Source organism: Medicago sativa, chromosome 4 (assembly GCF_051527215.1).
Source record: "Medicago sativa cultivar Bolivia chromosome 4, Bolivia_mono, whole genome shotgun sequence".
Lineage (NCBI taxonomy): Eukaryota > Viridiplantae > Streptophyta > Magnoliopsida > Fabales > Fabaceae > Medicago > Medicago sativa.
Genome location: NC_140752.1, coordinates 12,725,144 through 12,786,091, shown reverse-complemented (window position 1 = coordinate 12,786,091; position 60,948 = coordinate 12,725,144). Strand labels below are relative to the sequence as shown.

At 35.2% G+C, this 60,948-nt stretch overlaps 1 protein-coding gene and 2 long non-coding RNA genes across 4 annotated transcripts; 1 reads left to right on the top strand and 2 right to left on the bottom strand.

The window, feature by feature from the left end:
- Positions 1-14,664: 14,664 nt before the first annotated feature.
- On the bottom strand, positions 14,665-18,340 carry LOC146926422 (uncharacterized). The gene is made up of 5 exons (XR_015034130.1): positions 17,811-18,340; positions 17,614-17,699; positions 16,076-16,209; positions 15,058-15,269; positions 14,665-14,955 (listed from the first exon to the last, which is right to left on the bottom strand). It is a non-coding gene; the product is annotated as an uncharacterized LOC146926422 (long non-coding RNA).
- A 7,749-nt stretch (positions 18,341-26,089) lies between these two features.
- On the top strand, positions 26,090-27,070 carry LOC146926421 (uncharacterized). The gene is made up of 3 exons (XR_015034131.1): positions 26,090-26,302; positions 26,476-26,566; positions 26,662-27,070. It is a non-coding gene; the product is annotated as an uncharacterized LOC146926421 (long non-coding RNA).
- An 878-nt stretch (positions 27,071-27,948) lies between these two features.
- Positions 27,949-39,258, bottom strand: LOC146926420 (uncharacterized). 2 transcript variants are annotated; one of them, XM_085758777.1, is made up of 5 exons: positions 38,828-39,258; positions 36,111-36,127; positions 32,770-32,899; positions 30,536-30,604; positions 27,949-30,258 (listed from the first exon to the last, which is right to left on the bottom strand). In XM_085758777.1, the coding sequence occupies exons 1-5, from the start codon at positions 39,213-39,215 to the stop codon at positions 28,133-28,135; spliced, it is 2,730 nt and encodes a 909-aa protein (XP_085614903.1). In that variant the 5' UTR covers positions 39,216-39,258; the 3' UTR covers positions 27,949-28,132. The 2 variants fall into 2 exon arrangements, with proteins under 2 accessions (XP_085614903.1, XP_085614904.1); XM_085758778.1 differs by lacking the exon at positions 36,111-36,127 and adding an exon at positions 32,608-32,682 and having other exon boundaries at positions 32,770-32,916.
- Positions 39,259-60,948: the final 21,690 nt, after the last annotated feature.

Here is a 60,948-nt window from a genome sequence, read left to right as displayed (position 1 = left end):
CCTCAATCTTGAGTGCCAAATCCCTCAAACTAGCCAAATCCACTTCCTTGAACTTGTAGGATTTAGTCATCTTCATCCCTACAATGTTTACAAATTCAACTTGTCTAAGCCCTTCGATAACAATGCATGACAAAAAGTTTATGCATGTATGCATGTATGCATGATTATGTTCAAGTTCGGAGAAAACATGGTGGGTTTGAAGTTCAAAGTCGAGGAGTCATGGGTGGACACGGTGTCCGGTGAAACTAGGGTTTTAGGATAATAGTAACCGGGTTCTAAAAAGGTTCCCAAGTTGCAACCTCTCCGACGTATCTCATGGTGTCACGAGACAACCCTCGCTCCATGATTATACGTGGAAGGTCTAACTTGAGTGTAGTATCGCGTGACGACTAAAACTCGAGACAACACCCGGTTTAGCCTCCGCACTACATCCTAGAAAATGGCCATGGATGGGTTTGGTTATCTACGGTTCATAGCGTCATAGAACAATTAGAAGCAAAGTGCCTAAACGCGACAACTCGCGCCGACAACATCACCCCCAAAATGCCTCAGCTATGTGGGATTGATCGCATAATCCAAAACACGAGGCAACCCCCGGAATGAATTGTCGATTATATCCCTCCTAAATCCTAAGTTCACTCAGCCCGGGTGCAGGACTTTTGATATTCTCACCCCACACGTTTGCAAGAAATTAAACATTTATTCACATAGGAAAGCAAGTAAAAGAAGCAAGTAAAAATACAAGCGCAAACGTGGAAATAAAAACTAGGCGTAACTCTCGAATCTCCCCAGTGAAGTCGCCAGCTGTTTTATCTTGGTTTTCGGGTGTCAAACATTGATTGAGTTTGAACCTTTCAAACCGGTGATATCTTATTTTTTCTTGGGAAGGGAAAAAGTAAGCAAAACCCTTGAGAATCGAGGTCCGGGAGTTGTTTTCGCTACGGGAAGGTGTTAGGCACCCATAACGACTATAGTAACCTATAGGAACCGTCTTTAACTTCTACGCGCGCGCTTTATTTTTAAATGCTATTTTGAAATGGTATTTACACCTAAGAGTTACTAAATGAAGAATTGGAGGGAGAAGAATGTTTTTGGATTTTTGTTTTTGTTGAATTGAAGGAATTTTGTTCCTTGCCTACGTACCCGATTAAGGGATCAAATCCACCGTAGTTCTCTCTCAAAAAATGTTTTTGTTTTTGTTGGTTGATTTTAAGTTTGAAAATGGATTTTGAAGAATAGAAAGAGGCCTCAAGGGCATGAGATTAGGAAATAGTGAGGTTGAATTAGTGAATTGCAAAATATGGTCAAAGTAGGATTAGAGTTCATTGAAGTTTAGTTAAGAAAATGGAAACGAAAATACAATGGGATATTGGATCCCAAGGTTTGTTTGGAAAAGATTTGTGTGAAGTTGTTCACATTTGTTTGGAAAATTGGTTTTTTCTAAGCATAAGTCCTAGGCATTCATCTAAACATACAATCCTAAACATACATCTAAACATGCATATTCTAGCTATATTATAGTGATGTGTGTGCATGTGTCGGTGTTTGTGTCGGTGTACATCATTAGAGTCCATTGTCCTTTACATCATACCCTAGATACATTCTATGGCCTCTTTGCCAAGAAATTAAAAGCATGAAAGAAAAATATTACAAAACTCCTAAGTGTTACATTCTAACTTTGGTACAAATTAAATTGCATGAAAGAAATAGAGATGAATATGGGATGCTATGGAGATGCTTATGAAATGATGAAACATGAAAGGAAAGGAGTTAGTAGCACATGACAATATCAAAGGAAGTAAAGCAAGAGAAGTATTAGAATATAAAGGATAGAAAATAAAGGCAAAATGAGTGCAAATATGTCTAAAATTTATTCATAGAATGCAAGAACCATATGACCTATAATTCTCACATTCCAATGCATTTTTAAAGGTTTAGAAGCAAGTCTTGGAATGGTAATTAAGGCAACATGATTTACTTGGCATTTTAAAACAAATTTTAAGCATACTTACATTATTTATTTACACAAGTAACTTGTAAACTAAGTAACTAATCAAAATTCACACTCATGCATTAAAATCAAGCACAAACAGTGGCTCAAGCTCCCTCAAAATTATCTAACGTGTATCACAAACAATTATCAAGAATTTGAAATGGATTTAGACAAAATTTTCATGAATTTTCACAAAAAAACAAAGAAGTAAAGCAAGAAAATGCAATAGTATTTTTCATCAATATTTTCAGTAAACAAAATGCATAAAAACATCACAAAAATTAACAAGAACATGTACAAAAATTTGTAGAATTTTTCAAGTAATTTTGATCATAAACAGAGGTGTGAAAAGCAAGACAGTGTGTCAAATAGCAAGAAAGCAAGCAAAAATCCAGAAAACCCAAAGAAACGACCCAGGCCCAAGGTCTTGATGGATCCTGGACTATCCAAACGCACTGGGAGCGTTGGATTGATCCAGCCCCATGAAAACCCTAGATCTAAAGGTCCATATTGGAAGGCGCATGGAAACACAGATCAAGTGCACAATAAGAACAAATCTAGGCCATACACGTCATCATCAGTCAAACGAATGGTTCAGATTTGAAAGGAAAGGGACGAACCAAATGAACCGGCCTGGTCTGAGTGAACCGAACGGTTCAAAGTGCTTATAAAAGGAGAAAGACACCGGTTCATTTCATTTCCCCCCTTCAATTCTCTCTCTAACATCTCTCCTAGTGAGAGAAGCTCTGCAACTCTCTTCTTCTCCGATCATCTTCTCCGATGAACACAACGGCGGAGGTACGGTGGCTCGCCGGTGGCGCCACCGTACCTGAACTTTTTCTAAATAATTTTCATATCGTTGTGTTCGTCTGAGTCTCCTCTTTACGATTTCGAAACTGATTTTTGAGAACTGGCCTGGATTTGAACAGATCTAAGTTTGAATCTACAACCTAGGGTTTCAAGACTTTCTTCTAATTTCTTCGAATTTAAACCCTATATTGACTTACTTTTCATGCTGATGATGAATCTGTACTCTAATTCGAAGAATAAACGGTGAATGTTCATGATTTTCGTTTTTAGGGTTCGGCCTTCAATCTTTTTCAAATGTTTTCAGATTTCCACTTCAATTCACCGTTTAATCTTTCACTTGAAACCTTCGATGATGACTTACGAACTAAACGAGAAGGTTTATATGGATTTACCTGGATTCGTTTGGAGATTCGAACAAAAGATCCTTGAATGAGCTTCTGATCTCTCTGGTAAGCGTTGAACCGAAAATAAATCGGTGAAACTCTCTTCTTCTTCTTCGCCGGTTCAAATCTTGCTTCGATCTTCTTCTTCTCTTCCCAGACCTTCGTCTTGTGATAGCCTACGGGCTTGAATTGCAAGAGGAAGAAGAAACCGTTCGATGATGAGGTTCTTTTCGCAGGAAAAACCACTGAGAACTTGATACGTAAAAATCTGAAAGAAACTTCGAATTGAATGGTTTTGATTATGTTCTTGTAATTTTCATGCTGAATTGGTGTAATTGTTGATGAATCTGGCAAGAATCAGTGATGAATTTGTGGATTTGTGATGAATTCGATGTGGTTAGGGTTTGTGTTCTTGAGCTTTTTCTGGAGAATTGATCAAAACGGTTACGGTTTTGATCTTGGAGAAGAAGAGAGAGAATTGTTAATGGTGTTTTTGGTGATGTGTCAATGGATGAATGGTATCTGACTTTGACTGTGATGACTGGGCTTATTTATAGCTGACACATGGAATATCTGGACCAATGGAACTTTGACACGTGGCAAACCTTTGTAACAAACTTCTGTGGACCACTGGGACTCTGACACGCGTACAGAATAAGTGACTTAGGACATAAAAGGGCTAAATTGCAAAATAACAAAAAAAATAAGGACGAAAATAAAAAAAGGGAAAAAAAACACAAAGGACTAAAATGCAAAATTTAATAAGTATTAAAAAAAGTAAATTTGAAATAAACGTAAAGTGAAACGATTAAAATTTGACAAAACGGACTAAAACGAACCAATGGCCTAAATGAGGTACTTTAAAGTACCTCTCTGCCGAAATTTCGTGTGAAATGACCAAAACGCCCCTAGGGCTAAAACAACTGTAAATGACTCAGATACGGATTTTGAAATGGATTTTTAACAAGGAATTGAAGCAAAGACTCATACAAGCAAAATTAAAAGACTCAGAGACGATTTTTATGATTTAAACAGTGACTTGACACTTGAAATGACCAAAATGCCCCTAGGGGCAAAACTGACTCAAAATGACTTCAAAATGCAAATTTTGGAATGGATTTTGATATAGAATGAAACAAAGACTTATTCAACCTTCTTGAAAGGACTCAAACAAAGTTTAAAAGACTGAAAGAAACTTTGACATAGGAAATGACTAAAATACCCTTACATGTGAATTTTGCAAATAACATTGAAATAAAATGCAGAGAAAGATGCAATAGATCAGAGACAGTTCAAATGACTTATGATGCAAGAAAGGAAGAATTGAACAAGTATTTTTAGGTCCAAAATTAGGGTATAACACCTATTTGACTAGCATATGTGGCTAATTGGTTAGCCAAGACAAAACACATTTTTCAGTTACCAGAACTATGCTAATCGATTAGCTTACTCAAAACAGCCCCTGAACTACAATTTCAATACTTTATTGTAGAAAACACATTTTTGAACTTCTTTTCCATTCCAAATCAACAGAAAACGAATTTATAGGTATGACCATGAAGCATTAAACTTCCAAACATTTCATGCATTCATATGGGGAACTTCTATCATAAACAATCACTTATCAATAAGTTTATCTCACAAATTATTTATATAAGCTAAAACCCTAAAGGTGGAAAAACTAATGTTGTTTTTGGATTTACAAACTGTTAAATTTGAATTTCCAAATTCAATCATCTACCGAAGTTGTTATTAGGTTGAGTCACGACTAGGTCGCTCTATTTAAAACGTTTCGTGGCACTACCCAAAGTTGTGCAAGGTAGACTATCAACCACGCCGCCTCCAAGATAAAACAAGCCCAGCTACAACTGTTCGATTAACTACTGCACAATAGAAAAATCGTTCGAGAATTACACCCTAAAAATATGGCTCAATCGTTTGATCGAAGCCACTCGATACGGTACGTAACCGCTCTATTCGAAACCGTTCAAATTAATATGGTATTATTACCATTCTATTATGGTGCTGAGACCACTCAAATATGGTGTTACCACCATTCTAACTTCTCCAAAACATCAATACGGTACTACGACCACTCAAATATGGTGATACCACCATTTCTCTTTAAATAGAAAATTATTAAAATAATTGATATACTGTTAAGATCATTCTTTAATTCCGACGGGACATTAGTATTACGAAAAGGGACTATGATCTTAATAGTACTCTATATTCCGAAGAATCATATATTATCTAAGGGACTATGAACTTAAGACCAAGGGACTATGGTCTTAAGAACACTCTTAATACCGAAGGGACAGAAAGGAGTAGAAGCAGAAGAAACTTGCTATCGCAAGTCGGAGGGAGAAGAGAAGAAAAGAATTCCCGACAACTCAATGAAATTCTTTTCGCTGTAAAGAATGAGTGAGGCGAACTTCTCCTTTTATAGGGAGAGTTTGTAACAAAAAACGAGTGACTTGGGGATTAAGTCTGCTTAATCCTTAAACAAACGCGTTTTGTTTCTTAATTGGATATATCCGGAAGTTTCTGGATACGCTTTTGGATCGGGTCGGATCGTAACAAATTTATTTGTTACGCGTAGCGCTTACGGATAATGATTAAATTAATTAATTAATTAATTTAACATTTTCAAGTAACAAAAAATATATATATCATTTTTTTTTTAATCCACGACCCATGACCCATATATAAACACTTACTAGTTGGGGTGACCCTCCAATGTGGGACATTTTTAAGTCACACCCACACACTAGTTCTTTCATAGTGTTTTTCTTTCCAATTTTCTTCACTAGAATTAACTAGTGTTCCAACAATCCCCCACTTGACTTCAAAATGGTTTCGTAAATCGTTTCCATAAGATTTGCTAATATACAAAGGTGTCGCCAACAACTTGAACCTTAGCATAGTGGAAGGTATTCTGATTTAACAAGAGTTGCTTACAGCATTGAACTCTATCTCAGACATAGAATCCACACACAAACCTTTTCATAGGTGTATTCTAAAAGCCCGTGCGTTTTAAGGCCCTGCACGTGTATCCCGGTTTTAACGAATGCTCTAGGAATTCTGCCTCGAAATTCCATAGGACCGGCCTAAGTTCCACATTCGTATAGGTGAGTCTATCAAGGGTACTCCTGTAGCTGTGTGCCCCACTCAACATAGAGTATAGATCTCATTAAGAGTTACTATTACCTCATCCTTCTTTCGCTGCAGGATCATGCTTTCTAAATTCTTTATCTCATAGCATGTTCTACCACTTCATGACTTGTTATTACCCATTGAACCTATTTCTTGGGATCTCCAGTCATGTAGGTCGGGTTACCATCACTTGTGGGCTATAGACATTAGTCTCATCCTACTGGATGTTTCTCGGACTTTCTTTCTATTAAGTCCTTTCGTCAAAGGATCAGCTAAGTTTTCATTTGTACGTACAACATCAACTCTAACCGCTCCATTAGGGATACACTCTCTAATCGTGCTGTGTTTTCGCCTTATCTGTCGTCTCTTACCATTTGTAATATAACGATTCTTAATCTTTGCAATAGTCGTGGTACTATCACAATGAATTAACACAGCAGGTAACGGTTTTTCCCATAGAGGGATCTTAGCTAGCAAGGATCTTAGCCAACTTGCTTCTTCACTAGTTTTCTCTAATGTTCTCATCTCAGATTCATTCCATAGTGAACTGAGTCAATATCATTTGTTTTAACAAACAACTCATCTAGTGATGCTCAATGTGCAAACACTAGTCGCTAAATATTCATCTGAAAGATGTTCTATTTTATATCTTGTACCATTTAAGTACAATATGTTACTCCTAGTGAAGTAATCTTAGAGTCATAGTCTTCTTAAGACACCTCATGACTCTTTCTATAGCATGGCAATGCTTCCCATCCGTCTATTAGTAAACTTGCACAAGAGTTTCACGACATCGACAATGTCGGATCTAATACATTCAGTGGCATACCTAAGTGCTGCCAATGATGCTTGTATATTCTGTTTTTCTAATTCCATCTCAAGTGTTCTTACACTTGGATCATAATATGTGATTGCAAGTTTACGGTGAAATAATTACATTTCCTTAAGATCTTCTCAACTTTGTGAGATTTATCAAAAAAGTTATCTTTTCTGATCTAGTAATCTTGAAACCAAGAATTACTTCAATTTTTGTCTAGGTCTTTCATATCAATGTTATTGATAAACAATGATTTCACATAATTCATAACATGAATCTTTAAATCAAATATGAGCAAGACGTCTTCATAGAGACATATGATCGTGCAAATATTATTTGTCACTTTCATTCACTTTATACTCATTCGATAGCATTAGAATGTCAAATTTTTCATGTCATTCCTTAAGAGTTTATTTTAGACCATTCAAATAATTATCTAACTTACATACCTTGTTTTCTTGTCCATGAATTGCAAACTTTTTCAGGTTGTTCCATATAGACTTGTTCTTCTAGTTCACCATAAAAAAGGCAACTTTCACATCCATTTGGAGTACTATCGAGTTATAAACGGTTGGAAAAGGGACTAGTACTCTTATGAATATGATTTTCATGACTGGTGAATGAATGTCGAAGAAGTCTATATTTTTCTCTTTGTCTAAAACCTTTGACTACAAGGAAAGCCTTGTATTCATCAACCGTCCCTTCAGGTTTTAGTTCCCCTTTTTGAAATTCCAAATACAACCGATTGATTTTGCAACCATGAGTCAAGTCAACTAAGTGTCATGTTTTGTTAGACTCTAGAAAATCCATTTCATCGTTTATTGCTTCTTGCCATAATTCAGCATCCATTAAGGATATAGCTTTTTAAGGCTTTAATGGATCTTCTTCCATTGTATAAACCAAGTTCATACTCTTTAGCAATTTTAGCTTTCTTACCTCCTTGAGGTTCTATAACATCTTGTATGATGTTTTCATAACTATTTCTAATTACATGAATGTGATTAGATATAGTGCCCCCACTAGTTCTTAATTTTTAAAGGGAAATTTATTTTGCCCCCACTAATGTTGTGCTCCCATTAGAGCCCCCACTAGTGCCCCCACTATTCTTTAGTTAAAGGGGTAAATATTTACATAGAATTCGACATCTTTTAAATTCTATGATCACTTTAACATTTAGGTCATAAAACCTATATGTTTCGTTATTTATCGCATACCCGATGAATACATATTCATAGGCTCTACTAGTGAGTTCAACTCTCTTGGGGTCCAGGATCTAAATATAGTCCAGACAATCCCAAGTTCAAAAATTAGACAAGTTGGATTGTCTTTTCTTCAAAAATTTCTTAATTAGAATTTTTGTTTTTAGACTTGGATACTCTATAAATTTCAAATTTCGTTATAAAAAATTGAACATTCAAGCATATCAATTTTATTTTTCCAAAGTTCACAGTCATCAATAAATATGATAAAAATATCATTTTATCATTTCTAATTTATGTGTCATCAATTTAACACATATCATAATTTATTATGTTTAGAGATTCAAATTCTCTAAATTCTAATTTATATGAACTTTTTGGTTCATATATCTTGACTGCAACAAATAAAATTGTCTAATTATATAACGTTGGAATTAAGTCCAAGTTACTCAAAAATTAAACTCTTGTTCATGATCAATTTTGATATGTCAAATATTAAAATTACCCAACTTATATAGAAAGGGAATTTAATTTTGAACATGTCATCAAAGGCACAACCTTTTCCCACAAGAGTGCATGATACACAAGTTTCTCTTTAAGTCTGAGTCAACTCAGTCTTATTCAATAAAATCTGAAATTCAGATTCTTTCTAATATTTAGAGCATCCAACATGTCTATACATCCAGTATGCCATTTTATGGCAATTCTTGATATTGTTTTAAAATAACACGTAAGGGACATTAAGTTTTATATAAAATAAAACTTTATCATTTTCCATTCTTTGTTACTATTTTGTAACAAATGGAACTAAATTATTTTATCTTGTTACTATTTTGTAACAAAAAATACGCGACGCTCGCATTATGAGCTCCAAACGTTTTTCTCATGTTTTGTAACAATCAAAACTTGTTTGGTTCCGTAACTAATAATTTGTTTTGTAACAAATTATTGTTTTCATCAAATAAATTTTTAGCGTTGTTGATTGAAACAACAATCACTTCATCATTTCAGTCAAAAGATGTAAATCTATAGCTTGATTTATCCTTAATGTATTTAGGGACAACTTAACCTCAATAAGTAACTTCTTCAGTAGACATAGCAGATCGAAACGTCTTAAAATTGTTGTTTTTGGATTTACAAACTGTTAAATTTGAATTTCCAAATTCTATCATCTACCGAAGTTGTTACTAGGTTGAGTCACGACCAGGTCGCTCTCTTTAAGACGTTTCGTGGCACTACCCAAAGTTGTGCAAGGTAGACTATCAACCACGCCGCCTCAAGGATAAAACAAGCCCAGCTACAACTGTTCGATTAACTACTGCACAGTAGAAAAATCGTTCGAGAATTACACCCTAAAAATATGGCTCAATCGTTTGATCGAAACCACTCGATACGGTACGTAACCGCTCTATTCGAAACCGTTCAAATTAATATGGTATTATTACCATTCTATTATGGTGCTGAGACCACTCAAATATGGTGTTACCACCATTCTAACTTCTCCAAAACATCAATATGGTACTACGACCACTCAAATATGGTGATACCACCATTTCTCTTTAAATAGAAAATTATTAAAATAATTGATATACTGTTAAGATCATTCTTTAATTCCGACGGGACATTAGTATTACGAAAAGGGACTATGATCTTAATAGTACTCTATATTCCGAAGAATCATATATTATCGAAGGGACTATGAACTTAAGACCAAGGGACTATGGTCTTAAGAACACTCTTAATACCGAAGGGACAGAAAGGAGTAGAAGCAGAAGAAACTCGCTATCGCAAGTCGGAGGGAGAAGAGAAGAAAAGAATTCCCGACAACTCAATGAAATTCTTTTCGCTGTAAAGAATGAGTGAGGCGAACTTCTCCTTTTATAGGGAGAGTTTGTAACAAAAAACGAGTGACTTGGGGATTAAGTCTGCTTAATCCTTAAACAAACGCGTTTTGTTTCTTAATTGGATATATCCGGAAGTTTCTGGATACGCTTTTGGATCGGGTCGGATCGTAACAAATTTATTTGTTACGCGTAGTGCTTACGGATAATGATTAAATTAATTAATTAATTAATTTAACATTTTCAAGTAACAAAAAATATAAATATCATTTTTTTTAATCCACGACCCACGACCCATATATAAACACTTACTAGTTGGGGTGACCCTCCAATGTGGGACATTTTTAAGTCACACCCACACACTAGTTCTTTCATAGTGTTTTTCTTTCCAATTTTCTTCACTAGAATTAACTAGTGTTCCAACAACTAACTACTAGGAACTCACCTCTAAGTCGAACATTATGCTGAGTTTGCGCTTACACGAAGTCCACTTCAATATCCACTTCAGAAACTCCACACTAGGCGAGGCTTCATGCTCGCTTCTGCGAGCTATCGCAAAAGAACCCAAATTCTGCACAAAATCTGCATCTGGTCCCTTACTTCAAAGTTGTCTCCAGACCTCAATACTTGACCAAAATTAGTGAAACTGGTACTAAAATGTCCGGAATTTTATTAGCTAACCATAGCATCAAAAGTCACTTGATTCCAAGTTATAGAGAGAAAGTTATCACCATTTTAGTGGGGCCCTATCCCAAAACCCGTAACAATTTTCCAGCAGAAATCCACAACTTCAAACGCACTTTCTGAGTTCGTCACTAATCCAAATCACACGAAATTTATATCCGATTTGAAGGGAATTACGTGCAGAATCTGAAAATCTAATAATTACTTAATTCCAAAATACACTGCCAAAACCATAACCAAAATATCACATATATGCCATACTAATTTCGTCTCAAAAATCATAAATTCCGATTATAGTCACTTATAACATCAACTACCTTAATATACATCCACATCAGGTCATCAAAACTGCTAAATCATTTTTCTATACTAATTTTCTTAAATTCCAAGTTCCACTTTCATTCCATTCTCCAAAGACTCAAACTTAACTAATAACTCACCTTGATTGTGATTACTAAGCTCCTTTGGCATCAAAACAAGTCACCACCAATCACTAACAATATAATTTGCATTCCTACACATTGAATTAATGAATTCCATGAAAAGTTGACAACCTATGGAAAAGAAACAGGGAAGAACTTTTATGCTTACCTAGTGATTAAACTATCATGGGTGCTCCATTAACATGTTTTTCTAGCAATTTCCCATGGATTTGGAGACAAAAATGTAAGAGTGGAAAAAGGAAGAAACGGGGCGATTTGCTTAGGGAGTGGGAAAGGATGAGTTTTGAAGTTTAATTCTTACTAACAACACCACAAGGGACCTATGTGTTACTCAATCTTGATGATTCCTCCAAGAATTGATGAATTGGTGATGGTGAGGGTTTAGAGGGAGTGAGGTCGGTTTGGGTAGAGGGAGAAGGGAAGATATTTTTGGTTTTCTAGAGAGAGGAAATGGGTAGAAAAATGAAGAAGTTTGTGGATTTTGTCATTTAAATAAAATTAAATGGCAAGATTACCATTTTACCCTTGGCCCTAAAGGTTTATGAATAAAAAAAATATCTCATTGATAATTTGGAAAAATAACTGACATATATAAATGACAGTGTTGTTAAGCAGGATATTATATTGTTTATATTTCTTATTATATTGTTTATATTTCTTATTTTTCGTTAATCTTCTTCAATTTGATTATAGATTGTATATTAACTTAGAGCCTCAATTGAGAACATTATTTCTAGTTTAGATTGTAAATTTCCAAACAAAGCAAAAATTTCTAAGTGGAAGAAACTTGCCTTTAAACTAGTTTTTCCATAAATAGTAATAAATTTTGAGCCTCAAATTCTACTAGTGGAAACAACAATAATTGAAAAAGTACCTTCAACATGCAGAGAACCGGTGAGATTATTACAAGCCAAGTCCAATAGTTCTAGTTGACTAAATTTGGTTAAATCTGTTGCAAGAACACATCTTTTTTAATATAGAAATAAAACATATTTATCACAGGTATATGTTTTAAGAATGAGCAATGCTATATATCAAGAAAGATTTTATCAAGAAATTGTCCCGAAATTAATGTTAGCCAATAAAATTTCAGCCTGGCCGGAAATCATGGGGTGGTGGGTGTTATGTATTTTTTTTTTTATGAAACTTTAATAAATAAGATTGAAATCTAAAGGTGATAATTTTGCCATGTCATTCTTGAATTCTTCAAGAAAATTCATTCTTGATATCTAGCATTTTCCTTTAAGAATTGAAGATGCGTGCCTAAAATAGAGGGAGAGCAAGTAAAGTTGTTATAGCTCAGTATCAAACTCCTTAATGATGCGAATTCATGCAAATTTGTCATCATGCTTCGATTTAGAGAATTAAATGAAAGATCCAAGACCTGTAAATTCTTTAATCTCAAAAACCCTTCAACGAATACAAAATGTTAGTGATATACATATGGAATAGTTTCAAGGCTATGTAAATATAATATGTAATCTTTAAAATATACAAAATCCGTCAATTTATTATATTTATATAGTTGATATTTAATATGTAAATCGATAGTTTATTCAATATGAATGTGCAAATAAAATTTGCTTTCACTCTTGTTCCCAGTTCTTTCCCCCTAATAAATAAGAATTGCGCTCACTTTTAATTTTATTTTAAGTGTCGTATTATCATCGATAAAAAAAAAAGTGTTGTATTTTTTTGGTCAAATAGTCTAGCGGCTAGTGAAATTCACCTTAAAGGTGAATAAGTGGGGGGTGTCCAGGATTCAAATCCCGACCCTTACATATAATATACATTATCCCTTACCAAATGAGCTAATCTCTTTATCTAAACCTTTTTTTTTTATTTTGAAAGAATATATCAAAAATCTTTGATATAAAGAAACAGAAAGATAGTACAATGATAACAAAAAGGAAGATAGCAAAATGGTAGCAATAAGTCAGATTGATTGTAGGGCTTATCATGTGGTGTGGCTGCAACTGCAACATCAGCTTGTGAACAACCTAATTTTCAATAAACATGCTGCCATCCAATTACAAAAATTTGTCGGTAGAAAATTAGTCAACTCAGAAAACCTAATTTTCAAGGAGGCATCCATGTATTTTGAAGGAGTATGTTTCATTGTAATTTTAGGCTGAAGTTTCTTGTCCACATAATTATAATTATAATATAATATTTTAAAAAAAAAGCCATTTCCAGTGCATATATTAACAACAAATAACAAAAGTTTACAAAACTTTCAAGATGAATTAAAAATTACTTAAATTACAGCATGCTGTTACAGTCAAATATATTATTTCTGTATGCACTTCTCATAGATCCATTATTTCCAGTCACAATCACTCTTTGTCTGATTTTTAGTCCCACATGCCACAAACCAATGTGAGTCCACAAAATAAAAGGTACTACAACATCAGATTTTGGTTAATGTACGTACTATAAGAAATATTCTCATATCCAGCTATAGGTATAGAATTCTATCTAGAGAAAACAGAAAACAGTTTGCTAAATTGTTATTAATTTCAACCAATTTTTTAAAACTATGGTAACTTGCAGGCCAAGCAACAGGGATTTATTGGGTTTAATCTTCTTGTTTTTGGTTTTGTTCCATTAACAAATACTAGTGAAGACATAATTTGCTGCTCAAAAAGTGCAGGATTTCTATATTGGGTGGTACGCAACATTTCGATTGTGATATCTATCTCTAAAATATGTTGGCATTGTAATTTTATGCAGGTTGGTCTTCAAAATTTAAACATCAGTCAAAATAGTTTCCGATTTTCACGAATTGGTGAATACATCCTTAAATTGTAAAGTGTCCGTCAAAATAGTTCCTCTATTGCTTTTACCGGTAAAGACTATGACATGACACATTAACCGGACATGTGTCAACTCCATGTTGATCCCACATCAATGCCACCACATTGGGGACTGATTTTCTTGTTATTCACAATTGCAATTAATGACAAATACTACACCATTTATCCTTTCTAGCAACAACTGAAAATTGTTGCCAGAACTGCAAAAAGCGTTGCCTAAAAGAATAGGGGACGTTTATCAGGCGTCTCCTATGCGAGCGTCGCCTATTGTATAAGGGGGCGTTTTTTCATGCTCTTTGGGCACAGTTTAAAAAAGTGTCGCCTAAACTTTAGGAATAGGGGACGATTTTTCATGGCATTTGAGGCAACGATTTTAAGTGTTGCCAAAAGTCGCTACAATTATTAATCGTTGCCTTAGAGTGAAATAACAAAAATATTAGAATTGTAGCCATAGCTTAGAGACAAAATTGCAGTAAAAGTACATAAAAAAATATTTTGCAATTCTTTTGAAAAAACAGTTGATTACAAAAAACACACACTTTCATGAAAGTTGTGTTATAATAAAATTGAGTTGTATAATTTATTCTTGGGACATGAGTTCAAACATTAATTTAACACACTAGTAATAAAAATGTCTAGCATTACTTAATACTAAGTATACGCCTAACAAAATATATGGTTCAATCAAGTTTAATGCCCTAAAGTGCAAGCCTATATAAAATAACTATCCAACTCTTTCAACTTTGTCTTGGAATTCGTCATCCTCTTGAAATTCATCAACTACATAATCTTTTTCATCATCTTCGGTGATACCTAGTTGCATAAAAAAATGAAGGAAAAAAAATCATTACACCAACAAGAACTCTTTACTAAAGGCGCACAACTATGCACATACATATCATTTATTAACCTTACCTTTATAGGTTCCTTACTCCATGTACTCAAAATCATCATCAATGAATGACTGAAATTCATTGCCATCTTATTACACTTTTTGTAAGCATTAAGACTAAAAGAAATCATCCAACTCCTTCAAGTTTTTCTTCTTGGAGTTCATCACCATCTACACTTTCCTTTTGAAATTCATCATCTACATCGTCCTTTTCATCAACTTCATTGATACCTAGCTGCAGAATAAAATAAAAATAAAATATATACATTAATCATGGATAGTGTTGGTTCAAGGGACAATTAGGAATTCATCAATATTTATACCTTGCACAATAAAAGTCAATACGATGAGTAAAATACACCTAAAACAGAATTGCAAACAAGAAACACAAATTGCAAAAACAACACAAGTTACAGAAACATATATAGCAGTTGGTAGTTTTTACCAAACAGATAGGCCCCACACAAACAGAATAAGCCACTACTTCAACAACTTTTTGCATTCATTCTTTTACTAAAGAATGAAAGTTTTAAAAGTTGAAGGTAATTTTATTCCTGGGATGTCCTTGGGAGTTCACTAGTGCCCCTTTGGTAAATTTACCCAACTTCTGTCTTCATTTGAGTAAGCTAGTACGTTATAGTTAACATACTAATTATGCATGCAAACTAATCTCAATTCAAATTCCTATTAATAATATAATCTTTTGTTCTTTGAAGTTTGGCCCATGAGATACATGCCTTGAAATTTTTGTGAAGGGTGGTTATAAGATACACTTGGTAATTTCAGTATTAGTGATACAACTTGTCATGTAATCAAACTTCACATTTGTTAACCAAGTTTATTTTTAGGTCAACCATAAGTTATCAAAGGTCAATGTCGGTGTGCCTAACTTGGAACTGGTGAATGAAGTTCAATGCAGTTAAAGCTAATGGTGATATCGATACTAATACCATTTTTTTTTTTGACAAGAATTCCAGTTATGTTTAAGTCATAATTTAAAATAGGGAATACGAACAAAAATTTGAGAAAGCCTAAGAGTACCTTGACAAAAGTATCCAGAATTTGAAGACATTCACAAATATTGTTGCACCGTGAAGTCTGCTTTTCTTTTATAATTCCAAATACTAGTTCCAATTCCAAGTGCCCAAAAAAGGTAGAAATAGAATAGATAGTCCCTGCAATCAAAATCGAACACAAAATCACAAATATTAGTTTAATATTCGAATTCAAAATTTCTACCTTCATAAATTTTAATTGGTAGTTAAATTAATTGCTATCACTTGCAACTACATGAACATTCCTATTGTGGCGTGCAATATCAAAATCTTTAAAACAAATGATATCTCACTCACTTAACCCGAAAACTTAATCATAATTTTCCAATGTAAATCACAAGATAAAATACTATTATCTTTACAGTGGATTGTAAAATTTCTTTCCTTACATTGGCACCTAAAACTCCCTTCCAATTTAGATTGACCCACTACCATGTTTCATTTGCTAAATTCATATCATATGATAAAGCATGAGGTCCCCGCCAGCTATTAAATAGGAATATTAAAATAATTTCATATCTTACAATGTTTTTGGTAGCATACAGTAAACACATCTTGGTTGCATTAAAATAAATGTCAAATACACCATAGAGTCCTTTAAGTTTAACGTTTATACCGGATTAATCCTTTTAGTTTTTTTAGTTTCAAATTGGTCCTTTATTGTAGTAAAGGTGAACAATACACTTATGAACCTTAGTTTTGAGAGAGGTGAATTTAAAGCTGTCAACAAAGCAATAAACATCCACATAAGCACTGCTAACTGAGTTTGATGGAAACAGGGTAATGATGCATATATTTTATGGCTTAAAGAACTAGACACACAATTTTACTAACATAAAGGACCAATTTGAAACTAAAAAAAACTAAAAGACTAATCGGGTACAAACGTTAAACTTAAAGGACCCGATGATACATTTGGCCTAAGATAAATTATCAGATTCATATAAGTTATAAGAGGCCCATTTACTGCACACTAACCATGAGTTAGTCCAATCGTAAATTTTACACGTCAATCAAATGTAAGTTATGAGCAAAATACAACTTTAAAGATCTCATCAAAGACAAGAGAAACTCAATTGATATGAAAGACAAGTACTTTAGCTTTTGGAGTTTATGTGAATACGACCTTATTTGTTGGTCAATAACTCTTTGTGTACTTAATAATAACAATCATAAGCTAGAATAACAGAAACAACAAAGATAAAATGAAACTTCTAAGAATAATGGATCGAATTACAACTAGCATAGATACTCTAAATTATAAATTTCTATTTTGACTATGAAAACAGAAACATTAGCGAATGTCAGATACCACCTCTTATACTTTTCTTCCATTTATGATATACATGGTCTGTTAGCCACGAAAGACATGATGAGAATTACAAAACTCATAAAAAAATCCACAATTGATAACCAAACACAAACAGAGCAACACAACCTTAGGTAATCGATAACAAATAAATAAATATAAATATGAATAAATAGACAAATTAAGATGTATGATTGATAGAGAAAATAGCATACCCTTCTTCGCAAGATATTAAATGGAATCGTCAAAGTTTTCGAAGGCTGTTGTAGAGCATATAGTTATTCATCAGATCGTCCTATTCCTGAAGAAAAAAAACACCAAAAACTAAGTTCAACACCAAAAACAACAGGAACATAAAAACGCAAGCTGAAATTATGAACACTTTAGCTTTGATGTTACTAAATTCGCTCACATAAGCAAAGAGAGATAGTTGTAGTTGAAAGAAGAACACGAGCCTATGATTGGAGTGTGAAATTCCATATCAGGGTTCACCATGGTCACATTTTTCTACAATTGGAGGGTTCACCATGGTCTCATGAGATTAGGGTTTACCATGGACTTGTTCTACTGTGATTGGAATGTGATTGGAATATTAGGGATTTGGGATTAGCGTCAATGACTCAAAGCTTTCCAAGATAGAAGAATCGTGATTGACAAAACCCATACCATCGTAATATAGCTTCGTCACCGCCGTTTACAATACTTCCATTTTCTGTTACGGTTAACAGTAATATCTTCCTCTCTCTGCAGACACCATCGTTCCTTTGGGAGAATTGAAGATGAAACTTATAGATCTGAGAAATTTTTGTAAGTGAGGATTGAAGACGAAACCTTCTGTTATCTTAGTATTGGTTTTGAGATACTTGTGAAAGGTTCGATAAAGGTATAGCGGTGGAGGATTGAAGATGGAATTTTGTAGATCTGAATTGAAAGAATCACCACAACGTGAGACAAACTAAAACAAAATTAGAGACAATAAAAAAGTTAGAAGAGGGTAGTTTCGAGTTTACAAAATAATATAAGGATAATGGTGTAATTTTGAATCATGTCATTAAGTTCCGTGTTTCTTCAGTGTTTTGGCCACCTTCTCTCTCATCTGTCGCACTAATTTTTGCTGAAAAGTTATCTTTTCATTTGTAGACAAGTTTTCATGGGATGATTAAAAATCATAGCCTTTGCCTTAAAAGAATGCAACAACTTAAAATCGTCCCTAGATGTGTCAAAGGGGACTTTTTTTCAGATATTGCCAAAAGAAATATCATTTGCCCGCTCTAAAATTGTCCCTAAAGATATTTTAGGGGACAATTATAAGGTGATGCTAAAATTTTGTTGGCAACAAAGAGAAAACGTGCCCAGATCTATTTTTAGGGGACAATTTACACATGTTGTGTGAAAAAGTGTTGCTAGAGGCAATAAATGGTGTAGTCTGTCCATGAAATGATTTAAATTTTATGTACAAATTAGTCCCTAATGAGTTGATATTGATATGAGATTATCGTGCAATGTGAAATATCCAGTCAATGTGTCATGTTGTAACGCCCCGTTTTTCAGCACCAAAAATTGTGTCTGTTTTTTTTTTTAAAAAGAAAAGTGTTAAACCTTTTTAAGCACAAGTTATATATTTTTATTCACAAAATAAATTAAATGTTCCTTTTCAAAATGAACGTCATAGTTATATAGCACTTTGTATGACGACTGATCAATTTATATAAACACGATTACATCCCTACGCAGAGGGTGGATTTCCTTTCAAAAGTACTATCCAAAATTAAAAGACTACTAAGATGATCTCTAACTCTATAACAAAAAGTTGGGTACTGGACCCACCAATTCTATCAAGCCTAAGACTTTCTACATACCAACTATGTGAGTATGTTACCCGTAAATGTGACCCGTCCTGACGCCGGGTCGAATCCCCAAGACGTAGTAGTCCAGATATCATGGAAGCTGAACTTCGTCGTCTTAGATGGAAACGTCTCGAGATCCCAGGGTGCCGTCATAATCTATAGCATATAGCCCACATATCCACTGAAAGGGTCACCAATCCGAAAATAACAAATATACAGGAAGCATAAACAGAGAAAACATTATACGTGAATTAGAGATCTCAATCTAACTCACATACGGAAAACAAATAGAACATAAGACTATTAAAAATTATAAAGACTCGATTCCTAATGCAATGCCTATATGTCGATGAATATGATTCCGGAATTAATACACCTCCGCAGAGGGTTGTGGCAACTCCACATAAGGAGATGAGTATCTACCCATCTATCAGACTCAATGATCCACTACGGGATAAGGTGGTCTTCAACGCACCCCGTGCCACCTCTCCGGTGTGCACCTCGTGACTCCTCTCTGGTGGCCACGTTTACTATGAATTGCATGAGCATACGATTCCCCTTATATGCTAAGCATTTCTAAACATATGCAATATATTAATTATATCATCATCATCATCATATGTAATTCATTAATATCAAGAATATAATTTGCATATGTAAACATTTACTCACTTTGACAATTAGGCATTCTCAAACACGTAGTCAAATACAGAGCAATTACAAAACATAAATATCATTTCATTTTTATTGGAAAATATCTAAAAATAGAAAGGTGCCCTTACCTCGACTAGTTTTTTTTTTTTTATCCACACAAATATGTCTATTTTCCCTTTAATTTCTTTTAGTCATCGAAGTCCCTCCAAGTAAATGTTTTAATTTCTCTTCTTACTCACTTCATCAAACTCTCACAATCTCACTTTACTCTCACTTGTCTCTCAAAGTTCACAACACCAACACTCAAGAGAAACGAAAAATAAAACTAAAGGAGTACAGAGAGAGATGATCGGACTCGAGAGAAAGTGAGAAAGATAGAACTTGACTAGTTTCTACCCAAAGAGACCACGATGTTGAAGATCAAGAATAAGGCCAGGATTTATTGTTACTATTGTTATTTATTTTATTTGTTTAGGCAAAAGCTAACATTATTAGAAGTTTTTCTTATCTAAAATTAACTAACACTTCAAAAATAATCTTTGATCAATCAAACTTTTCTAACTTCAATCAAGTTATATATCTTATTTTAAACTAACCATTAATTATAATAATTCTTAACGTTTTTGTCTCTAAATTTTTACAAACAAAATTCTACAAAGTCTCTTTTATTTTTATGTCCTTTCTCAAACTTTGTTAAATCCGTTAAAATATTAAACGCGCAATCTAAATTTATAAACAATATCATAAACATTATTTTCCATTGTTGTTTAATCAAATAAGTTCATCCTTAAGTCATTTATTTACTATTATTTTAAAGGACCTATTATACATAATAAAACAATTATTTTTCTAAAACATTGCCTTGAGAAAAATAAATCTAGCCGGTATAAATTTTTATTATAAAGTTCACATTATAAAAATATTAGTATCTTTAGTGTCTAATAACTATTCTTTTTAGTTACTAACTAACTCATTGGTTTTAGACCCAAAGTAATAACAAAGGTTTAATTTTAAGATTCCCTTAAAACTACCAAAAGAAGAAAAATCAGTCATGTTAAATAATCTATTTCACACCATAACTAAGTTTAATTTCAAAGTCCATAAATTCAACTCTTAAGTCTACTTCAATTAACTTAACATTATATATTTTTTTCTCTATATAGACACATAGTTATATATTTTATTTTTCTTTTCGACAGTCCCAAAGCTACATCAATATATATCTATATATATATATATATATATATATATATATATATATATATATATATCCAAAAATAGTTTGTCGAGAAACCTCCAACCCATATATAATTTTTTCTCTAAAGTTGTTATTCTAAAAATAATAGTACCTTTCTATCCCTTTTAAGTTACTAACTAAATCATTGACTTTTAGACTAAAAGTAGTTAAAATTTAATCATACTTCATAATATACTTTCACACTAAAATAAGCTTCTTTTCTAAAGTCCATAACTATATCTAGTCTACCAAATTAATTTATAATATCTTTTATTTGTTTTACACAACTCACATCGTTACATACTTGGTTTGTGAATAAAAATCGAAGTCTGATATGTATATATATTTATTTTTCATTTCTCATAAAATACCATCAATTTTAGTAATAATTAAATGAAGGGAAGAAGGACATAAGGACAAAAATAGAGTAAATATAAAGGAGAAAAAACCTGTGTCCATAAACTAGAAAAAGGGAGTTAACAATAAAATGGTTTACAAAATACAAGTTCTAAGTCCACAAAGTCATGGTAAAATCAAAGTCCAATAATTTATGATTAAGAAAATTTTAAACCCAACACACCCAAAACTTATTATTGGTTCGGTCAAGAGAGGGAAAGGAGAAGGGTTTATGTTTTGTTACCTTATCTAATATCACTATAATCACAAGAGAAAGACCAAACTTTCCTCTTCAAAAACCTTCTCCAAAAACGCTATGGATCTAAGGCCAAAATATGGAATTTCATCTATACTTTGTTCAATCACCAACTCTTAAGTTATTGTTATTATTTTTATTTAATAGGATATCATACTTGTGAGGATTAAACATATATGTATGGTCATGGATGAAGGTTTTCTAATAATTTATTGAAAGTATAGAAGGGTCATAAAATTAAACATAGCAAGGGAAGTGAGAATGACCAAGAAGGGATAAGATCAAAAATGAAATATATGAAGCAATAATTTGAAAGCAAGAGGAATAAGAAACAAAAGTGAAAGCTTAAAGAGTCCAATCTTTGATATTGATATGGTTTTGGTTTGTGGTGTATATGTATATAGAGGTAGAAATGTTTTTGTAGAAGAGGAAGAAAGAAGAAATAAGAAAGATGGAAGAACATAGAAGAGTAACGAGGGAGAGAGAAGAATGAAGAAATATGGATGAAGGAAGAAGATAGAAGAATGAAGAGAGAAGAATTAAGAGAGAAGAAAGAAGAGAGATAGAAGAGAGAAGAAAGAAGGACGTGAAAGAAAAGAGAGAAGAGGAAGCAAGAAGAGTGAAAGAGTTGTGATGAAAGAAGGCAAGAAAAAGAAATGAGATGGGTCCTCCATATATAGGGAAAAATGGGTGTAGGTGGAGTCTCACAAAAACATCTCCATTCCTTTTTCTTTTCTTTGTACATATATATAATAATATAAGTAAAAATAATTTGGCATATGTATTGTGAAGGTGGCTAGTGGCTGCCGAGGGGATATACAAGAGGATAGGATCCATAGATATTTTCTTTCTTACCAAAGCAAATCATCATTAGACTTTACAAATTACAATTGGTTCTTATGAGAGAAATTTTTTGATGGAAAAAATATTTTTATTGCATAAATCAATCATAAATAATTTTATGAGTCTATACAAAAAATTTCGTACAAAACGGAGTTTGTTTTAAAAATTAAGCGCGGTCAAATTTACGTTTATTGAAGAGCCTAAAAATTAAATTCTAGAAAATTTTCTGAAAATTTAATCATGAGTCGCTATAACTACAAAAATCACAAAATATTCGAGTAGTGATAAAAATTCATCGTCTAAGGTATTATTTATTTTTATTTGAACAACAATTAAAATAGATATGGGAACATAATATTTTATTATTAATATTTATTGTTTTTTTTTCAAAATTAAGGGTCTTACACATGTCATAGCCTCTAACACTAGAACCTAACGGAGGGACCATTTTGAATTACATTTCACAATTTTGGAGATGCATTTGTCAATTTGCAAAAATGAAGGACTATCTCGACTGATGCTTACAATTTCAAGGACCAATTTTCTAATTCAATCAATACTTTAACAATCGTAGATATTTCTTTATACAATAACTAGCGTCCAGACGGGCACTCCCGTGCCCGTCTGTCCGCTTTTTCTATTGCGCTAATGTATATATTCTTCACCTTGTTTTTTTGTATATAAAATAAATTAATATATAGTTTGTCATTCACAAATATGAGAACTAAAAACCTAATGAATTAATAGAGATTTATTGGTGCACTTTTTATCTCTTTTTTTTGTTTGTGTATTGTGATAACATATGTATGCAATATACTTACTCTTCTTTGTATAATTTATTTTTCACATAAATATGTATATTAGTTAAATTGTAATCCAATTTAACTAATATTAACTACTTATATATACAATTAAACTTTGGTTGTCTATGTTATCCTTTGTTTCCGTCCTCTAACATTCATAAGTTACAACCTCTCTATACTCCGTGTGTCTTCTTAGGGAGGTGAATGTAATTTAACATTTACTTAAAGAAGGAAGTGTAGTTTACTCTAACTTTTAAAAAGAAGTACTTAAATCATGTTGTGAAATTGAAGTACTTACTACATGCATAAATGCAACAAAATTTATAGGCCGCAACATATTTTAACAACTTTACATTTTCAATGATTGTTCAACCCAATTTAAGCATTCAAATTTTAATCATTCATCAAACATGCATAAAAAAAAAAAAAAAGCTTTCATCTTTCCATCTAATTTGGTTTTGAAATAATTCCCAACACCACCGAGTAAGTTGCTTATTGTGTAGTCCTTCATCCAACAATAATCTCATCCACAATGGTGAATAGCCGCAAAATCCAGTATGAGAATAGACAGGCAATGACGACATGAATCCCTTGGTCAGTTTGGCACTACATGGTTTGTGTGAAATACTTTTCATGGCCACATTTTTAAAACCCCAATTTCATAGCCATGCATTTTAAGAAAATTAAGGAAAGAAAAGTGAGCAAAAAACTAATTAAGAAACCTGTTATGACCACTGCCTGTTTAAGGAACCATTCTATGTGGAAGTAACACTTCTCTAGGAATTCCAATCATCAGTCACCAAATCCTTTCTGAAGTATGTCGTACATAAAAACCCGATCGACCTGCAAGTACCGAAGTTGGTGTTTGTATTTTACCTGTTGCACATTACCCTAGAAAAAGAATGCGGCGCGATGTCCCTAGTTCCCTATCTCACTGTCTAGGCCACTCCTCCCCTACAATAATGAAGGCAAACATTGAAGAACAAATTTTTGTTGAGAATATAATAGGAAAGAAATGAAGGATATAATAGAAACAATGGATAAATATAAAATCACTAAAGAATTGTTTATTGCACTGAAAATGAAATCAAAAGAAAAATGCATGCACCATGGAACATTCAGGAAACCGTTATTGGTGGGTTTGTTTCTTCATGACAGGAGAGCAATATTAAATCTATGCTTATAAATTATTGTAATTAGCAATATAAGAGATGTCCATTTGAATTAGCAACATGATCATAAGAAAGGATCAAGTATTCCATTGCAAAATTTAAACATGACGTACCAAAAAGTGTTGGAGGAAGCAAACAGTGTCTTATAAATTTAAAAGAGAGATAATCGGGTTGTACCCTCGGCAATTCCACCACCCTGAGTTGGGGTTGGCCATTGGCCACCACGGTCTTCCTGTTTATTTCTAGCCATCGTTACCCATGTCTCTGTCATCGTCAAAGAACCCAAGTCGTTCCCTAATTATCCTCCCTCGTTCACTTCTCCATTTTCTTTTTTCTATCAATAGGATACATCTTTAACAGAGAAAAAATAATCATCAAATTATTTTTCTACTTTTTCTTTGGTTTGTGTAAATCAAATTGAAATGTTGATGTTGAAGTTATACTTCATTTTCTACAAAACTTGGACAAAACAAATAATCAACAATGGGCTTTCAAAAATATAAAAAATAATCAACAGTGATGTGCGTAAAAAGAAATAACACTATGGGAGAAGTATTTTTTTCTTCTCAAAAAACAAAAATAATTTGAATAGGGTTACCACCAAATCATATCCCCCTTTGAATCACCATTCTTTTTCATCTAATTTTCTCCATCATGATCATTATCGATCTCTCATTTGTCTCTTTTGTTATTTTCATCGTTCTATGCTTATCCCTTCCCCATGTGTCTTATTTGATGTTTTTTAAAATTCTAATTGCAGTAGTTTACACAAACAACTGGTTACTGAGGGGCCTTTCTCTGAACAGTTTAATAAATTGTGTAGAATTAAACCATGCAATTGTGAGAAATAGAAAGGGAGCAGTTACATATTTACGATTGTTTATGCAACTGTGAGAAAGAGAAAGGCTGCAGTTATGTTTCGGTGTGTGATTTTTTTCTTTAATAACTGCCATCGTGTGTGATTATTTGTGGGCAAGACAATTTTTTTTTTATTAATTGCCATTAAGTAAGGGTATTTTGGGATTTACAAAAAAAGGATACACCAAAAAATAGTATTGCCATTATATATAGGTATAGATGAATTACCAAACTTAATTTTTTCTTTACTTCATTGTGACAGGTTTCTGAATCCCTTCATTTTTGGGGAATATCCTGCCACCATGAAAAAGAATGTTGGCTCAAGGCTTCCTTTTTTCACCAGTAGGGAAACATATCTGGTTAAAGGATCACTTGACTTCCTTGGAATCAATTTTTACTACTCATTTTATGTTAAGAACAACGCGAAAAGCCTGCAGCAAAAGAATAGAGATTACACAGCAGATATGGTTGTGGAGATTACACGTATAATTATTTCTATGTCATTTATACCATTTTTTATTACATAACCAATTGTATATTTTGGTTTAAAATTTATGTGCCTCTTTAGTACAATTTTGAGGAACTTTTCATCTATTAAGGTTTTTTTTTTTCCATCCTGATTGTAGCCTACACTGTAAATGATACATCTACAGATGAGGTAAAAGTTAAGCATGAATTTTGTTGTTCCTTTTATTCTTTGAGTATTGAAGCTTCAATCTCTTCCACTTACTAGCTGATTTGGTTGTTTAGGTTCCAGTTATACCCTAGACGTTGGAAGGGCTCCTTCATTCATTGAAGGACAGTTATGGCAATTTTCCAATTTACATTCATGAAAATGGTAAGTCTCCCTCGGATAATTCATCGATAACTTGTTATTTGGCCCTTTATATTATTCATTTTAACATTCATGGTTTAACCTTTGGAAAATTTGGTCCAACCTATTCTATTTCTATTTCTTTATCAACAACATCAAAAACTTCATGGGCTATGATGAACCTTTGAACTTCGCAGGTCAACAAACACGAAGGAATTCAACATTAGATGATTGGACAAGGGTCAAGTATATGAATGAATATATAGGGAGCTTGCTTGACATGTTGAGGTACCTCTATTTTCGTTTTCAAATATACCTTTCAAACATTTCTTAATGAATGCTAATGGAGTTATATTTTTCTGGTTTTGTTGTCACATTGACAGGAATGCGTTGAATATAAGAGGTTACTTTGTATCGGCCTTTTTAGATGTGTTTGAGTTACTAGGTGGATATGAAGCAAGTTATGGCTTATATTACATAGATTTGAAAGATCCAACCTTGAAAAGGCAGCCTAAACTTTCTTCTGTTTGGTACTCAAATTTTCTAAACAACAGAACTATTGAAGAGAATTCATTGTTACTCTCCAGCACTCCTCCCTTAAAGAATATTGCCACTTAATGTAATTAGGACTAGTTAAAATAAATGTTTTCTCTCTAGCCTGCTCTCTTTTTTTTTCTTGGTCACATTCTGCTTCTTTGTGTGACCATGTAAGAGAAAGTGGCATGAATTATGGTGTTCAACCATAGGAAGATGATTAGAATTTTAATAAACATAACATACACAGTTTTTCTTCTGATTTCCATTCCAGACTTGCAACAGAGTAAATTATATAAGCATTAATATGAAGGAAAAAACAGAAAAAATAAACACAATAACATATAATCAAGGCTGTCAAAATTGGGACTTTGCTTCGGGTCGAAAGGGAATAGCAAAATCAAAAATCGTAATATTGCAATCAAAATCGAATGATTTTACTCAACTACTTTTGTAGAATCGATATAGAGTAGTGAAATCGAAAATCGTAAAATCGCAATCAAAATCAATGGATTTTAACAAACAAAAATAATGCTAAATATATGTTATAAATTGCATATAGTCATAAATGGCTCAAAGTTTAACGTCCACAAAATAATTATTTTTTATTAGTCATAATAGTTCAAAACAACCTAGACAAAATACTTGAAGACAAATCCTAGATGTCTAACAAAATACTTGTTCATAAGTGAGCAAGTGACTATTAAGTTTCAAGACAAAGAAAACTAGCATGCAATCTGGATGAAGAAGAAATGAAACGATGATGGATTGAAGGAAATGATGATGGGTTGAAGGGAAGAGACAATTTTTTCGCTATAGTTCATTTTGAACTAGATATACGATGAAGAGGCATTGTGGTGTGAAAGAATAAAAAACTTGGTCTTTTATGTATTTATAGAATTGGGTTACGAGTACAAACTGGGTCAAAATTGACATGTATAAAAAAATGAAAAAAAAAATCCTTCAAATTCCTGCGATTTTGCATGGATTTCACGATTTAGTGCAATTTTTATGCGATTTTACTACGATTTTTCCTGTTCTAGGATTCATCTATGGATTTGAGTCGTTGAAGGCGAGTGAAGTCGCAACATCTTGGATTTTGGGGTTTAAGTCGGGATTTTGACAACAATGTATATAATAGCTTCAACTCAAAACCACTACAGACAAGTAAATCACACAAACATCAATAAAAAAACAAAAGGAACTTAAAATCCAATGTCTCAGCATCAAACTATCTGAAATTAAAGGTAAATATAAAAATTACAATATCCAAATATTTGAGACTTCACTTGAAGTTTCAACAGGAACAACAGACACTCTTCAATACAATGGAAAGGTTGGAAAGAATCTACGCATAAACTTACTGATGTAATAAAACCAGGCCATACGCCAACGTGGATTGATGCACAACACAGTTATGAAGGACAATAGTATTGTTATGTAAGATGCTGTGAAACTCCAATAAAATGTTATCATGTCCACCATCGTTTCCTTTTCTCCATTGCCATTGGATTGTGATGACTCGACACGTTCACACTTTTGATTGGGGAGTGGTACACAAAGAGCAGGATTACCTCTGTAGCTGTCCTCATTGAAGGTTGCAAACTGTCCTGTACTAGGTGGTGTTCCAGAAAGGTTGTTGTATGACACATTGAAGGTTGATAAACTGTTCAACTTAGTTAGTTGAGAAGGTACCTCACCACTCAAGTTATTGTATGATAAGTCAAGACTCTCTATCTGAGTAAGATTAAAAAAAGTGATTGGAATGGGGCCTGACAAGTAATTATGTGATAGATTCAAGGCTTTAATATGTTGTAGGTCTCCAATTTGAGAAGGGATGACACCTGTTAGCTTATTGCATGATAAATCCAATCCAGCCATGATCTCTAGAACTATACCCTTGTAAAAGTAATCATAGTGCTTTGTTCTAAACTGCACTTCAAATTCTAGATCTTCATCCAACGAATTTTCATTAAAAAACTGCCCAACAGACAAACTAGCATTGAAGAAAGAATTCAAATTTGGAATAAATTCACCTGTGAAACCATCGGACATTGAGAATTCAAAATTAGGGTCGACGTCACCATCATCATCAACATATTGTCTCATTCCAAATGACATATTTTGAAAGCAAGATGGTATTGAAGCATTGAGCATGTTCCGTGATAAGTCAATTATGTTGATATTTTTTAGCTGACACAATTGAATTGGAATATCTCCTTCAAAATTGTTCCCTCTTAATAGAAGGACCCTTAACTCTGAGAGCTTACCCATCCAATTGGGAATTTTACCTGAAAATTTGTTGTCCCTCAAATCTAGAAGTTGTAGTTGTGAGCCTTCAGAGAGTTCAGATGGCTTTGATCCAGAGAGATCATTCTGTTGCAAATACAAGAACCTTAGAGATTTAAAACTACTGAACTTTGGGATTGATCCATTTAACTTGTTTTGAGAAAGATCCAAAGTTTCAAGGTTTGACATGCTGGAAATCTCAATAGGGATCTCACCTTCTAATAGATTTTCAGACATAAGCAGGACTTGCATGTTAGAAAACATCCCAATTGACCTAGGAATTGTGCCTGAGAATGAGTTATTGGATATGGATAGCATTGTTAATCCTGTATTGCTTCCCAAAACATCTTCAAGTGTTCCACTAAAGTTGTTCTTATTGAGAAATAAAACATCCATATTCACAAATTTAGGAATATTCCCACGTAGAGAGTTGTTGGAGAGGATCAAGTAGTATAAATTATCACAATCTGTGGCCAGCTGTTTAGGTAACTCACCTGAGAAATGATTTTGACAGAAGTCCAAGAGTTGAAGTTTTTTCATCTTACCAATTGATGAAGGTATATTTCCTTCAAAGCTATTCCATGAACATTTCAAATAGATAACATTAGGAAGGAGTACACCAATATCTTCTGGAAGCAAACCACTCAAATTGTTGTTTGATATATCCAAATATTTCATGTTATGATTATCTATCAACCAACTTGGGAATGAACCAACTAAATTGTTTCTGGAGAGGTCCAAGAATACCAAATTATATTGATATGAAAGAAAAGTAGGAATGACACTTCCTTTCTCCTTGTTGAGTTTGCAATTTCTAAGAAAGAGTGACTTCAATTGAAATTTAGGAAACCACTTTGTTTTTTCAGTTTCAATGTGTACTCCAGTGCTGTTTTCCGGTGAAATATATAGATGCTGAAGATTTGAGTGATTAGCCAAAGTGCTCAATGAAAATGAACCTTGCATGTAATTTCCATAAAGGGATAAGTATGTTAGGGATGTGACATTGCTAATGAAGGATGGAAAATTTCCAATGAACATATTATTGCCAAGGTCAAAAACTCTGAGGTTTGTTAAGTTGCTTAAACATTCAGGAAGTTTAGCACCAAACATGTTATTGCTGATATCCAGTTCTACCAAATCCTTCAAATTGCATAGTCCTGTCATAATTAACTATGTCCTGTCATCTTTACAAAAATTGACATTATCATAAAAATCTTAAAGTTTTTCCAATGGCGTCAATATATACATTAACTAAATTCATTGTTTTTGTTAATTATTTAAAATTTAAAATCAATAAAAAAGTTATCTTCATTGTAACAATCCATCCCCAAAACCATCGCGTGAAGCAGTTATGAAATGATGCCATGGTTAGATGAAAGAAAATATATTTACAAATCAAACCAATTAATTATTTGTGTTTGGTAGTATTGATACCTTCAATTGAGCCGTTCATTTGATTATGTCTTAAACTTAACATTTTCAAGTTTTTCAAATGTTGAACATCTGCAGGAAAAAAAAGAGAGTACATAGTTAGAGATATAATTTTCAATAAATAAATCTGTAAGAACTATTCACCAAAAAAATGTACAAATTATGCTTGACTATTTTTTTTGAAGAACAGATTATGGTTGACTTGGTGTCAAAGTATTTCAGAGCATTCAACGATAAGGTTATATTATTGATAGAATTGAGGCTTGATGTCTTTGTTATTTTTATTCTGGCAAAATTACTCACGTTTTTCCTGAACTTAATTTTGAATAACGATTTCGTATTTTATCTTTGCTTCATGTCATTTTTATCCTTTTTATCCGTTTGCATATGAATTTTCAAAATCCAGAATTATGGTGATGTTTTGGATTAGGTAGAGTAAAAGAGGTCTTGGTTTCATAGAACTCAACAACTTTAATAAGGATCCCTTAGGAAAACAGTGTTTAAGACTAGTTTCCAATGAGATCTCATTGCTAGAAAGGATTTTCAAGAAGAGTTACTTCTCATGACTGATTTTATGGATGCTCATATTGGTTACCAACCAAATTATGCATTAGGATCTTAATGAATGCAAGAGATGCCCTATATTTGGGAATGAAGTGGTGCATATGACAAAACAAGGAGATGAAGGATCTATGACTACCTAAACAATCTAATTTTCATTTTTGGTTAGAAATAAGAAATTTTACAGAAGAGGCCTTAGTGTCAGAGCTGATTGACATGGACACCAAGCAGCATAAGCGGGATGTGATCTTTACTTCAATAAATTTGAGGCTTTACAAATATAAAAGTCTAAAATTCTTGGAGAATCCTAGATGACAAATTGGTATGGGAATATGATAAAGATGTCATTTACTCATTGAGGTCGGCATACTATCGCGTCAAAGAGGAAATTGCTAGACAAAGTCCATAATCACCTTTGGATGAGAATGCAAGTTTGTGGAAAAATTTATAGAAGCTAAAGGCGTCACAGTGTGCAAAGAGTATTATGTGGAGAGTGGTAAAACATATTTTTTCGACAAGGTGCAAACTATCAAAGAAAGAGATAACTCTTGACATTATATATTTGTTGTGCCACAATGTGAGTAATCCTTGGAACGTTTATTTCTACTATGTTAGGAAATACAAAAGCTGCGGTTCATTTCACCATTGGGTTTCAACAATAGCAATATCACATTGGTGATCATTGATCAACCTTATGAAACTTCACCATTCATTACCAAAAAAGTTATGAAACTTCTATTTCAAATTTGCATTTTTTTTAATGGCCGACTCGAATCCTCTTTTTAATTATCTTCCTTCTTTCCCTAGATCAGAAGAAGAAAAATTAATAAATATTTGGTCGAAGTTAGAAAGATGGGGTCGCCAACACCACTACATCTTTAGTTGGTGAAGATATGGAAAACCCTATTCTTAAAAATGCTGTCAACAACACAGCTAGGAGTGTTCGACCACTACTAATAATCATGAGAAGAAATCAAAATCTGTTTTCCATTTGTTTAATTAGAGATTGTAAACTCATTAACTTAGAGCCTCTATTGAGAATATGATTTAGGGCATGTTTGTTGCGGATTAAAATAAAAGTTATTTTATAGAGATTTTATAAAAAATCAAAATCTATTTTGCGTTTGTTTACCATAATAAAAATCAATTTTTAAAAAAAATAATCTAGTTTGTTTGGATATAGCTATATAAAAATGATTTTTTGTTAAAAAATTAGTTCAATTTTTTTATCCATATTTTCTCTATCCTCTAAAAAAATATATTTTTTAAGAAACTGCTCTTAACAGCTTCTCATTTGAAGTTGCTTTTAGATTTTTTTTTTAAATTCTTATTTTTTTTAAAAAAAAGTTCTAACATACGGATACAGTACTCTTAAAAGTGATAGTTTTAAATTCCTAAACAAATTCTGAATTTCTCAAATAGAAGAAATTTTCCAATAGACTGTTTTGCCATAAATAGTAGTAATAAATTTTGATTCTTTGTAATAGTTGAAACAACAATAATAATAAAAGTACCTTCAACATGTAGTGAACCAGTAAATTGATTACCACCCAAGTCCAACAGTCCTAGCCGACTAAATTTGGCAAAATCTGTTGCAAGGACATAATATATTTCTTTTTAATAAATGAAATGAAAATAAAATTATTCATCATAATATAAGAATTGAAGATGTGTACCTAAAGTGGAGAGAGAACAATTGAACTTGTTATCACTCAAAACCAAACTCCTTAATGATATGAAACCGTGCAAACTTGTTATGATGTTGCAGTTTAGCCTATTTGCCGATAGGTCTAAGACTTCCAACTCCTTTGATCTCCAAAATCCTTGAATAACATACATAATGATGATTAGTTTTAACTTTTAAGTGTGCAAACAAGTATTGCATTCAGTTTTTGTTCCGATTTCTCTCCTCCTAATGAAAACCTTTTGTTAATTAATTTCAATTCCTTCCAATGATGCATTAACCACTATTTCATTTTATTTAAAGTTTCTTATTATCATTACAAATTAATATTTTCTTGGGATCTTAAAATTGTCTTCTAATTCATTCACTTCATCACAAATAAATGCCATAATTTAAATTTTGAACACCTATTTTATCACGTTCTTAGAAATAAATGCCTTGAATCCTATTCATCACTATATACTCCTCAAATAATCATAAAAAGAAATACTAAAGACTACTAACAAAACTTACCATGAGCAGAGAAGTTTTCCATCGAATTACCATCGAGTAGGGATGTCAATGGGTACCCGTGGGTACGGATAATATGATACTCGTCCCCGCTCCGTTGGATAAATATGATACCCGTGACCGCCTTGTACCCTCGTAGGTACCCACTATGCGGATACCCGTGGGTATTGAGGTATTCACGGGTACCCATGGATTTTTGATTTTATTTATTTTTTGGTACAAATAATAACTTTTTTTAATTACCAAAAAACTTCAACTTTTAAACATCCATACATAATCTATTCAAAATTTTATAAATCATAGATAATCAATAGAAAATCATGATTCTTACATATCACTTATTTACCACGGTAGTTGGTAATAGACAACCTTTTCCCCCAATGATACCTATCAGTTTGTTCCCCAATCAGTGCATTTTCCTCTTCTTTGCATCTGTAATTACATTGCAAACATTCGTATGATGATATTCATAGCATTAAATTCTTAGCATCTTGAACTGGTCAAAAATGGCGTACTTATTATTTAAGTCTCTTCGACCCGTTGATTTAAAAGTTTAAATAGGGGCATCTGTCTTACCCCATTTTTTGACCATTTTTAAAATTTTACTCGTATTTTAAAGCTGAGAAGTTTCGTCGTTTCAGATTAAATTTCGACAGAGAGGTATTTTAAAATACCTCATTTGGTTACCGAGAGGGACAGTTTTAACTTTTCTCTATTTATTATTATATTCTTTCTTTATTTATTAGTTTCTTATTTATTTTATTTCATTTTATATTACTAATTTCTTTTTATTTCTTTAAGTATTTTCGTTTTATATTTAATTAATTATTATGTTGTTTTTCCTTTAGTCCTTTATTTTGTCCAATATTATCTTTTAGCCATTTTGGTCCTTGTTAAGTCCAAAGTCTTTATTTTGAGCACATTTGGCAAATGTCCAAGTCTGTCCAACTTTTGTTCAAAATACAAGGGTATTTTCGTCTAGCTGTTTGTGTACACTGCAGATGCCATTTCTAGGACACCTCAGCCCTCATTTCTTCCCATATATATAGGGCCATTTCTCCCAATGATTGGTACATAATTTCACAATAACACAATTCCAAAACGGCGGCTAGCAACTTAGGATCAACACTCCTTCCATTTCAAATTTTCTTCAAGAACAACACTAAGAACAACAACAATTTCTTTCTCCACTATTTCACCACTAAAAATCCAGAATCACTATAAGCTCATTCCAACTTCGAATTCAATCTTCAACAACCTTCAGCCTCAAATCGGTTCAATAACAACCACAATACACAAATTCATCAACAAGCATCTAAACCACAACAAAAAAATTTCGGATCTCATACCAACAACAATACCGCGATTTCGAATTCAAGCTCTCAATACACTACAAGATTGATTTCGTAGCAGATCCGTGAAGCAGAAGAAGTAAACCGGTTCAATCCTCAGCTTAACCAAGCCGATTCAGATTTGGATAGGAAGGTAGTTTTGTTCGTTTTTACTTTGTTAGATCTAGTGTGTATTGAACTTTGTTTTCAAAAACTAATCACGGATCTGAATCGAGGAGAGGAAGAGGAACCAGATTATAAAAAATAATAATAAAAAAGGCTCTGATGCGGCGGCGCTATGGCCGACCACCGCGCCGGAGATGCTCCGGCCACCCTCTTCACATCTTCTCCGGCGAACTGTTTTGTAGAGAGAAGGGAGAGCTTCTCTCTCTAAGTTTAACTTTGAGAGAGAAGTGTTGTGGTGAGTAATGTTTTTTGTGTGAGAGTTTTCGAATTTATAGTGTTTTTTTTAAATGCTCCTGTATCCGTGGATTTATGGTATTCATATGCACCTTCAGGATTTAGGCCATTGGATATGAAATCCAATGGCCATTGATGATCCTGTTCTTGAATCCAATGCATATCTTGACTGCAGTGTACTATGTTCCTTCTTTCCTTAAACCCTTGATCGTAGATCAAGTGGCTACTATGTGTTTTAATTTTGAATCCTGTGCGTGTTTCTTTAATTGAACCCTTGTATGCTTTTTATTCAAACTGTCAGATCTTTGATCTGACGGTCACTATGCTTCCAGTACTTGTTTTCTTCTATTTTTTGTTGTGTTTTTATTAACCCTTGGATCATTTGATCTTGTGGCTGTGATGAGTCTTCCCTGTGATTGGATCTGGATCCTCTGATTAATCAGACGGTCCAGATCTATCCAGTCTGAGCTCAAACTGTTTTCACTAAGCCGAAATTGTTCTTCATTATCACTACAGTTTTACTGCTTTACACCCCATTTTGATTTTGCACCCCCTGCTTTCTCATAAAATTTCCTTCCCTTTGTTTTCAAAAATATCTTGTTTTGTTAATTGTTGATTTACTATTTTCATCATTTTTATCTTATATTTGCATTATTATTTGAAGTCATCTCATGCATATTTTTAGTTCTTGCAATTTATTTTGTTGTCATTAATTTTTAGTGCGTATTTAGGTGTTGATGTAATTTAATTTATGCACTTTATTTCTTTCATGTCATTTATATTTTGTCAAAGGCTTTAGCATGTATCTAGATCCCTTGTAAATATCCATAAATGAGAAGTAGCACCGACACTCACACATTTATTTTTACCGCTTTATGTTATAACCGCGATTGGGGACCAAATTGAATTAGTGACTTTTAGGTTAACCATTGGACTTTAAAATTTTCTTAAAATCAAACCACTAGTAATTTTAGGTTCATTAACTTGAGAATTTGCTTGGGATCCAACTTCTTTTGTAAATTTCTCGCCTTTTCATTACATTACGTCGTTGTGTTTAGTTTCTTTAGTTTACCATTAACTTAGAAAAATCTTTTCCCAAAAAAATCAAATATGCAAAACTTCAAAAAATATTTTCTTAAGAAACCTTGGATTTTAACCCAAGTGCTTTTTCCTTTTATTTTCTTAATCAAATGTTTAATCAATTTAATATTCATATTAGACTTGGGTTTCATGTAATTAAAGTTTGACCAACCTCATCTTATTTTCTCTCATGCCTTTTTTTTTTTGATAAGCCAAGAGTCCAACGACATAAAAAAGGAATAGAAGACAGTTCAACAGAGTTAGAGTGTCTTGATGATTCTAGTCTATGTCAAGTGCTCATAAATATATTATTAAAAAAAAGGAAAAAATAAATAGAAAAAAAAAACTGAGGGGACATAAACCTAACTCAGTCAATCCACAAGAAGTGTATGCCAACCCAATCGGGTGATACAAAAAAACAAAACAACACCTGTGGATGCCTAATATATGGTGTATGGACCAACTGTCAACACGAAATTGAACCAAGAACCAACAGATCCTTGCGACAACAACAAGCAAAGTGTCTATTTCTAGACAAACAGTCCAACATCAGAGACTGATGCGGATTTTGAAACATCCCCAAATTAAATAGTGTCAAACTTCGTGAAGGTGGGAGATTCGACCGCCAACACGGATACAGATCCCCATGTCTACAAACCCATTATGCTGCGATGGAAAGCTTCACGACAATTTCTAGCCAAATCCAACAGAAATCAACTCAAATCCAATTGAAAGCCAGATCGAGGGATGGTCAATCAACGAGTCCGACTCCCACGAGCACCGCCAACACGGTTACACCCGCACCCACCAATCGCAGCAACAACGGACAACAGGACATGACCATTTCTAGCCTTAAAGACCTGTTACGAAGCACATCCAAAACGTATCAGGTAAATGAAATTATCTGCCAACGCAGAGGCAACTCCACCTACCGAACCACTTGTTGCGATGACACAGTCCAAATTTGTTGGATTCTCAACCCAACAACCTTGAATTTTGATAGAACCAAATAACAAAATCGGTAGAACACCAACCAATAACCACCGTAGGAGGAGACGGCTCCGGCATCTATCTCAAAATTCGAACAAACATAACAGAACCACCATCACCTCCAAGAGTAAGGCGACGATAACTTTTCAAACTAACTCGTGAAACCAGCATCCAGATCTGCAGAGGAGCGCTAGCCAGGAGTTTTAACAAACACGAAGCATACCGTGGCAGTTGCACACGCCGGCGGTTGCTCTAACAGCCCCAAAAGAGGAAAGGAGGCGGTGACGCGACTGTGATACCGCCGTTCGCACCACCGGCGCAGATATCTACATGGTGGCGGTTGTGTTTGGAAGTGGGCGGAGAGAAGAAAAGCTCCGACGAAGGGGTTAGAACAGGGAAACGAAAGGAGGAGAAGGAACTAAAAACGGACGGTGAGAGTGAGAAGGGTAACAGACGATCGGTGGTGAGAGAAAAGAAAGCTAGGGTCGGCGGCTGCTTAAGAAAAATAAAAAAAACTTAAAAAAAAAAAGAAAGAAAAAAAAACCATTTCTCTCATGCCTTGAGGCCACCAAATATTTTTGAGAGAGAACTACAATGGTTTTGATTCCACTTGTGGATATGTAGGCAAAGGATTCAATCCTTCCAAATCAAATAAAAACAACAAAAAAAACATACTTCTTCTCCCTCCATTCTTTCACTTAGACATTTAAGTAACTATTTTCAAAATAAGCAATTAATTCAGCACAAGATAATTTAGGCAAGAGGTTCCTACGGAATACCGTAGTCGATTCGGGTGCTTAACACCTTCCCCTATCGAAATCAACCCCCGGACTTTGAATCTCATAAGGGTTTTTCTCACTTTTTCCCTTCCCACGAATAAAAGTAGAGAGTTCAAGGATTGACGATTCAAATCAATTAATGGTTTGATATCCAAAAATCACCGACTACAACCTAGAGAACCAAAAGTCATGAAAAAAGAAAGAATAAAAAACAGTGAACCATGTGAAATAGAAAAATTAATCACTCAATTGGCCTAAAAAATTATAGAGCTTGATCCTAAATTAAAGAATTTAATAATCATCGTAACATTTTCATAGTATTAATCAGAATATGAGATTAACACACAAAAATTAGTATTTGAGACTATCTTAGAGACTAATTTGATCGATACGAAGACAAAACTTAATATTTTTATAATGATGTTAGTGACACACTATTTACAACACTATAAAAGGCCTCGTTAAAATCATCTCTCTTGTACCTCTAAACAAATATATCTCTTGTATTATATATTTTTTAATTAGGTTAGTGACACGTTATTTACCACACTATTTACAACATTTATGGCTGTATTAGTTGAAATTCATGTTGATCTCACCAAATCTAGTAAGACCTATTTGATATACTTGATAACTTTAAAGATAAAAAGAATTCATATATTTCTTTCATCCATACGCATAATAATGTAAATAGAAAGTGCTGGCATCTCTCTTAATTGAGATTTGAATATTGAGTTTTCAAGTTACAGAATAGCAATCTGTTTTAGAAAACCTCAACTCATCGGTTAATTATTAATGATTATGAAAATATTAATTAAAATGTTGACAAATTAACCCAACAAATCAAACTTAACCATCTTTTGTATCCCTCAAAAAAATAAAACTTAACCATCTTTTGTAGTTTGTATAAATTTATTAATCTTATATATTAAGATAGTACCTTCGTCGCCAATCCAGCCTTCAAGATTGTTGTCAGACAAGTCGAGGAGACGTAGCTCTTCAAATGAACGGAACAGTGAAACATTTAACATATTAGGAACATGGGTCCAATATAGTAACTCAAGGTTTAATTCAGTTATGTGACCAGATGAGATGTAAGAGCACTTGACTCTGTTCCAAGAACAACAATTGCTATCTCTATCATCAACCCATGAACCCAATTGTTTGATATTATAAGAATCTCCTTCGTCTTTTTGTGACAAGGTGTAGTGCTTGATCTCCAGCAACCCTATTCTCTCTTTCTCTAAGCAACCGTTACTTCCTTGATTTTGCATTAACATTAAAATCACAAAGTATAAAAGGGAACTAATTATCAAACCCAACTTCATTTTTGAGAAATGTATGTATATTGTGTGCAGTTTTTCTCCGAATCCTATAATCACCACATATACATTAATTATATCTACTAAAATTATGGGATATTTTCCATTACAAGAAACTTCCTCCAAACACGAGAAAGACTTGGAGTTGACTAGAGATGATGACATTTCAGAAGGATGCTAAACTTAAACTTATCTTGCATGATATCCAATACGTATGTGAGCATTAGTAGTTTAGTTGTTGCTTTCAGTATTGTAACCTTATCTTTCAAAAAACAAAAATGCTATATCTCCCGATTCATAGCAACCCGAATTTATCAAGAAGAATCTGGGACGTCAGATGCTTCTTTGGCGGCAAAAACGGATGGTGCGATGCAAAAGTATGTTATGCTACATTAACTAGTATATGGAATACAACCTGTTCGGGACAATTTCGGGTGAAATCTTCTCGGGATAAGAAGCATTATTCTTCAACAAAACATAGGCTTAAATATGACATTGGTCCATGCACTTTCATTAGTTTTTTGTTTTGGTCCCTGCACTTTTTTTTATTTGGTTTTGGTCCTTACACTTTGTAAAAAAATTGTTATTGGTCCCTCTGTTAAGTTGTTGTTAAAAAAAAAAGGAAAACTAACGGAGTGCCACGTGGCCCACTAAAATCATGTCACGTGGCACACTAAAAGACAAAAATTAAAAATTAAAAAAATCAAATAAAACTTGGTTTTTAAATAAGAATAAAACTAAAATATAAACCAATTGTTTTATTTAATTTTTTTAATTTTTAATTTTTGTATTTTAGTGTGCCACGTGGCATGATTTTAGTGGGTCACGTGGCACTCCGTTAGTTTTCCTTTTTTTTAACAGCAGCTTAACAGATGGACCAATAACAATTTTTTTACAAAGTGTAAGGACCAAAACCAAACAAAAAAAAGTGCAGGGACCAAAACCAAAAACTGACGAAAGTGCAGGGACCAATGTCATATTTAAGTAAAAAAATATTCTAACCTTATGGGAGTCTTAGTTTGGTGGTTTGAAGGAGAGTGGATGTAAGGATTTGAGTGGTAAAGTGGTGGTTCAACTTATCCCTCTAACAAACAATATAGTATAATTAACTACCAAAATCGATCATTAAATAAAAAAATTAACCAAAGTCAAATAACATTAAAGTTTTTTTTTTTTTTTTACAAACAAATAACATTAAAGTTAAAGTTGTATTGAAAAAAACTCACTAATTCGTTTATTTTATTTTATTTTTGCCCCTTCACAACTAGTTGTATTGTGATAAGTCCGATACTTAAATTGAAACTTTGTCCACTTAGGTTAGAAGTGGCCGCATGAGGGGTGAATCAAGCTCAATAGAGATGGTGTATGCGAAGACAGGAGAGCATCGCCAAATGCGACCCGTCTTTTTCGTGATATAGATGAAAGATGGATCAAAGGATAGACTATGAAGATTGGAGTCTACGATGCATTACTTGCTCAGATGTGAAAATTGTACTTGAGCTTTGACATAGTTCGGAAGGAACAATTTAATCATGTTATAGTAGAAAGTGACTCGAAAATTCTAATTGACATATCTCTGACAATTTTAAGTTCCATGGGAATGTCCATAATTTTTAGTTCAACATATTTGGAAGCTCGTGAAGATGAGGTGGGAGGTGAAACTCAACCACACATGACACAAAGAAAATATGAGTGTTGATTAACCTATTAGCTTTAACATTTTTATGAACCACCTTGATCTTTTTGCATCGGATACTCCATCCAATGAGCTTCAAAAGATTATTTTTAGGATATTTACGAGAAATATCATTTAGTTTCCTAGTTGTTTTTTCTTTGAAAAATGATATTTGTACAAATAATTTGCGATAACTTTTGAGAACTCTCTCATACTCATATTATATTGTTTTATCTTGGTTTTTCGGGTGTCAAACATTGATTATGTTTGAACCTTTTTAACCTTTGATATCTCATTTTTTCTTGGGAAGGGAAAAAATAAGCAAAACCCTTGAGAATCCAGGTCCGGGAGTTGTTTTCGCTACGGGAAGGTGTTAGGCACCCATAACGACTATAGTATCCTATTGGAACCGTCTTTAGTTTCTACGCGCGCGCTTTATTTTTAAATGCTATTTGAAAAATGATATTTACAACTAAGGGTTTACTAAGTGAAGAATTGGAGGGAGAAGAAGATGTTTGAATTTTTATTTTATTTGAATTGAAGGAATATTGGTTCCTTGCCTACGTACCCTTTTAAGGGATTAAATCCACCGTAGATCTCTTCCAAAAAAATGTTTTTGTTTTTGTTGGTTGATTTTAAGTTTGAAAATTGGAATTTGAAGAATGAGAGAGAGGCCTCAAGGGCATAAGATTGTGAAATTGTGAGGTTTGATTAGTGATTTTGGAAAAAAAGTCAAGTATGATTAATTTTCATTGAAATTTTGATTAAGAAAATAAAGAGAAAATGCAAAGGAGTTTTGACTCCTATATTTTTTGGAAAAGGTTTTCAAGTGATGTTGTTCAAGTTTTTTGGAAAACTGATTTTTTCTAAGTGTAAATCCTAAGCATTCATCTAAACATGCAATCCTAAACATACATCTAAACATGCATATCCTAGCCATACATCTAAAGTATCCATGTGATGTGTGTGCATGTGTCGGTACTTGTGTCGGTGTACATCATTAGAGTCCATTGTCCGTTACATCATTGGCCTAAATACATTCTATGGTCTTGCAAGAATTAAAAATTGCATGAAGTAAAATACACCACCCTAAGTTTTTACATGCTAAGCCTTGGTAAAAATTAAAGTGCAAGAAATTAAAGTGCAAGAAATAAGAGGTGAAAATATGATGTGAGATGCTATGGAAATGAGACATGAAACAAAAGGGGTTAGTAGCACAAATGATATAGAAACTAGTATCAAAATGCATAGTAAAGCTATTGTAACTTGCAAGAAAAGTAAACCAACAAGCTTGACAAAAAGTGATAAAAGAACTTGAAATTTAATGCGAAACTAAAACAAGATTAAAGCCTTGATTCTCATAATATTGGAGAAATTTTGAATGACTTGTTTCAAGACAACAAACATGAGAATCAAAGAATTTAACCATGCCAAAAATTTATAAGGTTTTTAAGTTCTTTATGCACTTTTATTTCTCAAGCTTATTTTATATTATTCACAACATAAAGGATCCACAAAAATCTAATTCAAAACAGCAAGCATACACCACATTAAGAGGCAAATTTATTCCACAAAATTATATGTCTAAGGCCACAATCATGTACCAACACCCAAGCTCAAAATCACACCACAATTTCACAAGAATATTAACAAAAAGTGAGCTACAAGTAAGGAAAGGTCACAAATAATCTTGAGGTGAATTTTGGCATGAAACCACATCACAAATGATAGGTTTCAACTGCCAAAATTACTACAAGAAAAAGTTCACAAACACTCAAGAGTTTTTAACAAGATTTTAACAAGAATTAAACATTGAATTAACAAGAGCACAAAATATTTTTCATATGTTGTGATCAAAATTTAACATGCAAGATACACCAAAATTCATCAAAAGGCACAAGAAAATTATTAGAAATTTTGTGGAATTTTCAAGAGGCTTTGAACATGAGCAGAGGTGTGAAAATCAGTTTGCAGTGTACGAATAGCAAGGAAATTCACCAAAAATGAAATCAGTAACATACAAGGGCCCAAGCCCATACTTAAGAGAAAAAACTGGGTTATGGTTATGTGTATGGATCAGATCCATGGGTCATGGAGGGTCCGGTTCGGTCTTGGCATATAAAAGGATGATTTCAAGAGAAAAAACCCTTAAACACACACAACTTTCTTAAGAAAGAAGAGAGAGTTCTCTCTGTTATCAACAGCACCGCCGTGAGTGCTTCTTCTCCGGCGAGCTTCAAGATTCCGGCACCAAACCACTCCGTTTCAAAAAAGATTCACATATTCTTAAATCTTTTTTTCTCTACTTCTTAAATCCACCTTTAGATTTTCAAAAGAACTAACACCGAAGCTTAGATCTACTCTTCAGGTTTCGACAATTTTCACGTATCCTTTGTTCATGCCAAGAAACGAGAGTGGACAAGCAAAAACGCACAATATTCACTGCATACAAAACGAATTGGTTGAAGAAACGATACCTTAGGTTCGGATTTGGTACGATTCTTCTTCTTTGCTTCGATCCGTTCCTTCTTCTTCCTTTGAACTCGTTCCTGGTTTCGTTTGCGTTAATCCCTGCTTCGAAACCGTTTGTGAGTGAGTGATGAAGTTCTGGAAGTGGATTTTACGGTTTGGATTCTGTTCTATGATTCAGTTGCGGTTTGTGTAGATCGGTAAGAGTTTGTGAGTCTGTGATTGAATTGGTTATGGATTTTGATGGTGGTAGAAGTGCTGACCGGTTGAATTTGGCGGTTGAATCGGTTGTGATTGATGAACTTGGTGGTTGTTGGAGTTAGTTGGGGTGGTTAGTGGTGGTCGGAAAAATTGGTTATGGTGGAAGGTTGGAAAGAGAAAGAGAAAGGAGAAAGAAACTTTCTCTCTCTGTTTTTGGCCCTTTTTTTTTGGGAAAATGTGGAAAATGATGGTACCCTTGACTTTGACCATTGAGTCAGCTTTTATAGCTGATGTGTAACTGCTGGACCTGTTAGATGATGACATGTGGCGCCTGGACTAAATCTGCAAAAAGTAACAAACAAAGGACCAAATGGCAAATAACAAGACCCTAAGGACTAAAAATGTAAAATGTAAAAAAAAATTAACTAAAATTGTATTAAAAAATGTAAATGGACAATAACGTAAAGTGAAACTAATAAAAAACACAAAATGGACTTAAAACGAACCAACTACTTAAATGAGGTACTTCAAAGTAACCTCTCTCTGTCGAAAATTTATGTGAAATGACCAAAATGCCCTTAGGGACTAAAATGACTCAAATGCAATTTTTAAAACGGTTTTTTAACAGGGAAATAAAGCAAGAGTTTATACAAGCAAATTAAAAGACTCAGAGACAATTTTTTAGGGATTAAAAAGAATTTTAACACAGGAAATGACTAAAATGCCCCTAGGGGCTAAACTGACTCAAAATGACTTTAAATGTAATTTTTTGAAATGGATTTTGACATGGAATTGAAACAAGTACTGATACAAACCAATTGAAAAGACTCAAACAATTTTCAAGGATTAAAATGAGTTTGAATGTAGGAAATGACCAAAATACCCTTTTTCATGAATTTTGTAAATAACATTGAAATAAGATGCAGAGGAAGATGCAATTGATCCAGGACAAATTCAAATGACTTGAAATACAAGAAGAGAAGAATGGAGCTAATATTTTTAGGTCCAAAATTAGGGTATAACAGCTGCCCCTATTTAAGTTTCTTTGTCCGGAGGGTCAAGAGACGAAGTCTTTGATTTGACGGGACGAAGATACTTAAATATTAACATTTGCACTGTTTTTGGACATAAAAATACGCTCTCAGATTTTCAAAATATGAATGCCATGAAACATTTTGATTATGAATGCAAGACAAACGAACTGGAGTCTACAGAGCATGCCATATCACTGGGGATTTAGGTAGACATTGACAGGGTAGACAAACCAGGGGACAAAAGATTGGTACAAGCTATTCTTTGGATCGAACTCGCCACTTGACCATGGAATACAAACAGGAGATAGGTACAAGCTGTTCTTTGGATCGAACTTGCCGCTTGACTGGGAATAGAAATACAAGACAGGTACAAGCTGTTCTTTGGATCGAACTTGGCACTTGACCGGAGACATAGTCATATAGGTAGACACAAGCTGTTCTTTGGATCGAACTTGCTACTTGATTGAAAACACAAACAGATAGGCAGGTACAAACTGTTCTTTGGATCGAACCTGCCGTTTGACCTAGAGACATAGACAAAAGGTTGATACAAGCTGTTCTTTGAATCGAACTTGCTACTTGACCGGAAACATAGACATATAGGGAGATACAAGCTGTTCTTTGGATCGAACTTGCCACTTCATTGAAAACACAAACAGATAGGTAGGTACAAACTGTTCTTTGGATCGAACTTGCTGTTTGACCTAGAAATATAGACAAAAGAATGATACAAGCTGTTCTTTGGATCGAACTTGCGGCTTGATCAGTATCACAACATGTAGGTTGGTGCAAACTGTTCTTTGGATCGAACTTGCTGTTTGACCTAGAAATATAGACAAAAGACTGATACAAGCTGTTCTTTGGATCGAACTTGCCGCTTGATCAGTATCACAACATGTAGGTAGGGACAAACTGTTCTTTGGATCGAACTTGTCGTTTGACCGATAACAAAACATAAGCAGGGTACAAACTGCTCTTCGGATCGAACTTGCCGTTTGACCGGAAACATAGGCATATAAGCAGGTGCAAGCTGTTCTTTGGATCGAACTAGCCACTTGACCAATAACAAGATACAAATTGGAAGTTTGATTTGGAAAGATACAAATTGAGAGTAAGTTGATATTGACTTGATTTGAAGATAGACATGACCATTATTGTTGGCCCAAAAGCAAATTGAGAGTGGATTAACATTGATGGAGACATTGAATTGGAAGTTTGAGATTGAAAGAGGGATTGAAAATTGAGATTAATCGGAGACATAGACATAGACATTGAATTGAGAGTTGAAATTGAGTTGAATTGGAGATTGAAATTGAATTGAATTGAAAATTGGAATTGAGTTGAATCGAATTGAATTGAAAGTTGAGATTGAATTGAATTGGAAATTGAAATTGGGTTGAATTGAAATTGAAATTGAGGATGCAACATGTATGTATGGTATAACAAGATTATTAAATGTATGAGCACATAAAATGCATGATTATGCATGTATGAATGCTTGAAATGCATGATCGGTTTGCAATTTGGCAGAGAAGTTTCGCAGAGACAGACAAAACATCGGAAGATTGGGCACGTAGTGGCTCGTGCTACAACATATTCACATGAAAATCCTCTTTGGAGAGACCGTCGTTGAAAGACGTATCAAAACCATGGCTGAGGGCAATAAAACTTGTAGATGAGGGACCCTTGGAAGATTCTTTGATACAGGTCGCCTTTGTTACGCGTGTCAGTGCTGGGTAAACGCTGGATGTTCGCATTTGTGGTCAATGCTTTCCATATTATTTCATTCTTTCATTCTTTCATTTTTCAATCCCATTTTTGCCTGAACCGCCCTTTCGGGTTTTCGATTCACCGGGAATAAATTCTTTTCATTGCCCCATTTTTGCCTGAATTGCCTTCATATGTTGTCAATCAGCGGGGTGCTCATTTTTGCCTAAGTCGACCTTTCGGGTTTTCAACTTAGCGAGCTTTTTATTTGTATTTTCTTTCTCTTTTTTTTTATATTTATTCTTTTTTCATTCTTGCCATTGACCACAGATCATCCTGGGGAACAACCTGCTTGTAACATGTATTGAAATAGACATTGACACTCGTTTATTCATGCATGTTTCACTGGAATGTATCCTATTGCTCAGGTTTGCTTTCAAAATAGATGGAAAAAGATTTTTTCAATTTTCAAAAAATGTTTGTTTCATACATTGACATTATCAAATAGAAAGAAAATATTTTGTATATAGCATTGAAAGTAGAAAGAGAGTAGAGTTTCAAACAACAGCACAAGCTCAAATTGATGTAGAAGAGTGAGAGTCAGCCAAAGGCATAACTCCACGGATTTACAAATCTTGGAAAATGGTAATTTTATTGGTTGGTGGTACATTGAACACGATGACCGCTATATTTCATAGAAATTTTGAATTCACAAGTACAGAAGCTTCTGATGAAGATGATCATTGACAGTCGCAGATGCCCCAAGGGGTGATGGTGATTTGCCAGATATAGTTACTTGTCTTTTATTATCAATCTCATTTTTGCAGGAACCGCCCTTTCGAGTTTTCGGCTCATCGAGACGCTCATTTTTGCCTGAGTTGCGTACAATCTCAGCGAGCTTTTTCTTATTCATTTTTTTGTCCTTAACTTTTGCTTGGATCGCCCTTTCGGGTTTTCGATCCACCGGGAAGCGCATTTTTGCCTAGGCAGCCCTTTCGGGTTTTCGACCTACCACGCTGTTCTTTTCTTTTTACACAAAGTATTTCTTGACTATATCGGCATTTACAGGATTCGGAAGTTCAACACCATCCATGTGTGCAAGGATCAAAGCACCACCAGAGAAAGCCTTCTTGACAACATAAGGACCTTCATAGTTAGGTGTCCATTTGCCCCTTGGGTCGGGTTGCTGGCTTATCCTCCTTTTCAATACAAGTTCGCCTTCCTTGAATTCTCGAGGTCGGACTTTCTTGTCAAAAGCATTCTTCATTCGTACTTGATACAACTGTCCATGAGCCATAGCATCCATACGTTTCTCTTCAATCAAATTCAATTGATCGTACCGACTTTGACACCATTCAGCATCATTTAATTTTGCTTCCATGATCACTCGAAGAGATGGAATCTCCACTTCCAGAGGGAGAACTGCTTCCATACCATACACCAAAGAGAAAGGAGTTGCCCCGGTTGAACTGCGCACTGTAGTACGGTAACCATGCAAGGCAAACGGTAGCATCTCATGCCAGTCTTTGTAAGTAGTGACCATCTTCTGAACAATCTTCTTGATGTTTTTGTTAGCGGCCTCAACTGCACCATTCATCTGAGGTCTATAACGAGAAGAGTTGTGATGTTCGATCTTGAATTCTTCACATAGAGCTTGCATCATGCTATTGTTCAGATTGGAACCATTGTCAATGATGATTTTGTTAGGAACACCATATCGACAGATGATGTTATTCTTGATAAACTTCACTACCACTTGCTTGGTCACATTTGCATAGGAAGCAGCTTCAACCCACTTGGTGAAGTAATCAATTGCCACTAGAATGAAACGATGTCCATTGGAAGCCTTTGGTTCAATTCTTCCGATCATGTCAATGCCCCACATAGAGAAAGGCCATGGGGAAGAGATAACGTTGAGGGCATGTGGAGGTACATGAATCTTGTCAGCATAAATTTGACACTTGTGGCATCTCTTGGCGTGCCTGTGGCAGTCACGCTCCATAGTTATCCAATAATAGCCAGCTCTTAATAGTTTCCTTGACATAGTGTGACCTGTAGCATGGGTCCCAAAGGTGCCGTCATGTACATCATGTATCAATTTCTCAGCTTCTTGTTTGTCAACACATCTTAACAAGACCATGTCGTAGTTCCTCTTGTATAGGATTTCCCCGTCCAGAAGGAATCTGCTAGCCCATCTCCTCAAAGTCTTCTTATCCCTGTTGGAAGCACCAGGTGGATATTCATGACTCTGCAAGAACTGTTTGATATTGTAATACCAAGGTTTTCCATTATTCACATCCTCATCAGCTTGACTTGGCATATTTTCAATAGTAAACACATGAGCGGGTCTATCAAGACGCTGCACTTTGATTACGGGCACATCATTCCAGTGGTTCACACGAAACATGGAAGACAGAGTAGCAAGAGCATCAACCATCTGGTTTTCATCCCGAGGGATGTGGTGCAGCTCAACCTTTGTGAAGTATGTCAACAGACGTCTTGCATAGTCACGGTAAGGGATCAGCTTCTCATGATGAGTCTCCCATTCACCCTTTATCTGATTAATAACAAGTGCAGAATCTCCGTAGATGTCAAGGCGCTTAATTCTCATATCAATGGCTTCTTCAATGCCCAAGATACATGCTTCATATTCAGCTATGTTGTTTGTGCATTCAAAAGTTATTCGTGCGGTGAAAGGAATGTGGTGCCGTTGTGGAGTTACGATAATGGCTCCAATCCCTTTACCATAAGCATTAATGGCACCATCAAACACCAATCCCCACTTGCTATTGGGATCTGGTCCTTCATTGATTAGTGGTTCTTCACAGTCTTTTGCTTTTAGATACATAATCTCTTCATCAGGGAAATCAAACTTAATTGGCTGGTAATCATCAAGAGGTTGACAAGCAAGATGCTCAGCAAGGATGCTTCCTTTGATTGCTTTCTGAGCTTTGTACACAATATCATATTCAGACAACAACATTTGCCAACGTGCAATCTTTCCAGTAACAGCAGGTTTTTCAAAGATGTACTTGATTGGATCCATTCGGGATATCAACCAAGTTGTATGATTTACCATATAATGACGTAGGCGTTTGGCAGCCCAAGCTAAAGCACAACAAGTCTTTTAAAGCATTGTATACCGAGTCTCACAGTCGGTGAACTTCTTGCTCAGATAATAGATAACATGTTCTTTCTTTCCAGTCTCGTCTTGTTGACCGAGAACACAACCCACAGAATCATCTAACACTGACAGGTACATTATCAAAGGCCTTCCTTCCACTGGTGGGACAAGGATAGGTGGTTCTAACAGGTATTCTTTAATGCTATCAAAAGCTTCCTGACATTCATCATTCCATACAACAGGCTGATTCCTTCTGAGTAATTTGAAAATTGGTCCACAGGTAGTAGTCATGTGAGATATGAATCGTGAAATATAATTCAGGCGTCCGAGGAAACCTCTGACTTGCTTTTCAGTTTGAGGGGCCGGCATCTCTCTGATGGCTCGGACTTTGTCAGGATCAACTTCAATGCCTCTTTGGCTGACAATGAAGCCTAGCAACTTTCCAGATCTTACACCAAATGTGCACTTGTTAGGATTCAACCGCAGCTTGTACTTTCTTAATCTTTCAAACATCTTTTTTCAAATACACGACATGCTGCTCTTCATCACTTGATTTCACAATCATATCGTCAACATATACCTCAATCTCTTTATGAATCATATCATGAAACAGAGTAGTCATGCCTCTTTGATAGGTAGCACTAGCATTTATCAAGCCGAACGGCATCACTTTATAACAGAACGTTCCCCATGGAGTAATGAAGGACGTCTTTTCTCTATCTTCAGGAGACATCCGTATCTGGTTATAGCCGGAGAAACCATCCATAAAAGAAAACACTTTGGACTGAGTAGTACTGTCAACCAGCACATCAATATGAGGTAATGGGAAGTTATCTTTTGGACTGGCTTTATTCAGATCTCTGTAATCAACACACATTCGAACTTTCCCATCTTTCTTTGGTACTGGTACAATGTTGGCAATCCACTCAGGATATTCAGCTATCATGAGAAAACCCGCATCAATTTGCTTCTGCACCTCAGCCTTGATCTTAAGAGCCATGTCTGGATGAGACCTTCTCAATTTCTGTTTGACAGGGGGACATTCAGGTCTTGTCGGTATCCGATGTTCCACAATCTTGGGATCTAGACCCGGCATATCTTCATAGGACCATGCAAAGACATCTGGATAGTCATGGAGAAGCTGAGTAATCTTCTTTTTCACTTCTGGCTCGAGTGCAGCACCGATCTTAATCTCTCGCTTGTTCTCTTCAGTACCCAGGTTGACAAGCTCAATCTCTTCCTGGTGAGGCTGAATGGCTCTCCTTTCTTGCTCAAGCAGTCGAGTGATCTCATATGGTATCTCTTCATCACCTTCCTCATCTTCAGCTTGATATACAGGGAATTCAAAATTTGGAGGAACCATAGGGTCACTGTGTTCAACGGGTTTATTATGGTTCAATCTGCATAATATGATTGGGATGATTTTAGAAAAAATGTTTTTCATGCAGATTTTTGAAATTAATAAGAAATACAGATGTTTTGGTTTTTTCTGGCATTACCATTATTTCCAAGAAAAAGGCACTAAAAAGTACAAAAACAAAGAGTCGCGGAAAAAGACGACAACTTTTATTGATAACGGCAATGCCGAAACAAACATGCCCTTACAATGATATCACTTTCGCCTTGGGCAGAGGTAAAGGATTGTTATTTTGAAAACAAAAAAAAAACATGAGCAACAAGACACATTACATGGAAGCATGCATGACTAAAGGAACCTCAATGGCCTCCCAATTTCTCACAGTGCCTCCTGGTACAACAAATGTAGGCCCATGACTTCTTTCAGCAGCATCTTTAGCAATAGCATTAATGAACCCAGCACTATAGAAAGTTCTTGTCGAAACGCCTGCGGTCGGGGAGAATCCAAGGCCCTCTTTGCGCTTATTCTCCAGAATCTGTATTACTTTGCCCCAGCCAGCAGCTTGCCCTTCTTGAACAGCTTTCTGGGCATCTTTTAATGAGGCCATACTAGCACTGGCTCTCCGGGGTTCTGCACCTTCAACAGTCAAGCCTTGAAATGACGTCCCTTCAGCGGACCCTGCTTCAACACAAGAGAAAGATGACACTTGGCTAACCAGATATGCTTCTTCACCATGTACAGTGACAATCTTACCATTCCTCACAAACTTGAGCTTCTGGTGCAGAGTAGAAGTTACTGCCCCAGCATCGTGAATCCACGGTAGTCCGAGGAGACAACTGTAAGAAGCATTGATGTCCATGACCTGAAAAGTGATCTGAAATGTCTCAGGACCAATGGTAATTGGTAGATCTACCTCCCCAAGAACATCTTTGCGAGATCCATCGAAAGCCTTAACCAAATAGCTGCTTCCCCTTAGGGAAATTCCATGATGACTTAACTGTCTCAGTGTAGACTCAGGCATTACGTTTAAGGATGATCCAGTGTCCACCAGCACATTGGATATCATGTCAGACTTACAGTGTACTGAGATATGCAAAGCTAAGTTGTGGTATTTCCCTGCTTCGGGGAGCTCATCGTCACCAAACCCCAAGTTATTGCAAGCAGTAATGTTACCCACTATTCCATTGAACTGATCCACGGAGACTTCATGATCAACATAGGCCTGTTCCAGTACCTTCATTAACACTTTCCTGTGAGCTTCTGAGCTTAGGAGCAGAGACAAGATGGATATTTTTGACGGAGTTTGCAGCAGCTGGTCTACAATCTTATAATCGCTCTTTTTGATAAGCCTCAGAATTTTGTCCAGATTAGACTCGTCAGTAGATTGGCCTGATGGGCCGGCGTTCTTGTCAACAGGAGGAGCAACTGGTGGAGTTATTGTGGCAACATGTGTAACCATCTTCTTTTGGAACAAGGGTGGACGGACTTTTCCGCTTCTCAGAGCTGTAATTTCTCCGGCAACGTTATCAACCGTAGCTGGGGATACCAGAGGTACTTCCACACCATTCTCAATCATAGTTGCATCATACTTGTAAGGGATTGCCTTGGTAGAGGCATAAGATACTGGACCAGGTAACCTGATCACTAAGGGTTCAACATTCCTTGTCTCAGATGCACTTTCAGCAGGAGAATCATGAAACACTGGCACAATCACACAAACATCACTGGCAATCAAGTGTTTATCATCCATTAGGCTCTGTATATCATCTTGCACCACACAACAACCCGTAGGATTTTGAAGACATTCCGAACAAGAAGCATGATCGTGATTGAACAAAGAAGCTTGGCAAAGTTTGACATGTAGTGGTATCAAAGGAGTAGCAACATTACGGACAACTAAAGTAAGAGCCTCTCGAGGAACACGAACTCTTTCGAAAGCCTCGATCATATTAACGGCAGCATGATTTGGAAGTGGATTGTCGAGAACATGAGGAACACTATTTTCAAAAGTCAACCGTCCTCTGTCTATCAGATCTTTTACAACATACTTCAGAGCATAGCAACCCTCAACATCGTGGCCTTGAGCGCCCTGATGGAATTCACATGTGAGATCATGTCGGAACCTGGGAGGCAATGGCGTAGGCGGAGGCTTGCCTAGTCTGGTGACGCAGTGGCCCTTAGCGAGTAGAGTTGGAAGTAAATCAGCATACCACATTGGTATTGGTGGGAAATAAGTCTTGGGCCGAGGACCCTGTTGTTGCTGCTGCTGCTGTTGAGCAGGAGGCTGTTGTTGTACTTGTTGAGCAATGGCATTAACGGGCACTGGTGGTTGACCCGGTGGCAGAGGATATTGCTGGTAGAATGGCGGGAAGAAAGGATGTTGAGAGTACTGCATGTATTGATAGGGTAGAGGTAATTGAGCAGCAGCTGTAGACGGGTTACCAGATACCATCCCTACTTCGGATTCTTTCTTCTTATGGTGGCCATTACCATACTTCTTAGGTGCACTAGCTGAGGATTCTCCCTTTTCAAGAACAATGATACCTTCTCTGACAGCCTCCTCTAGACGAGTTCCCATAGTAACCATGTCGGAGAAATTATTCGAAGCAGAGACTATCATCCTTTCAACATATTCCTTCTTCAGAGTTTTCAGGAATGTCTGAGTCAGTTCTTCCTCATCAAGCCGAGGAGAAACACAGGCAGCTGCCCCTCTCCACCTCTGAGCATATTCACGGAAGGTTTCATCTGACTTTTGAGACAAAGATTTAAGAGAATCCCTATTTGGCTTCAAGCGGGTATTAAACTCATACTGATTTTCAAAAGCAGCAGCGAGTTCCTCAAAAGTATGGATATTGTCTTTGCTTAAACCAGTGTACCAATCTGCCGCATCTTCCATCAAACTGTCCTGGAAGCAGTGGATCATCAGCGCATCATTATCTGCGCAGTTGGCCATCTTTCGGACGTACCAAATGACATGGCTATGTGGACAAGAAGTTCCATTGTATTTGTCAAAATCTGGCACTTTGAACTTCTTAGGAATCTCAAATCGGGATACTAGGCATAGATCACGAGCTTTAGCAGAAACACCGTTCCCACGGCTAGCTTTGACCTCACGGAGTTCTCCAGCTAGCTGTCTTAACTGTTTTCTCATAGCCTCCATTATAGGGTCTTGTCCACGCGGAGTATCAACATCAACTACCTGTTGCACAGTGTGTACAACAGGATCGGTAACAACAATAGTCATTTGAGGCATAGAGATAGGTGTAGAGGCAAAAGTTGTCACGGGAATCTGTCCTTGATTTCCAATACCAAAAATACCGGCCGCAGTATTAGGAGCATAGAAAGATGAGAGTCCATAAGGGCGTCCATTGGGCATAACAAACCGAGCATCAGAGACCACAGTAGACAGTGGGATAGATGGAATCACTTCAGTAGAAGCTGGGACAAATGTGGCTGGTTGTTCTTGTGCAGCCATCATGGTAGACATAGCGTCATGAGCCTTAGCCAAGTCTTCTTTTATAGCAGCCAATTCGGCACGGAGCTGAGCATTTTCTTCTTCAAAGTTAGCCATGTTTCTTCTCCTGTAAAATCTTGTTTGATGAACTCTATCTGGTTGGTAAACTTTACGAGCACGAGCCACTTTTCAGACTGCGGCAGAAGAACCAGGAGGCAATGAGCACGAGAGAAGTCTTTTTGTGACCAATTTATGCATATGATGCATGAAATGTGTAAATGCATATGCAAAAAGACTCTTTTTTGTGTTATCGAAGGGTTTTAGACGAATTAGAAATTTGTAAACATTACTAAACAATTGAAACATCAAAACCAGACAAAACAATCAAACATCACAGAGTCTTACAAGATGATTCCCTTTGAAATACTAAGCCAAGGGATAAACTTTGAAATGTAAAACAGCAATAACAACTGGAAATAACAACAGGAAACAGAAATCCTCAAGTATAGGAAGTGGAAGTATCACCCTCAGACTCAGACCCAGACTCATAGCTGCAGTATCGAGCATAGAAGTTACGGGCACCCCTAGCCCTCTTGGAGTCCCTCATAAGAAACTTATCCTTTTCTTCAATTTCCTTCCTAGCATTAGCCAACTCTTTCTTTAGTGTCAAGACCTCATGAGTCTTCTGCTCATCCTTTCCATCCAAAGTCATAATCAAGTTCTCAGCCTCATAGTATCTAGTCCTCCATTGGTGCTTCTCCCGACTCTCCTGATACATCTCCTGAGTAGGTGGAAGTAGAGGCAAAGGCATGGTTGGAATAGATGCAGACACATATCTCATAGCGGGGTAAGGCATACCAATCTTCTCAGCTTGGTTTATCACCCACTGCGTATAGGCCTCATGAGCAACACCGGACCTTACACCCATATGCTTCACCTCTTTCTTCCGAAGTTTGGACCAAGCCTCTATGAAATCCTCTCTTATTCCTGTGGGTGCATTGGAGTAGTGGAAGAAGTAAGGAGATGTAACAAGATTGATGGGCTTTTCTTTCATCGGGAAACCAAATTGTCGCAAGGCAAGCTCCGGGTTATAGTTGATTCCACCCCGGGTACCAAGAAGAGGTACATTAAGAAACTTTCCACCACCAAGGATAATTTCTTTAACTCTGGCAGCGGGAGTGAGCCAAACCACTTTATTAGGGGTGAGAGCCATGATCCTCTGTGAAATAGTCCAATTCTCTGGGTTATCATGGAAAGACTTCGGAAGGTGCGAAATAAAACACCTATAGAGAAGAGGTACACAACAAAGAATGTATCCACGACCCTTGCCGAATCGATCGTGAATAGATTGGTATGTGTCAGCTAGCAAAGTAGGAACCGGATTCTTGGAGTGGAAGATCATAATAGCATTCATGTCCACGAAGTCATCAAGATTTGGAAAGATAATAAGCCCATAGATGAGGAGTGCAAGAATAGCTTCAAGAGTGTCTTGACAAGTGGTTTTAAGGTTGGCTTTCTCAAGTAGATACTTCAAAGTGAACCCTCGGATGTGAGCCTTAGTGACAAGATTCTTGGAGACATCGGTGGTCTTGAGATAGTGATCTTTAGCAAGAACCAATGGAGTAGGAGGATTCTCAAGTCCCGCGAAGGGTACCCCCTTAGCAATAGATAGATCCATCAAGCAAGAATAAGCCTCGAGTGTGGGCACTAACTGAAAGTCGAGAAAAGTGAAGCACCGATAGTCCCGATCATAGAATTGCACTAGAGTGTGCACAAGCTTCTCATCCACATTAGTCTGGAGAAGAGTAAGTAAAGCCCCGTAACGATGTTGGAAACCAGTCGGATCCTCGATCTTGAGTGCCAAATCTCTCAAACTAGCCAAATCCACTTCCTTGAACTTGTAGGACTTAGTCTTCCCCATTCCTACAATGTTTACAAATTCAATTTGTCTAAGCCCTTCGATAAAATGCATGGAAAAGGTTTATGCATGTATGCATGTATGCATGATCACATTCAAGTACAGAGAAAACATGGTGGGTTGAGATTCAAAGTCAAGAAGTCATGGGTGGACACGGTGTCCGGTGAAACTAAGGCTTTGGATAATAGTAACCGGGTTCTAAAAAGGTTCCCAAGTTGCAACCTCTCCGACGTATATCACGGTGTCACGAGACAACACTCGCTCCATGATTATACATAAGAAGGTCTAACTTGAGTGTAGTATCGCGTGACGACTTAAACTCGAGCAACACTCGGTTTAGCCACCGCACTACATCCTAGAAAATGGCCATGGATGGGTTCGGTTATCTACGGTTCATAGCGTCATAGAACAATTAGATGTAAAGTGCCTAAACGCGACAACACGCGCCGACAACATTACCCCAAAATGCCTCAGCTATGTGGGATTGATCGCATAATCCAAAACACGAGGCAACCCCCGGAATGAATTGTCGATTATATCCCTCCTAAATCCTAAGTTCACTAAGCCCGGGTGTAGGACTTTTGATATTCTCACCCCACACGTTTGCAAGAATTTAAACAATTATTCACATAAGGAAGCAAGTAAAAGAAGCAAGTAAAAAACGACAGCGCGAGCGTGGAAATAAAGACTGGGCGTAACTCTCGAATGTCCCCAGTGAAGTCGCCAGCTGTTTTATCTTGGTTTTTCGGGTGTCAAACATTGATTACGTTTGAACCTTTTTAACCTTTGTTTTCTCATTTTTTCTTGGGAAGGGAAAAAATAAGCAAAACCCTTGAGAATCGAGGTCCGGGAGTTGTTTTCGCTACGGGAAGGTGTTAGGCACCCATAACGACTATAGTATCCTATAGGAACCGTCTTTATTTTCTACGCGCGCGCTTTATTTTTAAATGCTATTTGAAAAATGATATTTACACCTAAGGGTTTACTAAGTGAAGAATTGGAGGGAGAAGATGTTTGAATTTTTATTTTATTTGAATTGAAGGAATATTGGTTCCTTGCCTACGTACCATTTTAAGGGATCAAATCCACCGTAGTTCTCTTCCAAAAAAATGTTTTTGTTTTTGTTGGTTGATTTTAAGTTTGAAAATTGGAATTTGAAGAATGAGAGAGAGGCCTCAAGGGCATAAGATTGTGAAATTGTGAGGTTTGATTAGTGATTTTGGAAAAAAAGTCAAGTATGATTAATTTTCATTGAAATTTTAATTAAGAAAATAAAGAGAAAATGCAAAGGAGTTTTGACTCCTATATTTTTTGGAAAAGGTTTTCAAGTGATGTTGTTCAAGTTTTTTGGAAAACTGATTTTTTCTAAGTGTAAATCCTAAGCATTCATCTAAACATGCAATCCTAAACATACATCTAAACATGCATATCCTAGCCATACATCTAAAGTATCCATGTGATGTGTGTGCATGTGTCGGTGCTTGTGTCGGTGTACATCATTAGAGTCCATTGTCCGTTACATCATTGGCCTAAATACATTCTATGGTCTTGCAAGAATTAAAAATTGCATGAAGTAAAATACACCACCCTAAGTTTTTACATGCTAAGCCTTGGTAAAAATTAAAGTGCAAGAAATTAAAGTGCAAGAAATAAGAGGTGAAAATATGATGTGAGATGCTATGGAAATGAGACATGAAACAAAAGGGGTTAGTAGCACAAATGATATAGAAACTAGTATCAAAATGCATAGTAAAGCTATTGTAACTTGCAAGAAAAGTAAACCAACAAGCTTGACAAAAAGTGATAAAAGAACTTGAAATTTAATGCGAAACTAAAACAAGATTAAAGCCTTGATTCTCATAATATTGGAGAAATTTTGAATGACTTGTTTCAAGACAACAAACATGAGAATCAAAGAATTTAACCATGCCAAAATTTATAAGGTTTTTAAGTTCTTTATGCACTTTTATTTCTCAAGCTTATTTTATATTATTCACAACATAAAGGATCCACAAAAATCTAATTCAAAACAGCAAGCATACACCACATTAAGAGGCAAATTTATTCCACAAAATTATATGTCTAAGGCCACAATCATGTACCAACACCCAAGCTCAAAATCACACCACAATTTCACAAGAATATTAACAAAAAGTGAGCTACAAGTAAGGAAAGGTCACAAATAATCTTGAGGTGAATTTTGGCATGAAACCACATCACAAATGATAGGTTTCAGCTGCCAAAATTACTACAAGAAAAAGTTCACAAACACTCAAGAGTTTTTAACAAGATTTTAACAAGAATTAAACATTGAATTAACAAGAGCACAAAATATTTTTCATATGTTGTGATCAAAATTTAACATGCAAGATACACCAAAATTCATCAAAAGGCACAAGAAAATTATTAGAAATTTTGTGGAATTTTCAAGAGGCTTTGAACATGAGCAGAGGTGTGAAAATCAGTTTGCAGTGTACGAATAGCAAGGAAATTCACCAAAAATGAAATCAGTAACATACAAGGGCCCAAACCCATACTTAAGAGAAAAAACTGGGTTAGGGTTATGGGTATGGATCAGATCCATGGGTCATGGAGGGTCCGGTTCGGTCTTGGCATATAAAAGGATGATTTCAAGAGAAAAAACCCTTAAACACACACAACTTTCTTAAGAAAGAAGAGAGAGTTCTCTCTGTTATCAACAGCACCGCCGTGACTGCTTCTTCTCCAGCGAGCTTCAAGATTCCGGCACCAAACCACTCCGTTTCAAAAAAGATTCACATATTCTTAAATCCTCCTTTAGATTTTCAAAAGAACTAACACCGAAGCTTAGATCTACTCTTCAGGTTTCGACAATTTTCACGTATCCTTTGTTCATGCCAAGAAACGAGACTGGACAAGCAAAAACGCACAATATTCACTGCATACAAAATGAATTGGTTGAAGAAACGATACCTTAGGTTCGGATTTGGTACAATTCTTCTTCTTTGCTTCGATCCGTTCCTTCTTCTTCCTTTGAACTCGTTCCTGGTTTCGTTTGCGTTAATCCCTGCTTCGAAACCGTTTGTGAGTGAGTGATGAAGTTCTGGAAGTGGATTTTACGGTTTGGATTCTGTTCTATGATTCAGTTGCGGTTTGTGTAGATCGGTGAGAGTTTGTGAGTCTGTGATTGAATTGGTTATGGATTTTGATGGTGGTAGAAGTGCTGACCGGTTGAATTTGGCGGTTGAATCGGTTGTGATTGATGAACTTGGTGGTTGTTGGAGTTAGTTGGGGTGGTTAGTGGTGGTCGGAAAAATTGGTTATGGTGGAAGGTTGGAAAGAGAAAGAGAAAGGAGAAAGAAACTTTCTCTCTCTGTTTTTGGCCCTTTTTTTTGGGAAAATGTGGAAAATGATGGTACCCTTGACTTTGACCATTGAGTCAGCTTTTATAGCTGATGTGTAACTGCTGAACCTGTTAGATGATGACATGTGGCGCCTGGACTAAATCTGCAAAAAGTAACAAACAAAGAACCAAATGGCAAATAACAAGACCCTAAGGACTAAAAATGTAAAATGTAAAAGAAAATTAACTAAAATTGGATTAAAAAATGTAAATGGACAATAACGTAAAGTGAAACTAATAAAAAACACAAAATGGACTTAAAACGAACCAACTACTTAAATGAGGTACTTCAAAGCAACCTCTCTCTGTCGAAAATTTATGTGAAATGACCAAAATGCCCTTAGGGACTAAAATGACTCAAAATGACACAAATGCAATTTTTAAAACGGTTTTTTAACAGGGAAATAAAGCAAGAGTTTATACAAGCAAATTAAAAGACTCAGAGACAATTTTTTAGGGATTAAAAAGAATTTTAACACAGGAAATGACTAAAATGCCCCTAGGGGCTAAACTGACTCAAAATGACTTTAAATGTAATTTTTTGAAATGGATTTTGACATGGAATTGAAACAAGTACTTATACAAACCAATTGAAAAGACTCAAACAATTTTCAAGGATTAAAATGAGTTTGAATGTAGGAAATGACCAAAATACCCTTTTTCATGAATTTTGTAAATAACATTGAAATAAGATGCAAAGGAAGATGCAATTGATCCAGGACAAATTCAAATGACTTGAAATACAAGAAGAGAAGAATGGAGCTAGTATTTTTAGGTCCAAAATTAGGGTATAACATATATTTGTATTTTCTCTTTATTTCTCTTTCATTGTTTTTGACCAATAAAAATAGAGAAAATGAAATTAAGCACCAAAATTATCTCAAATGGTTGTTCAAATAACACTACTTTTTTCTTTTCCGGTGGTCTTTGCACTTTTTGGTACCAAAAAAGTGTTGTGAAAGTGACTCAAAATTGGAGAAATTGAAGTTTGCTGAAGCTGTCAAATCGGAGCCCGATTTGGAGAAATCGGAGTCCGATTTTTGGGACCAGAATTGGCACTTTCATTCGTAAAAAATCGGAGCCCGATCTGGCAAAATCGGAGTACGATTTTGCGCAGATTCAGAAAAATAAAACGTATTTTTGGGGCCAGATTTTGTTCCAATTTATGAGAGATTCTTTTACTATAAATATAGGCTTTGTATCAGAGTAAACCTTGAGATAGAGGGGGCTGAAACAAGGGTTTAGAAAGGCAACAACAAAACTAGGGTTTGTATAGAGTTTGTCTCTTTGGAACAAACACTAGGTTTTGAGGGTTGATTCACCTTGGGAAACACTATTAGGATTGAGTCTCTTGGTTACGGGAAGAGGCTGGGTTTTGGGTAGAATTAGGCGGGAGACTTATTCTTCTAACCCATTGA

Bases quoted from the DNA above. Each gene is read 5' to 3' on its own strand.
- LOC146926420 (XM_085758778.1), bottom strand. From the start codon at position 39,215: ATGAAGTTGGGTTTGATAATTAGTTCCCTTTTATACTTTGTGATTTTA. The intron at 32,917-38,827 runs GTACTATCTTAA...ATGTTATTCAAG, and splicing joins AGGCTGGATTGGCGACGAAG to GATTTTGGAGATCAAAGGAG. The intron at 30,605-32,607 runs GTACTTTTATTA...TTTTTCCTGCAG, and splicing joins TGGTTCACTACATGTTGAAG to ATGTTCAACATTTGAAAAAC.